At 44.8% G+C, this 72,089-nt stretch overlaps 3 protein-coding genes across 5 annotated transcripts in view; 2 read left to right on the top strand and 1 right to left on the bottom strand.

The window, feature by feature from the left end:
- Positions 1–17,833: 17,833 nt before the first annotated feature.
- On the top strand, positions 17,834–24,984 carry LOC310874948 (NLR family CARD domain-containing protein 3-like). Its single transcript, XM_083787900.1, has 9 exons — positions 17,834–17,990; positions 18,492–18,665; positions 19,063–19,140; positions 19,771–21,532; positions 22,079–22,243; positions 22,411–22,584; positions 22,833–23,006; positions 23,944–23,990; positions 24,216–24,984. The coding sequence occupies exons 1-9, from the start codon at positions 17,876–17,878 to the stop codon at positions 24,740–24,742; spliced, it is 3,216 nt and encodes a 1,071-aa protein (XP_083644026.1). The 5' UTR covers positions 17,834–17,875; the 3' UTR covers positions 24,743–24,984.
- An 896-nt stretch (positions 24,985–25,880) lies between these two features.
- Positions 25,881–69,076, bottom strand: sec24c (SEC24 homolog C, COPII coat complex component). Of its 3 annotated transcripts, none has more exons than XM_083787726.1 (24): positions 68,930–69,076; positions 64,756–64,925; positions 64,015–64,095; positions 59,099–59,228; positions 57,774–57,940; positions 53,257–54,156; positions 51,747–51,931; positions 48,514–48,622; positions 45,959–46,086; positions 45,554–45,692; positions 44,366–44,481; positions 41,854–41,978; positions 41,082–41,273; positions 40,074–40,167; positions 38,290–38,406; positions 37,698–37,868; positions 37,161–37,257; positions 36,918–37,063; positions 35,552–35,690; positions 34,445–34,563; positions 30,996–31,175; positions 29,936–30,121; positions 29,045–29,134; positions 25,881–28,587 (listed from the first exon to the last, which is right to left on the bottom strand). In XM_083787726.1, exons 2-24 carry the CDS (start codon positions 64,904–64,906, stop codon positions 28,447–28,449), a joined length of 3,903 nt encoding a protein of 1,300 aa, XP_083643852.1. In that variant the 5' UTR covers positions 64,907–64,925; positions 68,930–69,076; the 3' UTR covers positions 25,881–28,446. The 3 variants fall into 3 exon arrangements, with proteins under 3 accessions (XP_083643852.1, XP_083643853.1, XP_083643854.1); XM_083787727.1 differs by having other exon boundaries at positions 51,747–51,910; XM_083787728.1 differs by lacking the exon at positions 64,015–64,095.
- Positions 69,077–71,202: 2,126 nt separating this feature from the next.
- LOC310874412 (synaptopodin 2-like protein) overlaps positions 71,203–72,089 on the top strand; it is a 24,850-nt gene continuing 23,963 nt past the window's right edge. The window contains exon 1 of the mRNA XM_083787216.1: positions 71,203–71,463. Within this exon, the coding sequence (XP_083643342.1) occupies positions 71,362–71,463 (102 nt within the window). The 5' untranslated portion in view covers positions 71,203–71,361. The remainder of the gene's footprint in view (positions 71,464–72,089) is intronic.

The raw sequence follows: 72,089 nt of genomic DNA, 5'->3' as shown, positions 1-72,089 counted from the left end.
CAATGCCGTGACCCGGATTCGAACCGGGGTTGCTGCGGCCACAACGCAGAGTACTAACCACTATACGATCACGGCGAGTTACCAGGGCCTGTTCCTGAACGCCTGACCTCTCCAGAATATACGTGCTTTTGTTTTTAACTTTTTTCATTGTTTAAATATACTTTGCTGAGTTGTCACCATGCAGCTATGGCCTCCCCACAAAGCCAAAACACAGCCCTTGTGCCGTGACATTGTATTCGCAATGCCGTGACCCGGATTCGAACCGGGGTTGCTGCGGCCACAACGCAGAGTACTAACCACTATACGATCACGGCGAGTTACCAGGGCCTGTTCCTGAACGCCTGACCTCTCCAGAATATACGTGCTTTTGTTTTTAACTTTTTTCATTGTTTAAATATACTTTGCTGAGTTGTCACCATGCAGCTATGGCCTCCCCACAAAGCCAAAACACAGCCCTTGTGCCGTGACATTGTATTCGCAATGCCGTGACCCGGATTCGAACCGGGGTTGCTGCGGCCACAACGCAGAGTACTAACCACTATACGATCACGGCGAGTTACCAGGGCCTGTTCCTGAACGCCTGACCTCTCCAGAATATACGTGCTTTTGTTTTTAACTTTTTTCATTGTTTAAATATACTTTGCTGAGTTGTCACCATGCAGCTATGGCCTCCCCACAAAGCCAAAACACAGCCCTTGTGCCGTGACATTGTATTCGCAATGCCGTGACCCGGATTCGAACCGGGGTTGCTGCGGCCACAACGCAGAGTACTAACCACTATACGATCACGGCGAGTTACCAGGGCCTGTTCCTGAACGCCTGACCTCTCCAGAATATACGTGCTTTTGTTTTTAACTTTTTTCATTGTTTAAATATACTTTGCTGAGTTGTCACCATGCAGCTATGGCCTCCCCACAAAGCCAAAACACAGCCCTTGTGCCGTGACATTGTATTCGCAATGCCGTGACCCGGATTCGAACCGGGGTTGCTGCGGCAACAACGCAGAGTACTAACCACTATACGATCACGGCGAGTTACCAGGGCCTGTTCCTGAATGCCTGACCTCTCCAGAATATACGTGCTTTTGTTATTAACTTTTTTCATTGTTTAAATATACTTTGCTGAGTTGTCACCATGCAGCTATGGCCTCCCCACAAAGCCAAAACACAGTCCTTGTGCCGTGACATTGTATTCGCAATGCCGTGACCCGGATTCGAACCGGGGTTGCTGCGGCCACAACGCAGAGTACTAACCACTATACGATCACGGCGAGTTACCAGGGCCTGTTCCTGAACGCCTGACCTCTCCAGAATATACATGCTTTTGTTTTTAACTTTTTTCATTGTTTAAATATACTTTGCTGAGTTGTCACCATGCAGCTATGGCCTCCCCACAAAGCCAAAACACAGCCCTTGTGCCGTGACATTGTATTCGGAATGCCGTGACCCGGATTCGAACCGGGGTTGCTGCGGCCACAACGCAGAGTACTAACCACTATACGATCACGGCGAGTTACCAGGGCCTGTTCCTGTACGCCTGACCTCTCCAGAATATACGTGCTTTTGTTTTTAACTTTTTTCATTGTTTAAATATACTTTGCTGAGTTGTCACCATGCAGCTATGGCCTCCCCACAAAGCCAAAACACAGCCCTTGTGCCGTGACATTGTATTCGCAATGCCGTGACCCGGATTCGAACCGGGGTTGCTGCAGCCACAACGCAGAGTACTAACCACTATACGATCACGGCGAGTTACCAGGGCCTGTACCTGAACGCCTGACCTCTCCAGAATATACGTGCATTTGTTTTTAACTTTTTTCATTGTTTAAATATACTTTGCTGAGTTGTCACCATGCAGCTATGGCCTCCCCACAAAGCCAAAACACAGCCCTTGTGCCGTGACATTGGATTCGCAATGCCGTGACCCGGATTCGAACCGGGGTTGCTGCGGCCACAACGCAGAGTACTAACCACTATACGATCACGGCGAGTTACCAGGGCCTGTTCCTGAACGCCTGACCTCTCCAGAATATACGTGCTTTTGTTTTTAACTTTTTTCATTGTTTAAATATACTTTGCTGAGTTGTCACCATGCAGCTATGGCCTCCCCACAAAGCCAAAACACAGCCCTTGTGCCGTGACATTGTATTCGCAATGCCGTGACCCGGATTCGAACCGGGGTTGCTGCGGCCACAACGCAGAGTACTAACCACTATACGATCACGGCGAGTTACCAGGGCCTGTTCCTGAACGCCTGACCTCTCCAGAATATACGTGCTTTTGTTTTTAACTTTTTTCATTGTTTAAATATACTTTGCTGAGTTGTCACCATGCAGCTATGGCCTCCCCACAAAGCCAAAACACAGCCCTTGTGCCGTGACATTGTATTCGCAATGCCGTGACCCGGATTCGAACCGGGGTTGCTGCGGCCACAACGCAGAGTACTAACCACTATACGATCACAGCGAGTTACCAGGGCCTGTTCCTGAACGCCTGACCTCTCCAGAATATACGTGCTTTTGTTTTTAACTTTTTTCATTGTTTAAATATACTTTGCTGAGTTGTCACCATGCAGCTATGGCCTCCCCACAAAGCCAAAACACAGCCCTTGTGCCGTGACATTGTATTCGCAATGCCGTGACCCGGATTCGAACCGGGGTTGCTGCGGCCACAACGCAGAGTACTAACCACTATACGATCACGGCGAGTTACCAGGGCCTGTTCCTGAACGCCTGACCTCTCCAGAATATACGTGCTTTTGTTTTTAACTTTTTTCATTGTTTAAATATACTTTGCTGAGTTGTCACCATGCAGCTATGGCCTCCCCACAAAGCCAAAACACAGCCCTTGTGCCGTGACATTGTATTCGCAATGCCGTGACCCGGATTCGAACCGGGGTTGCTGCGGCCACAACGCAGAGTACTAACCACTATACGATCACGGCGAGTTACCAGGGCCTGTTCCTGAACGCCTGACCTCTCCAGAATATACGTGCTTTTGTTTTTAACTTTTTTCATTGTTTAAATATACTTTGCTGAGTTGTCACCATGCAGCTATGGCCTCCCCACAAAGCCAAAACACAGCCCTTGTGCCGTGACATTGTATTCGCAATGCCGTGACCCGGATTCGAACCGGGGTTGCTGCGGCAACAACGCAGAGTACTAACCACTATACGATCACGGCGAGTTACCAGGGCCTGTTCCTGAATGCCTGACCTCTCCAGAATATACGTGCTTTTGTTATTAACTTTTTTCATTGTTTAAATATACTTTGCTGAGTTGTCACCATGCAGCTATGGCCTCCCCACAAAGCCAAAACACAGTCCTTGTGCCGTGACATTGTATTCGCAATGCCGTGACCCGGATTCGAACCGGGGTTGCTGCGGCCACAACGCAGAGTACTAACCACTATACGATCACGGCGAGTTACCAGGGCCTGTTCCTGAACGCCTGACCTCTCCAGAATATACATGCTTTTGTTTTTAACTTTTTTCATTGTTTAAATATACTTTGCTGAGTTGTCACCATGCAGCTATGGCCTCCCCACAAAGCCAAAACACAGCCCTTGTGCCGTGACATTGTATTCGGAATGCCGTGACCCGGATTCGAACCGGGGTTGCTGCGGCCACAACGCAGAGTACTAACCACTATACGATCACGGCGAGTTACCAGGGCCTGTTCCTGTACGCCTGACCTCTCCAGAATATACGTGCTTTTGTTTTTAACTTTTTTCATTGTTTAAATATACTTTGCTGAGTTGTCACCATGCAGCTATGGCCTCCCCACAAAGCCAAAAAACAGCCCTTGTGCCGTGACATTGTATTCGCAATGCCGTGACCCGGATTCGAACCGGGGTTGCTGCAGCCACAACGCAGAGTACTAACCACTATACGATCACGGCGAGTTACCAGGGCCTGTACCTGAACGCCTGACCTCTCCAGAATATACGTGCATTTGTTTTTAACTTTTTTCATTGTTTAAATATACTTTGCTGAGTTGTCACCATGCAGCTATGGCCTCCCCACAAAGCCAAAACACAGCCCTTGTGCCGTGACATTGGATTCGCAATGCCGTGACCCGGATTCGAACCGGGGTTGCTGCGGCCACAACGCAGAGTACTAACCACTATACGATCACGGCGAGTTACCAGGGCCTGTTCCTGAACGCCTGACCTCTCCAGAATATACGTGCTTTTGTTTTTAACTTTTTTCATTGTTTAAATATACTTTGCTGAGTTGTCACCATGCAGCTATGGCCTCCCCACAAAGCCAAAACACAGCCCTTGTGCCGTGACATTGTATTCGCAATGCCGTGACCCGGATTCGAACCGGGGTTGCTGCGGCCACAACGCAGAGTACTAACCACTATACGATCACGGCGAGTTACCAGGGCCTGTTCCTGAACGCCTGACCTCTCCAGAATATACGTGCTTTTGTTTTTAACTTTTTTCATTGTTTAAATATACTTTGCTGAGTTGTCACCATGCAGCTATGGCCTCCCCACAAAGCCAAAACACAGCCCTTGTGCCGTGACATTGTATTCGCAATGCCGTGACCCGGATTCGAACCGGGGTTGCTGCGGCCACAACGCAGAGTACTAACCACTATACGATCACGGCGAGTTACCAGGGCCTGTTCCTGAACGCCTGACCTCTCCAGAATATACGTGCTTTTGTTTTTAACTTTTTTCATTGTTTAAATATACTTTGCTGAGTTGTCACCATGCAGCTATGGCCTCCCCACAAAGCCAAAACACAGCCCTTGTGCCGTGACATTGTATTCGCAATGCCGTGACCCGGATTCGAACCGGGGTTGCTGCGGCCACAACGCAGAGTACTAACCACTATACGATCACGGCGAGTTACCAGGGCCTGTTCCTGAACGCCCGACCTCTCCAGAATATACGTGCTTTTGTTTTTAACTTTTTTCATTGTTTAAATATACTTTGCTGAGTTGTCACCATGCAGCTATGGCCTCCCCACAAAGCCAAAACACAGCCCTTGTGCCGTGACATTGTATTCGCAATGCCGTGACCCGGATTCGAACCGGGGTTGCTGCGGCAACAACGCAGAGTACTAACCACTATACGATCACGGCGAGTTACCAGGGCCTGTTCCTGAATGCCTGACCTCTCCAGAATATACGTGCTTTTGTTATTAACTTTTTTCATTGTTTAAATATACTTTGCTGAGTTGTCACCATGCAGCTATGGCCTCCCCACAAAGCCAAAACACAGCCCTTGTGCCGTGACATTGTATTCGCAATGCCGTGACCCGGATTCGAACCGGGGTTGCTGCGGCCACAACGCAGAGTACTAACCACTATACGATGACGGCGAGTTACCAGGGCCTGTTCCTGAACGCCTGACCTCTCCAGAATATACATGCTTTTGTTTTTAACTTTTTTCATTGTTTAAATATACTTTGCTGAGTTGTCACCATGCAGCTATGGCCTCCCCACAAAGCCAAAACACAGCCCTTGTGCCGTGACATTGTATTCGGAATGCCGTGACCCGGATTCGAACCGGGGTTGCTGCGGCCACAACGCAGAGTACTAACCACTATACGATCACGGCGAGTTACCAGGGCCTGTTCCTGAACGCCTGACCTCTCCAGAATATACGTGCTTTTGTTTTTAACTTTTTTCATTGTTTAAATATACTTTGCTGAGTTGTCACCATGCAGCTATGGCCTCCCCACAAAGCCAAAACACAGCCCTTGTGCCGTGACATTGTATTCGCAATGCCGTGACCCGGATTCGAACCGGGGTTGCTGCGGCCACAACGCAGAGTACTAACCACTATACGATCACGGCGAGTTACCAGGGCCTGTTCCTGAACGCCTGACCTCTCCAGAATATACATGCTTTTGTTTTTAACTTTTTTCATTGTTTAAATATACTTTGCTGAGTTGTCACCATGCAGCTATGGCCTCCCCACAAAGCCAAAACACAGCCCTTGTGCCGTGACATTGTATTCACAATGCCGTGACCCGGATTCGAACCGGGGTTGCTGCGGCCACAACGCAGAGTACTAACCACTATACGATCACGGCGAGTTACCAGGGCCTGTTCCTGAACGCCTGACCTCTCCAGAATATACGTGCTTTTGTTTTTAACTTTTTTCATTGTTTAAATATACTTTGCTGAGTTGTCACCATGCAGCTATGGCCTCCCCACAAAGCCAAAACACAGCCCTTGTGCCGTGACATTGTATTCGCAATGCCGTGACCCGGATTCGAACCGGGGTTGCTGCGGCCACAACGCAGAGTACTAACCACTATACGATCACGGCGAGTTACCAGGGCCTGTTCCTGAACGCCTGACCTCTCCAGAATATACGTGCTTTTGTTTTTAACTTTTTTCATTGTTTAAATATACTTTGCTGAGTTGTCACCATGAGGCTATGGCCTCCCCACAAAGCCAAAACACAGCCCTTGTGCCGTGACATTGTATTCGCAATGCCATGACCCGGATTCGAACCGGGGTTGCTGCGGAAACAACGCAGAGTACTAACCACTATACGATCACGGCGAGTTACCAGGGCCTGTTCCTGAACGCCTGACCTCTCCAGAATATACGTGCTTTTGTTTTTAACTTTTTTCATTGTTTAAATATACTTTGCTGAGTTGTCACCATGCAGCTATGGCCTCCCCACAAAGCCAAAACACAGCCCTTGTGCCGTGACATTGTATTCGCAATGCCGTGACCCGGATTCGAACCGGGGTTGCTGCGGCCACAACGCAGAGTACTAACCACTATACGATCACGGCGAGTTACCAGGGCCTGTTCCTGTACGCCTGACCTCTCCAGAATATACGTGCTTTTGTTTTTAACTTTTTTCATTGTTTAAATATACTTTGCTGAGTTGTCACCATGCAGCTATGGCCTCCCCACAAAGCCAAAACACAGCCCTTGTGCCGTGACATTGTATTCGCAATGCCGTGACCCGGATTCGAACCGGGGTTGCTGCGGCCACAACGCAGAGTACTAACCACTATACGATCACGGCGAGTTACCAGGGCCTGTGCCTGAACGCCTGACCTCTCCAGAATATACGTGCTTTTGTTTTTAACTTTTTTCATTGTTTAAATATACTTTGCTGAGTTGTCACCATGCAGCTATGGCCTCCCCACAAAGCCAAAACACAGCCCTTGTGCCGTGACATTGTATTCGCAATGCCGTGACCCGGATTCGAACCGGGGTTGCTGCGGCCACAACGCAGAGTACTAACCACTATACGATCACGGCGAGTTACCAGGGCCTGTTCCTGAACGCCTGACCTCTCCAGAATATACATGCTTTTGTTTTTAACTTTTTTCATTGTTTAAATATACTTTGCTGAGTTGTCACCATGCAGCTATGGCCTCCCCACAAAGCCAAAACACAGCCCTTGTGCCGTGACATTGTATTCACAATGCCGTGACCCGGATTCGAACCGGGGTTGCTGCGGCCACAACGCAGAGTACTAACCACTATACGATCACGGCGAGTTACCAGGGCCTGTTCCTGAACGCCTGACCTCTCCAGAATATACGTGCTTTTGTTTTTAACTTTTTTCATTGTTTAAATATACTTTGCTGAGTTGTCACCATGCAGCTATGGCCTCCCCACAAAGCCAAAACACAGCCCTTGTGCCGTGACATTGTATTCGCAATGCCGTGACCCGGATTCGAACCGGGGTTGCTGCGGCCACAACGCAGAGTACTAACCACTATACGATCACGGCGAGTTACCAGGGCCTGTTCCTGAACGCCTGACCTCTCCAGAATATACGTGCTTTTGTTTTTAACTTTTTTCATTGTTTAAATATACTTTGCTGAGTTGTCACCATGCAGCTATGGCCTCCCCACAAAGCCAAAACACAGCCCTTGTGCCGTGACATTGTATTCGCAATGCCGTGACCCGGATTCGAACCGGGGTTGCTGCGGCAACAACGCAGAGTACTAACCACTATACGATCACGGCGAGTTACCAGGGCCTGTTCCTGAATGCCTGACCTCTCGAGAATATACGTGCTTTTGTTATTAACTTTTTTCATTGTTTAAATATACTTTGCTGAGTTGTCACCATGCAGCTATGGCCTCCCCACAAAGCCAAAACACAGCCCTTGTGCCGTGACATTGTATTCGCAATGCCGTGACCCGGATTCGAACCGGGGTTGCTGCGGCCACAACGCAGAGTACTAACCACTATACGATCACGGCGAGTTACCAGGGCCTGTTCCTGAACGCCTGACCTCTCCAGAATATACATGCTTTTGTTTTTAACTTTTTTCATTGTTTAAATATACTTTGCTGAGTTGTCACCATGCAGCTATGGCCTCCCCACAAAGCCAAAACACAGCCCTTGTGCCGTGACATTGTATTCGGAATGCCATGACCCGGATTCGAACCGGGGTTGCTGCGGCCACAACGCAGAGTACTAACCACTATACGATCACGGCGAGTTACCAGGGCCTGTTCCTGAACGCCTGACCTCTCCAGAATATACGTGCTTTTGTTTTTAACTTTTTTCATTGTTTAAATATACTTTGCTGAGTTGTCACCATGCAGCTATGGCCTCCCCACAAAGCCAAAACACAGCCCTTGTGCCGTGACATTGTATTCGCAATGCCGTGACCCGGATTCGAACCGGGGTTGCTGCGGCCACAACGCAGAGTACTAACCACTATACGATCACGGCGAGTTACCAGGGCCTGTTCCTGAACGCCTGACCTCTCCAGAATATACATGCTTTTGTTTTTAACTTTTTTCATTGTTTAAATATACTTTGCTGAGTTGTCACCATGCAGCTATGGCCTCCCCACAAAGCCAAAACACAGCCCTTGTGCCGTGACATTGTATTCGCAATGCCGTGACCCGGATTCGAACCGGGGTTGCTGCGGCCACAACGCAGAGTACTAACCACTATACGATCACGGCGAGTTACCAGGGCCTGTTCCTGAACGCCTGACCTCTCCAGAATATACGTGCTTTTGTTTTTAACTTTTTTCATTGTTTAAATATACTTTGCTGAGTTGTCACCATGCAGCTATGGCCTCCCCACAAAGCCAAAACACAGCCCTTGTGCCGTGACATTGTATTCGCAATGCCGTGACCCGGATTCGAACCGGGGTTGCTGCGGCCACAACGCAGAGTACTAACCACTATACGATCACGGCGAGTTACCAGGGCCTGTTCCTGAACGCCTGACCTCTCCAGAATATACGTGCTTTTGTTTTTAACTTTTTTCATTGTTTAAATATACTTTGCTGAGTTGTCACCATGCAGCTATGGCCTCCCCACAAAGCCAAAACACAGCCCTTGTGCCGTGACATTGTATTCGCAATGCCGTGACCCGGATTCGAACCGGGGTTGCTGCAGCCACAACGCAGAGTACTAACCACTATACGATCACGGCGAGTTACCAGGGCCTGTTCCTGAACGCCTGACCTCTCCAGAATATACGTGCTTTTGTTTTTAACTTTTTTCATTGTTTAAATATACTTTGCTGAGTTGTCACCATGCAGCTATGGCCTCCCCACAAAGCCAAAACACAGCCCTTGTGCCGTGACATTGTATTCGCAATGCCGTGACCCGGATTCGAACCGGGGTTGCTGCGGCCACAACGCAGAGTACTAACCACTATACGATCACGGCGAGTTACCAGGGCCTGTTCCTGAACGCCTGACCTCTCCAGAATATACGTGCTTTTGTTTTTAACTTTTTTCATTGTTTAAATATACTTTGCTGAGTTGTCACCATGCAGCTATGGCCTCCCCACAAAGCCAAAACACAGCCCTTGTGCCGTGACATTGTATTCGCAATGCCGTGACCCGGATTCGAACCGGGGTTGCTGCGGCCACAACGCAGAGTACTAACCACTATACGATCACGGCGAGTTACCAGGGCCTGTTCCTGAACGCCTGACCTCTCCAGAATATACGTGCTTTTGTTTTTAACTTTTTTCATTGTTTAAATATACTTTGCTGAGTTGTCACCATGCAGCTATGGCCTCCCCACAAAGCCAAAACACAGCCCTTGTGCCGTGACATTGTATTCGCAATGCCGTGACCCGGATTCGAACCGGGGTTGCTGCGGCCACAACGCAGAGTACTAACCACTATACGATCACGGCGAGTTACCAGGGCCTGTTCCTGAACGCCTGACCTCTCCAGAATATACGTGCTTTTGTTTTTAACTTTTTTCATTGTTTAAATATACTTTGCTGAGTTGTCACCATGCAGCTATGGCCTCCCCACAAAGCCAAAACACAGCCCTTGTGCCGTGACATTGTATTCGCAATGCCGTGACCCGGATTCGAACCGGGGTTGCTGCGGCCACAACGCAGAGTACTAACCACTATACGATCACGGCGAGTTACCAGGGCCTGTTCCTGAACGCCTGACCTCTCCAGAATATACGTGCTTTTGTTTTTAACTTTTTTCATTGTTTAAATATACTTTGCTGAGTTGTCACCATGCAGCTATGGCCTCCCCACAAAGCCAAAACACAGCCCTTGTGCCGTGACATTGTATTCGCAATGCCGTGACCCGGATTCGAACCGGGGTTGCTGCGGCCACAACGCAGAGTACTAACCACTATACGATCACGGCGAGTTACCAGGGCCTGTTCCTGAACGCCTGACCTCTCCAGAATATACGTGCTTTTGTTTTTAACTTTTTTCATTGTTTAAATATACTTTGCTGAGTTGTCACCATGCAGCTATGGCCTCCCCACAAAGCCAAAACACAGCCCTTGTGCCGTGACATTGTATTCGCAATGCCGTGACCCGGATTCGAACCGGGGTTGCTGCGGCCACAACGCAGAGTACTAACCACTATACGATCACGGCGAGTTACCAGGGCCTGTTCCTGAACGCCTGACCTCTCCAGAATATACGTGCTTTTGTTTTTAACTTTTTTCATTGTTTAAATATACTTTGCTGAGTTGTCACCATGCAGCTATGGCCTCCCCACAAAGCCAAAACATAGCCCTTGTGCCGTGACATTGTATTCGCAATGCCGTGACCCGGATTCGAACCGGGGTTGCTGCGGCCACAACGCAGAGTACTAACCACTATACGATCACGGCGAGTTACCAGGGCCTGTTCCTGAACGCCTGACCTCTCCAGAATATACGTGCTTTTGTTTTTAACTTTTTTCATTGTTTAAATATACTTTGCTGAGTTTTCACCATGCAGCTATGGCCTCCCCACAAAGCCAAAACACAGCCCTTGTGCCGTGACATTGTATTCGCAATGCCGTGACCTGGATTCCAACCGGGGTTGCTGCGGCCACAACGCAGAGTACTAACCACGTCCACTATACGATCACGGCGAGTTACCAGGGTCTGTTCCTGAACGCCTGACCTCTCCAGAATATGCCTTAGGGCCGATTCATACTCATATTTTACCGCGTTTTCGGCGCTGTAGTGCCGAAATGATTTCGGCTCGTCAGAAATTTTCAGTAGCACCGAAGAGCCGACTTCAGGACGGTACCCGCCCCCCCCGAACCTCAAATGACGTCAAATTGTAGACTACAGCGCCGAACGGACTTTTATTCGGCTCTAAAATAGGAGTATGAATCGGCCCTTACTTTGTACCATACAACCTTTTGTGATAAAGTCTGTCAATCAGTGATTCTTTCAAGGTCAACAAGTTGGAAAAATGTCAAGTAAAAATACGACATTTAGTTGTTTGAACTCATACCTAATACATGAGGTAATAAGAATGCACTTTTCTTTTTTAAGTCAGTATTTGAGTGCATTTTGCACCCAGAATCGCTTTTTCTGTTAGGCCTAGGCCTACAACAGAATATCAAATGTCAGCAACACAACTTACTTTACATGTAGACCGACAACACTGTATCCAAGGAAGAACTGGTCAAATGAATGCACAAACGAAAGTCTGCGGCTGCGCCTCCACTCTGAAAGCAATAACAGGTGAAACAGATTATCTGATTAGGACAAAGTTGTTAAATGTAGATTGCTTTCTATTGACATATTTTCATTCAAACGTTCTGAATCCCACAAAACCAAACAGGCTCGCCTCCTATAGGCAGCAGAACCCCATGAGAAGATTATGTTAGAACACCCCTTAGTGTGTGTTTGTAGAAAGTACACCCAAACTAATAATACATTTTTGGACACCTCGGACTCTGAGTGCTGCTCAAAGGCGGAGCAATTTATGCGTTACGGTAGCCTGCCTACGTGTGTTGCCCATGGTCCACTGGTCCTGGACAGGAGGACATTTCTTCGAGATCATATTGCTGGGGTCTGGAAACGAATTACTACGACCCGCATGCATGCATGTCCGCTCCACAAGGCCAAAAGTCAGCCCTTGTGCCGTGACATTGTATTCGCAATGCCGTGACCCGGATTCGAACCGGGGTTGCTGCGGCCACAACGCAGAGTACTAACCACTATACGATCACGGCGAGTTACCGGGGCATGTTCCAGAACGCCTGACCTCTCCAGAATATGAATTTCATTGTACCATACAACCTTTTGTGATAAAGGCAGTGATTCTTTCAAGGTCAACAAGTTGGAAAAGTAAAAATACGACATTTAGTTGTTTGAACTCCTACCTAATACATGAGGTAGCCTAATAAGAATGCACGTTTCTTTTTTAAGTCAGTATTTGAGTGCATTTTGCACCCAGAATCACTTTTTCTGTTAGGCTTACAACAGAATATCAAAAGTCAGCAACACAACTTACTTTTAGTCTTAAATGCACATGTAGACCGACAACACCGTATCCAAGGAAGAACTGGTCAAATGAACAAAAGAAAGTCTGCGGCTGCACGATCCACTCTGAAAGCAACAACAGGTGAAACAGATTATCTGATTAGGACAAAGTTGTTAAATGTAGATTGCTTTCTACTGACATTATTTAATTTCGTTCTAATCCCACAAACCTTACCAAACATGCTCGCCCTCCTACGGCAACAGAAACCCATGAGAAGATTATGTTAGACCACCCCCTAGTGTGTGTTTGTAGAAAGTACACCCAAACTAATAATATATTTTTGGACACCTCGGGCTGAGTGCTGCTCAAAGAGGATCGCGGGGGGAGCAATTTATGCGTTACGGTAGCCTACGTGTGTTGCCCATGGTCCACTGGTCCTGGACAGGAGGACACTTCTTCGAGATCATAAGGGTCTGGAAACGAACAGAGTACGACCCGCATGCATGCATGTCCGCTCCACAAGGCCAAAAGTCAGCCCTTATGCCGTGACATTGTATTCGCAATGCCGTGACCCGGATTCGAACCGGGGTTGCTGCGGCCACAACGCAGAGTACTAACCACTATACGATCACGGCGCGCTACCGGGGCTGGTTTTTAACACGCCGCCGCAGTCTAGTTTGTTTGTCTAATACATATATGTCGAAGTCTTGGCGAAATGTCAAATAATTGGTTCTTGTCAATCTCATGTATTTTTAATTCAAGAGGTTGTGTCAGGGAGTGGTCGGCGCCCATAACACAAGCTTCTAGACATTATTATTATTAATATAGGCTATAGGCCTACTAAAATCCGAACTACAATTTACAAGCTCACAAGATTAGCCTAAAATAGACTCGTAGGCCTATGTATTTTTATTTAATCGTTTTTGTAATTTTTAATCTACGACAGTCAGGGGGGACGGGGGACAAGACCAGGTGCCCCTTTAGAGCCCCTAACATGTTGGCCATGGTTCACATGACGCTCGTACTTCATGTCATGTTTCAGGGCTACGAACATGTAGACTACAAAACAAATGCAAAATGTAATGTGCTTACTTTGAACATATTTATTAACGGTTTGCTGAATTACAGTACATTTCAAGCACAAACTCAATACAAAGACACTTGTTTACAAGAGGGTCCACCATGTTCAATTCATCAAAACATTTAGACGTATAGACACTTCTATATACCGGTAGTTAAAGAACAGAACAGGAATTCACATAAAGGAAGCAAAAAGGGAAAAGAAACATATACAGTGAGGGGGGAAAGAGGGGGGATTCAGATTTTACGGGGGCCAGTTTCAAATTGCAGCCGTCCGTAGGTGCCCTTTGAGAGCGGTTTTGAAGGAGTCAAGGGATTCACATGTATTAATGACTGTTGGTAGGGCGTTCCACATTTTGGTGACATAGGAGCGAAAATAATTTAGTCCCTTGTTGGTGCCGAATCTGGGTTGTACATGGTTTGTTGCACTCCCTCTGGTGTTGTGGGTGTGGACTTCGTTTACATTAAGGAAGTATTTAGACAGGTACATGGGTATCTTGGTGGTGTATCGAATCTTGTGGACCAGACCCATTGAAAGATGCTGTACTCTGTCGTCGACCCTAAGCCATTCCAGCCTGTCAAAGTGGGCAGGGGTGAGGTGGGTTCGGGGGTGAGGCCAAGTAGGAGCCTGACCAGTTTGTTTTGGGAGGCCTGGAGCCTTGTTTTAAGGGCCTTTGAGGTGCTGTGGTATCAAGAGGTGCATGCATAGTCAAAGAAACCTTGTACGAGGGCTCCTGTTAAGGTCTTCAAGGTGTTTTTGTTGACCAATGAGGAGATCCTGTAAAGGAATCTTGTTCTTTGATTGACTTTTTTGATTATGTTGGTGGCCATTTTATCACCGGGAAAGATTGGCCTCCAGGATGGAACCTAGGTAGGTAATTTCATCTTTTCATGTGATAATATTGTCACCCACTCTAACCAAGAAGCCATCTGCCTTGCTGAGATTACTATTTGATCCGAAGAGAATGGATTCAGTTTTTCCCAGGTGTAAGGATAGTTTAATCCTTATACTTACTCCACTATATAGTCCAATCCTCCACTTAGTCCACTATATAATGCCAATGCTGGCAGCTGTGCCTAAGCAATTGAAATCCTCTCAAGTAATCCGAACTCTGTCATTATGGAATTATCTTCTAATATTCTATTATCTATATTATTTCTGTTATTGAATATTTTCTTATTTTTTGTCCACACTGAGGTGGTGTTACAACAATTTCACTGCCTGTTATTTATGTTGTCATAGCTTTACTGTAAGTAAGTGCAGAACTTTGGCAAATACAGAGCTTGAACTTTTCTCATATAAACAAAACAATTACTAAAAGAAACTGGCCAATTTGATGTTGGATGTTGAAGTTTGGCACACATTTTAATTTGAAATCCTTTCAATATAATCCAATAGCTCTGTCATTATTGAAAATGTATATTTTGAGGATTGAGGGTGCTCCGTAGCCTACAACTTCACTGCCTGCTATTCCTGCGAATCTTGAAGATTTCTCATAATTGCAATAAACAAAACTAAAAGAAACTGGTTAATTTAAGGACATGGTTAAAAAAATGAAAGAAACAAAGAACTCAAGGGTACCATATCAAAACCAGACTTCCTGTTATGCACTTACTTCGAGAGGAAGTGTAGAAATGTGGTCTTGGTCTGCCACGCCATAGCTCTGCTAACGAGCAACCACAGTATCTGACAGCAACCTGGGGAGTGTCAATCTGCAGGAGTAGCCTCTTAGAGAGAACCTTATGAGGTGGCTTAGCCTACATTATCTACAACCATTTACTTCAATTACAACAATTTCACTGCCTGTTATTTATGTTGTCATAGCTGTACTGTAAGTAAGTGCAGAACTTTGGCAAATACAGAGCTTGAACTTTTCTCATATAAACAAAACAATTACTAAAAGAAACTGGTTCATTTAACAAGAAGAAAAAAGAAGAAATAAAACCTCAAGTGTACCAATATCAAAACGAGACTTCCTGTTATGCACTTACTAGAAAGGAAGTGAGAAATGTGAGATATTGGTCTGTCATGCCATAGTTCTAAGACATATTCAGGGTCCTCCATTCTCAATTCATCAAAGCGTTCTAAAGACATACAAATATACACATCTATGTAAAGATACTAATAAAATAAAATCAGATGATGGTTAGAAAAAGGGAAAACATGTAGACTAGGCCTAGTATAGAAAACAGGGGGGGGGGGGGGGGGGGGACACACACACTTTCACTTACAGTTTCAAATTGCAGCCGCCAGTAAGTGCTCTTGAGAGTGGTTTTGAAGGAGGCCAGGGATTCACATTTCTTAACAGTTGTTGGTAGGGCGTTCCACATTTTAGTGGCATAGGAGTGTTGTGTTCGTGGACTTCATTGACATTAAGGAAGTATTTTGAAAGGTACATGGGTATAGTGAAATACCAAAGGTTAGTGAATCTTGTAGACCAGGCCCCATTAGTTGCTGTATAGACCAAGAAGCCGAGGCTCTGTTCCATTCTGGTCAAACCATTATAATACAGACAGAGTCAGGGTGCTGCTGATATTATGCATGTTGGCCAGTGGCGTGCACAGACATTTAGAGGGGCAGGTGCTCAAGTGAAAAAGGGCACCTTGTGCATTAATAGTGTGAGATTTATATGCAAAATACGATAAGGGTATCGCAACAGCCTCAGGCCCACCTTTGCAGGTACTCGCTCCTGCGCCATCTGTGGGCCAGTGGCATCGCTCTCTCCGTCTCTCCTTCCCTCAAGGCAACGACGGGACTATGCATGGCAGGGGCGTCCTCCTCCCTGAGCCAAGACTAGGCTTGACCGCATACCTCAAATAGACAGGAGTTGGGTGGCTTCAGCATTATATTTGGGCCTAAATAATATATTAGAAGCTTTTAATCAAGAATTGATCAATGACACCATGGTCTATACTGTACACTACAGTGTACACACATTTGTCCAGAGGGAAAAGGACAGGGGATGCTCTAGCACCCCCTAGTGTCTATCTGTGCACGCCACTGATGGCTCACTGGAAAGACTCCTATTAGGTCCATCCCTTAATAATTAGCCCTGAGACCTGACTGTTGTGATTGAAGGACGGGCGTCATGTGAACCATGCAGCTACTAATAAATATGATTCAGATTAATTGACAAAATGATTTCAAATGATACCAGCTGCGAATTTGGCCTATATGAAGCATATAATCGAGGTCCTGTGTTAGTTTGTAAAAGACGTCAAGATTTGACTGACAATTATGAGGCACGAATCTGGACAGAAATCTAGCCAATTTGATGTTGGATGTTGAGTTTGGCACACATTTTAATTTGAAATCCTTTCAATATAATCCAATAGCTCTGTCATTATTGAAAATGTATATTTTGAGGATTGAGGGTGCTCAGTACAACTTCACTGCCTGCTATTCCTGCGAATCTTGAAGATTTCTCATAATTGCAATAAACAAAACTAAAAGAAACTGGTTCATTTAAGGACATGGTTAAAAAAATGAAAGAAACAAAGAACTCAAGGGTACCATATCAAAACCAGACTTCCTGTTATGCACTTACTTCGAGAGGAAGTGTAGAAATGTGGTCTTGGTCTGCCACGCCATAGCTCTGCTAACGAGCAACCACAGTATCTGACAGCAACCTGGGGAGTGTCAATCTGCAGGAGTAGCCTCTTAGAGAGAACCTTATGAGGTGGCTTAGCCTACATTATCTACAACCATTTACTTCCTTCATATAATTGTGGAAAAATAATTAATTGATAACAAAGACAGGTTGGAGTCATCTGGAGGAAGAGACTTTTTAGTGGTCTTTGATGGAGATGTACTGTATGTATGTGTGCTGTGTTAACTAACAGACAGGATATGCCTGTGACAAATGCCACCCCAACGCAGACAGTGGTGAGTCTTTTTTTGGATGTTTGAGAATAAGATCATACTGTTTTTGTTTTGTTTGTAGGCTATGCGCCTTTTTTATTATGGTTACTGTAACATCATATAGTCTACTACATATAGTCTACATCATATAGTCTACTGTAACATCATATAGTCTTCTGCATTCGACCCCACCCTATACCTACCTACTGTAGATGCAGTGAGAAGCCATGACAGTTCAGGGATCGATGAAGTCAATCTAGATTATAATCGATGGATGGAAACGTGGAGAGAAGTGACCAGAACAGAGCTGTGTTGCCCTCAGTGGATGTCCAGAACAAAATGGAGCAGGATCAACTTTCTGAACGGACACATCAGGGCTGTCCAGGTAATGAAAGTTAAAAAATAAAATAGATAAATATAAATACATTTAGAAGCAGCTCAGATTCTGACATTGTTTGAGACACACAGTCAAAGGTTCCATTAAAACAACCTCGGCAGGTCTGAGGAAGGGCTGCGGCCCGAAACGTTACCTGATTAAAGTAAAGATATTTGGGAGCCTGAATTGGTGTGCAGAATTTTCATTTCTTATACGACTTTATTTTTGATCCAGCACCCAGCCTATAGGTATAGATGTTGTTGACTGTTTGTTCAGCCTCCTCTACTAGTTATAATTTTGTCTGCCAATACACCTTTAAAATGTGCAATAATTCACTCTCTGAGTCTCGCTCAATGAGAGTTTTTAACATTGAATAGGTACTTTTTTTAAACTCGGATTTAAATGGACTTTTATTCTTCTGTGCTACCCTCTCTGTTCCTCCAGCTCATGGTATCTGTGAAGCCCAGGGCGGAAGCATGGCCGTGGCTCCTACCCTATCTGTTCCTCCAGCTCATGGCATCTGTGAAGCCCAGGGCGGAAGCATGGCCGTGGCTCCTACCCTATCTGTTCCTCCAGCTCATGGCATCTGTGAAGCCCAGGGCGGAAGCATGGCCGTGGCTCCTACCCTATCTGGGTGTCACATCCATGGGTCGGTCAACATCAATGTCAGCTCCACAGGTCCAGGTGCGCCTGCCCTACATAGACACTTCTAAAAAGTGTAGTTATTATTTAGTCACATAAGCTCTTGTTAATACTTCATTGGTTCAATATTTATACGAACCCACACAGACCTAACTATTTTCAAATTAGTGTTCCTATTTTGGGCTTGTCAATAAAGATTTCAAAATATTTTAACAATCACTGAGGTTTTAGATCGAATATTTCCACTACATTTGCGTGACATTGACATGCGACTAAATATAAAATAGGACATTCATTTCTGAAGAAAACACAAACATGTACAAAGATGAAATATGGAGATATAATTCTTATCATTCTCCCTAATGCTAAAAGTCCCATTGCACGAATGTCATGTCCACTCACAGAGCGGCCATTTCATTACCCTCCTCTTCTTATGCAGGACCTGTACTTCAATCACAGGACTCAGAGAACAATCATGCTACAGTCCCACCTGCTCATCTGCATTGTGAAGTTGATGGTGAGCTATTGTAAATAATATGTATTCATGTATTTTTTTATTTGTTACAAAAATGCTGTTGTACTGTACATCGATTGCGTGGTTTAACACATTAAGGACCTGAGGCCAATTCTACGAATGCTTTCAAGATTTTTCGAAAATAGCAGATATACTAGCTCGCAGTGTGGCACGAAGTGAGCTTGTTTATCTGCTGTTTTTGAAAAGCCAACGCAAAAATTGAAAATGATAGATGCTTTCCCATTTTGTTAACAACTAGGGTTGTCACAAATCATCATCACATTTCATACAAATAATTGTGATGTTCGAGAACTATTAATTGTGTTTCTGGCATTGGACATTGGAACATTATAAATAACATGTTCAAAGGAGAAATGACAGGTAGCAGAAATTTAAATATATAATACAATGGCCAAAATATGCCATCATATCTTATTTATAATTTTCTGCTTTCAAATTAAAAATGTATTAGACATAGCAGAAATAGCTTGTAGAACTGCTATTTCCCTTATGTTATTGCGACCAGGCGATTGTGTAATAATTTGTGACAGCCTAGGCCTGCTGCCAACATCACTGAACACATTCCAACAGCACAAAAGTTCTTTACATAGTTTCACATATTGCCTTTTACAGAGGGATGGGTCCTGAAGATTGGAGCAACGATCAAAGCTATTCTGAGAGACAGGTTCAGACACTGTCCTCAGGGAGAGACCGGCGGAAACAAGATTCTCCTCAATAAGATCTACACAGAGCTATACATCACACAGGCAGGAAGAGGGGAGGTCAACCATGAACACGAGGTGAGACAGATCGAGGCAGCGTTCAGAACGATCGCACAGGACACGCGGATCAAGTACAATGACATCTATGTACTTTTACCCGGACAAGACGGCTTTCTGAGAGTTGTGGTCACGAGGGGGGTCGCGGGCATAGGGAAGACCGTGTCCGTCAATAAGTTCACTCTGGACTGGGCCGAGGAGAGAGCCAATCAAGACCTGGAACTCGTGCTTCCACTTTCTTTTCGAGAGCTGAACTTAATGAGTAAGAGAGTCCTGAGTCTATCACAGCTTCTCGTTGTCACTTTCCCCGACATAAAAGAAGTGCAGATTTTACCGGAGAACAAGGTACTCATAATCCTGGATGGGTTAGACGAAAGCCGCTTTTCCCTCGACTTCGAGAACCATGAGATAGTGTCTGATGATAGACAGCCAGCCACAGTAGATGTACTCCTGACAAATCTCATCAGGGGATATCTGCTTCCCAAAGCTCTTGTCTGGATTACTTCCCGACCGGCAGCAGTCAGTCAGATCCCTCTTAAGTTCATTGACCGGGTGACAGAGGTGCGAGGGTTCACAAACCCCCAGAAGGAGGAATACTTCAGGAAGTGCATCTCTGACGAGAGCCTGGCCAACACAATAATCAAGCACATCACATCCATCAGGACCCTCCACATCATGTGTCACATACCGATGTTCTGCAGGATGGCAGCCACGGTTTTTGAGAAGAGGTTGCTGGCAGCAGACAGCAGAGGCACACCCAAGACGCTTACCCAAATGTTCATACACTTCCTGGGCTCGCATGGACAAAAGGATGCAGACGCCGACGTGATAAGAAACTGCATAGTTTCGCTGGGCAAGTTGGCCTTCAAGGAGTTGGAGAAAGGCCACTTGATCTTCTACGAGAAAGACCTGCTCGCAAATGGCGTAGACGTGGAAAAGGTGCCACAGCTCTCCGGGGTCTACACTCAGGTCTTTACTCAAGAGGAACTGACGCTGTGCAAAAGCAAAGTGTTCAGCTTTGTGCATCTGAGCATTCAGGAATTCTTTGCTGCTCTTTACGTGTTTCTCACATTCAACAATGACAATGTCAATGTCTTGGTCTCCAGGAGATCCTCCATTTCAAGACTTTTTCCAGTCAGCAGAGATGCATCAGCGCTGATCCTTTACAAGGCAGCGGTCGACAAAGCCTTGGCTTGTGAGAGTGGACATTTTGACATTTTCCTTCGCTTTCTCTTGGGCCTCTCCCTGGAATCCAACCAGGACATGTTGGGAGATCTTCTGACAGAAAAGAACAGCACAAAGTCACAGACCAGACCGGAGATCATCAAACACGTCAAGCAGAAGATCAGGACGACCGCATCTCCGGAAAGATGCATGAACCTGTTCCACTGTCTGAATGAGCTGGGCGACCGCTCTCTGGTGGAGGAGATCCAGGGTTTCCTGACCGCAGGTAGTCTGACCAGAACCCAGCTCTCACCAGCACAGTGGGCCACGCTGAACTTTGTACTGCTGACCTCAGAGGAGGACTTTGGTCTGTTCGAGCTGAGTAAGTATGCCAAGTCTGAGGAGGGTCTTCTGAGGCTGCTGCCCGTCATCAAAGCATCTCAAATAGCACAGTGAGTATTGTTTATGATGTCAGATCCAGAAGCCTTTATTGCCATGACATGTTAGGAATTTGTTTCGGTGAGCAGTTACCATGTAAATGGCTTTATCTAATCTCCATATTTGCATGAAATTGTATTTGCTCATAATTCTTAGCAGTTAATTTGGCATGGTCATCAGTGACCACTTTCCAAAGCCTTTCTGAATTGCCCTCATCTTGCAAAAATCATTGTTTCCCAAACAATGAGTTGGGACTTGGCCCGAGTCGGGTCCCATTTATGGGCAGAAAAATAATTTCATTCAAATCAATAATAATCAAATAAATTCGATTGTAATAATAATAATCAAAGAAAAAAGTTTAAGAAGCAGTGAAAATGTAAAGCTCACAACGTGTCGCATTGTGACACATTGGCTATTTTTAATAGTTTAATAGTCCCGGGGAGACACTCTTTTGGGTCTCGAGCTCTTAAAGCTTGGGAACGACTGACGTAAATCTACAATGTGGGAACGTTCTATGTGATGTTAAGCCGTTTGTCATTCTTGTCCGGCCCCTGTTGCAGTCTACATGGATGCAACCTCACAGAGAAGTGCTGTGAAAGCCTGGCAGCTGGTATCAGCCTATCCAATATTAAAGAGATAGACTTAAGCGAGAACAACCTCACGGATGACGGGTTAACACTGCTCTCTGCTGGACTGATGCAGCAGTGCACACTGGAGACACTAAGGTTGGTATACAATCTTGTTTTTTCTCATTTGCACACAATTGTATCCATCCACACCATATCAAATACTGTAGTATAGTATAAAACCTTTTATTGTTTTCCCTGAGCAAAACCTATTTTCCCGGATTAATCTTTGGTACACTTTCCCCGACTGCTTCTGGTTGATCAAGCCTGAAGCACTGCAACCTTACAGAGCAGAGCTGTGGTGACATAGCCTCCGTTATCAGCTCCACCTCGTCTCAGCTCAGGAAGCTAGATCTGTCCGACAACGAGCTGCAGGATTTAGGGGTGATGAGGCTGTCGGATGGACTGGGGAGGCTTCAGTGTAAACTGGAAATACTCATGTAAGTGTCCCGAAGAAACCCCATGCCTTCCCTACAGCATTACCATGAAAAGCTGGAAAAAGCATCTATCATTTTAGATCTTAGCCTCGTTTATAGTTCATATACTCATAACTCATAGCATCACCGATATACTAAAGCAACGTAGGTTTTTCAGGAAACTGGAAACCTCAGGTCTTAATGGGTTACAAGTATGGGAACAAGTATTCATCGAGATATATAAAATTAAACGTCTATCTTCTGTTTTGAAGTTTGCGCCTTTGCAGAGTCACCCAGGGAGGCTGTGCTTTCCTGGCCTCCGCTCTCAACTCCAACCCGTCTCGTCTGAAAGAGCTGGACCTCAGCTTCAACCATCCAGAGGAACTCGGACTGAGCCTGCTGTCCACCCTGCGAGAGGACTCCCGCTGTAGCCTGGAGAAACTCAGGTATGGATGAGTTAAGCAATATTACACGAGAGGGGGTGGTTTAACGTCAGTAATACACGCAGAAGTGCACCCCCTCAAGTGTAATATTGCAATTATACAACAGTTACCCTTAAAATTAAGAAAATCGCTGAAAAAAAAAAGTATATTTTTAATAACAGATGTAGTCACTACTACGACCACACATGTCCCAATAAACTAGCTAACTTAGCAACCGAGTTTGCTGCGCTCTGGGAGAACAGAGCAGCTGAATTATTTGTTTTGATTAGGCGTGGAGTGGTGCTCGTTTGAACCACGGCTAGAAGGCTGTTTCAACCAATCAGATTTCTTCCTCGAAACGACCTGTTGCATGTGTCTTGCCATATTGCCGACCGCGGCCATCACGCCAGGCAGGGTGGTAACTACTAGCCGCAATTTGCCATTGACAGCCCATACATGTACATCCAAACAGAAATCTGATCGTATTAAACTACGTCAAACTCACCAACATTGCAGCTGTACAAAAAGCTTGAATTTCCTCTATCTGCAAAGTGTTTGTTTCATAAAAATCCACTGTAGACATGTTATGAGCTACTTCCTTGCAGATGGTTTATTTTTTTTTAGTGTTGGAAGTGTTTGGAAGTGCTTGTTAGATATCACTCAGCCATACACTGACTGCAATTGAAAATGCGGTTCTGTTCAGATTTGCCACATGCAAATCATTACCCACATTAAACCTGGCGCCAGTGTTTTGGGAATGTTATTACAATTGGACATTCTTAACAAATAGAAATAATTCAAAGTAGTGAAAATAGCCAATCTAGAATTGGCTATTGTAAGTGATGCAAAATGTGAGGTTGTACATCAGCTATTTTTGCTACTTGCGAAAATACATAAAATGTAATGCTGAATTATGGTTGCATGTCAGTAAATCATTGTCTCTTTCTCTCTCCTATGACAGCGTGGATCATTGTGGGGAACCCAGGATCCAACCAGAACCAAAGAAATGTAGGTTTGACCTTTTCCTCAAATAACCAAAACTGTAAGCCAGAGATTCTCAGGTTTGGAACGGGATGGTGACGGTGGGGTTGGGTATACTTGGGCCACACATTGACAACTGAAAAATAAAATAAATGTGCTGGTAAAGGTCCTGGAATAAATTAAGTTCAAGAACCCATGATGTATTGTTAATACATTCCTTTGACGGTTTCTCTTCCGTTTATTTTCCACCAGATGCGACTGAACTCACCCTGGATCCCAACACCGCCCACAGAGACCTCCTTCTGTCCGAGGGGAACCGGAAGGCCACGAGGTGGACCGAGCAGCCGCACCCTGACCACACGCAGAGGTTCGATCACTGGAGACAGGTGCTGTGCAGGGAGGGTCTGACCGGCCGCTGCTACTGGGAGACCCGATGGAGCGGCAGAGCTCACATAGGAGCGGCCTACGGGCGGATGAACCGGAGAGGAGAGGGCGACGACTGTTGGCTCGGCAAAAACGACTTCTCCTGGAGCCTGAGCTGCACCAAGGACGGCTACAGGGCCTGGCACAGAGGCGTGAGCACTGCCGTGAAGCTGCCCCCGTGCGGCTCCAACAGAGTCGGAGTGTATCTGGACTGGTCAGCCGGAAGGCTGTGCTTCTACGGGGTCTCCACCGGCGGTACGCTGGCCCTACTGCACTCCTTCCAGAACACTTTCACCGAACCCCTGTATCCAGGCTTCAGGCTTGGGTGGGTGGCCTCCACGGTGGTCCTCTGCTAAAGTGCAAAGCGCTGCAGCCATAGGTCACCGGTTGGGTCCTTGAGGGGGTTCCAGCGGGTCCCCATCAAAATGAGAACTTCTGATCTATAGCTCGTTCATCTATTTTGTAAAATATTGAAAATGTATGGGGCCCCCTGGAACAAATTATTTTTGCAGCCATTTTTGACAAGGAAATGTTTGAGAAACACTGGCATAGACTGGCAGTCAGCAGTGTGCTGATTGCTAATGACTAACATTTTCTGTTGGGACTATTTAGTACACCAAAATAAAGTGTGAATATTCAGTCAATGAGTCATAATTGATTTGAAAGTAGAATACCTTTGCATGTACTGTACACCAAAACACATACAGGTGTGACATAATCCATTGTGCCGTTTAGCATGAAACAAAAAAAATGCAATAAAACAGTTCAGACATCAAAGGATGAAGCATGCTTTGTACTTTGTACTATGACGTTGTGTGCCTGGATCTTGACCTCTGGCCGTCATCAGAACTGCTGCGATGGTGTTTCAGGATGCCGTGTGGAGGCTGGACAGGATCTAAATGGTGGTCGTCAGGGACGTGCAGAGAGGGTTAGAGAGGCAGGGGCTGAAATCCCGTTAAGAGGGCACCTTTGGACAAAAATAGCGAAAATTCTACAAGCTCTACAATTCTACAAGCTCTCAACGCGTCGCAGTGCGACGCGTTGAGAGCTTGTAGATCAGCTATTTTCAGGGCGAAAGCCAGCACTCTTTAGCTAGTGGACATGGATTTCTAAACAAATTTGTTCCAACGCAAAATGCTACGTTAAAGTTCAGGAGACTGAATGCTGCCTTCCGGCATGGCATGGAAAGGAGTGGCAGGTGCATTTCTTCCACTATAGTAAATGCTGCATTCAGGGTCTGGAAAGGGCAGTTGTTTTACAGACGGGTAAAAGGGGCAGGGGCTGAAGCCCCCTTTGATGTCCGTGTGCGCACGTCCCTGGTGGTCAGTGACTGAAGCACCATTTCTGGTGAGATTTCTCTTGCTTCCCTTACCAGAATCTACAACTACATTACTACACTTGAATGAAATGATCATTTCTTATCTGTGTTCAAGTTCATGTATTAAAGTACATCGCATCACCGATATCGCGTTAAAATGTGCATATCACAGACAGTCACTTCCAACAATCATTATTTTATTAGCAGTCCCAAGAGTCAATGAACAAAACAAAATCGAGGAGAAAAATAATCAAACTAAGACCGTCTATACGAGTCGTCAGATGGGCGACCAGACAGACAGATCGACAGAGCAGGTGATCAATCCATGAACAGAAGACGGAACAGAGGGGGGTGCACGCACACACACACACCCAAGAAACACAAAGAACACATAGTTAAAAAAACAACAAAGAAACAGAGTTATCATGGGGGGAGAAAAGATCTGAATCCGATCTCATTGGGGGAGTGTGTGTGTGTGTGTGTGTGTGTGTGTGTTGGCTGATCCCTCTGTTCCTCAGGAGAAATTCACCAGGACCGCCCACCCCGCCCCAACCCCCCGCACCCACCTACATTCACACAAGGTTCATGAACACACTGAACATAGCTCTCTCTCTCTCTCTCTCTTCATTGCTCTCTCTCACATACACACACACATACACACAGACAAAAAAAAAGGTAAGGGAAAGAAAAAAATAAAAACCACAGTCTAGCCCTTCCCCCCCCCCCCCCCCCACCTGAATGAATGAGAGGATTTTACATTTAGGCTACTGGTGTGTGTTTGTGACAGAGAAACCAAAGCAATCGACTAACCTGCTGCCATTCCATCTCTTTAAAAAAAAAGAAAAGGAGATTCCCCCCCCCCCATTTCTTTTTTTTGTTACTCTGTACAGATTATATAGTTTTATTTTACGTTCTGAAAGTCTTCAGTGCGGCGACAACAACCCATATACGTAGCTAATGGACTGCTGCTGTCCATCTATTCCTCCTCATCATTCTCTCTCTCTGTCTCCGTCTGGCCTGTGAGCTCCCGGGCCCCTCGCAGTGGCCCCTACCGGGCCCCTCGCAGTGTCTCTTGTGCAACCCTACGCCCAATTTTACTTGGTCGCACACGAGTAACATGGCAGATCTACAAGTTCTGAAGGCGTCACAGCGTGATCACATTGTAAACTTGCACATCGGTCATCTTCAGTCAGTGTGCAAGATCGGCACGCACACTGCAAGTATAAGTCAAGCTTTTTAGTGAATGTGCGTCCGTTGCGATGCATTCACACCCAAAAACCATCGACAACGCATCTTCTGAATGCACCGGATTCCAATTCCTAACACTGGAAACCATCAATGCGTTATAGGTGTGAATGCAACCCTGAGGCTGCCAAAAATGTGCATTACTCACTGTCCTGTCTGTCCTCCATAACGTGTTAAGCAGCCACATGCTTTGTGCAATGTACATCATTCAAATCCTCCGTTCGGAATGACCTCGAGGACAATCTCCCAAAAGAGAATCAAAAGCTTGTGTTGTTTTAAGCTTTTTCTTTTTTTGCATTGGTCTTTCACACTGGATGCATAGAATTTGAAAAAAAAAAAAAAGAAGCTCAGAATATCATCTTGGGTATTGCACGTCACTAGCGACGGACAAAAAACACCACCCTCGTCGTCCCTCGGTGACGAATACTTTAATACTCCACTTGAGCTAAATGTCAGCATTCCATGAAGAAGACTCGAGATCAGGCCTTAAAGAGTCCAGTCACTCAAGATTGTACTGATCCCCGATCGGGGAAATTAGGTTAACAGGCGAGCCGCAGTCATAGTGGATGTTTTGCCACTGTCATTTTCCCCCTCTACATCTGTGGATGCATACACCAGAGGTAAGTTAAAATGTAAAGATACTCGCATGTTAACATATTTTAATAATAATTATTACAAGGCTAAGTTATTTATACCAGTTGGTTTGAGTATCTAGAAGTGTAATCGGTGTCACTGGGCAGATCCTCCAACATTCACACTGGGATATAACAACAGAGCTGACAGTGGAATAAAAGTTGTATGTACATTGTGATTGGGTGGAGTGACATGGTGGGCGGAGGGGGGTAGGTTAATAATAAGGCCATGGCTGAGAAATAGAGGGAGGGGGGCGGCACGGGGGGGAGACAGATAGAAAAATAATTCTAGGGATGAAAAAAAAAAAAAAGAACAGCGTTTATTTAATTTCATGTCCTATGTAGTTAGTTAGTTGTCCTTCGGTCTACCGTGCGTTGGATTCACATATAAAAAGGGAGGGGAAAGAGTGTTGCTATTGTCGGGTCGTTTACGCGCCCAGAGCGGCATTCAGTGCTATTGTCACAGATAGTACACCCACTACTATCTATCTACATCCACCCTCTCTCTCTCTCTCTCTCACACACACACACACACACACACACACGGTCAGTCCATACACTCCCTCATACATACGGTTTATCTCTTAATGCACAGCCACGACGACAGGGAGTCCGCCAGCTTTGTCTGTGTTTGCGTCCTGGCCCTTGGCTGAAGGGGGGGTGACGGGGGGGAAGGGTATTTTCACGTTATTCAGGGTGAATAATACAAAGATTAAGCTCTTTCAGAAGAAAGGCAGGCGGGAGGGAGGGAGGTGGAGGAGGAAGGTGGAGCAGGTAGGGTGTGCCACCATGTTGGGCTGAGAGGAGGGGTGGTGTTAGCAGTCCTAACACCACCATGTTGGGGTGAGAGGAGGTGTTAGCAGTCCTAGCTGAGAAGCTGGCGGATCTCCTTGTGCATGTGACACAGGAAGTCCACGTACGACGCTCCACCGCTGACGCTCTTGTCCTCCACCAGGAAGTGCCTGAATATCAGCTCAGTTTTAGACTCCTGTTTCACCACCATCAGCTACGGCCGGCCGGTGGGAGGGAGAGAGGGAGGGAGGGAGACGAAGAGATTTAAGACCTGAGGCCAATTCGCCAAATGCCTTCTAAAACAGTAGTTCTCAACAACAACAAAAAAATAAAATGTTCAAAAATAGCAGATTTTTTTTTAATGGCCAAAACAAAAATCTAAAATGACAGGTTTTATCTTTGGGCTATGATATTATAGGCAAACATTTTCAGAAAATATGCAAAACATTTTACAAAATTGATGTCCCTATTTTGGGGATGACATTATAGGCAAACATTTTGTACGAGCTTACTACATGTAAAAAAAAAAAAAAGGAAAACAAAATTACAAATGGAGTTCCTCCCGACAACAACGAATGATAAAAAGTATGTGTATATTGCAGGGCATAAGTGCTTGAAATAAGGACAAATGAAAAGGCTTGAGAGAATTGAGAAGGTGCACGGCGACTGACCTTCATGTATCGTGATCGTCTTGCTCTGAAGGACTCTATAATGTCTCTGAGTCTCTGGGAGAAGGGGTTGTCCAGCACGGGCAGGTTGGTCTGAAAGACAGAGAGAGGAACGTGGTTACGTACCGATACAGAGATTTAGTGTAGAAGTGATGAATCCACAAAAAAAAAAACATAGCTATTGTTCATGGATTTGAAATATATACATAGGTTAAAGGGACACTTCACCCAAAAGACAAGACAACACTTTCCTGGGGGGTTTATGTGGTTAATATGCGTTTATAGATATTTTAATATTTCAAAGTGTCCATGATGTCATGGACACTGGGCACACTTCCTTCCTGGACTACAATTTCCATAGTGCTTTGGTGCACTGCTCCTCCATGTGGATAGGGGGAGGGCTGTCTTACTGAGACAACATGTAGTCCAAGGACTGTCTAAAGGAAAGAAACATGCGCAGTTGCAGACCAAGGAAGCTGAACGCGGAAGTGTTGGCTGCATAAAGTCCATTGCGCATGTTTCTTTCCTTCCATGGAGCACCATGTGAGCAACATGGCGGCGCCCTTACGGTCTTCGCGTCCCGTCCTCTTTAGACAGTCCTTGATGGAGTCCAGGAAGTAAGTGAGCCCAGTGTCCATGACATCATGAACAAACACATATTACCCACATAAAAACGCCAGGAAAGTGTTTATTGTCTTCCAAATATCATTAAAATAAGATCTGGTTGCAAAAGGGGTGAAGTGGTGAAGCCCAATTTACCAATAAAAAAAAAAAGCTATGTATTGTAAATGTTGTAGACATAAGCCTAACTTGAACACCTTGTAAGTCTTTTGAAGACATTTCTTTTTTATAAATGACTGTAAGACTTTAAAAGGAGCCCCCCCCCCCCCTCACCATGTTGGGGTCTATCTGGCCGAAGCTGGGCGTGCCGAAGATATTGGCCAGCAGCTCCTGCTGTGCGTTGGCTCCCACCCACAGGAAGAGGTGGAGCCCGGTCTCCAGGAGGTACAGCCCGCCCTTCGACAGCCTCTCCTCCGAGCACCTCACCGCCATCGGTAACGAGTCCGCCTCCAACTTCATCTGCAAAGTTACAGGCGTTACAGATTAATGCTGTACACACACACACACACACACACACACACACACACACATCAGTGTTGTTTTTGTCAGCAAATTTCTATTTTAGTTTGTAGTCATAGTCTTTTGAATAGTTTTCATTTCGTTTCTAGTCACATTTTAGTGACCTGGAACGCTTTAGTGTTAGTCTAGTTTTAGTCGACTAAATATCATAAGATTTTATAGTCGACTAAATATCATAAGATTTTAGTTGACTACATCTACATTGATTTACTCTAATAAAATGTGTTATGGCGGGCCTTGATGCCATCCTAATGACTGATTTTACACTTGCTGAAAAGTGACCAAGTGAAACCAAGTGCAAAATTACTTATACTGGATCTCCTCTCCACTAGTCCCTTCCTAACATGTTAGTCTAGTTTTTATTTGTTGACAAAATCGATATTTAGTCATAGTTTCTTTTTTTTTCACTGACGAAAAAATGTTCGTCAACTACCTTTTTCCACTGACGAAAACTAAATGGAAACTAAATGAAAACTAAGCTATGATGAATCACTAAAACTAAGGATAAATATACTGATAATTTCGATGTACTGACGAAAACAAGCCCACAACACGCGTTGTGAGCTTGTAGATCGGCTATTTTTAGCAAGTGAAAAATAAAAGTCATTACGACGGCATCAAGGCCCGCCAAAATACATTTTAGTCGACTTAATCAACTGTAGATTTAGTCAAGTAAAATCCAAAGACATTTAGTCAACTAAAACTAGACTAACACCAAAACATTCCAGGTGACTAAAATGTGACAGAAAACTAAATGAAAACTATTCAAGACACCATGACTAAAACGTGCTGCCAAAACCAACAGTGGTCTTACCAGCGGCAGCAGGCGCGGGTAGAAGAACACGTGGCTCTCCGCTACGTCCATACAGCCAATGAGCTGCCTCAGGTACGCCCGGTCGTCCAATGACACGTCGGCTCCCGGTAGCAGGACGTCGCTCTTCAGGACGCAGTTCAGGTACACCGGTAACAGCTTCATGCACTCTGGCAGGATGAGCTGTGTGGGAGGAGGACAGGACAACACAGTACAGTACAGTACAGTACAGTACAGTCAGTTCAGGTACACAGGACAACACAGTACAGTACAGTACAGTCAGTTCAGTCCAGTACGTCAATCAGCAGCCTGTCAATCAACGGAAATCCAGACATTTCTATTTCCAGGGAGAAAGAAAAAAAAGCCTGGGGCCGAGTCCACTTCAACTCGGCACACAGTAGCGCAAACGTCGACACACACACACACACACACACACACACACACACACACACACACACACACACACACACACACACACACACACACACACACACTATTTGTGCAGGATAACATAACAGAGGTGTCCTACCTATTTGTTCAGGATAATACAGAGGTGTCCTATCTATTTGTTCAGGATAACATAACAGAGGTGTCCTATCTATTTGTTCAGGATAACATAACAGAGGTGTCCTACCTATTTGTTCAGGATAACATAACAGAGGTGTCCTATCTATTTGTTCAGGATAACATAACAGAGGTGTCCTACCTATTTGTTCAGGATAACATAACAGAGGTGTCCTACCTATTTGTTCAGGATAACATAACAGAGGTGTCCTACCTATTTGTTCAGGATAACATAACAGAGGTGTCCTATCTATTTGTTCAGGATAACATAACAGAGGTGTCCTACCTATTTGTTCAGGATAATACAGAGGTGTCCTATCTATTTGTTCAGGATAACAACAGAGGTGTCCTATCTGTAAGAGCCATTATGACCTAATGTTTTGCTGATTGACAGTGTCACTGCAGCTTGGTCAGTGTCTGGGCCAGCCCAGGTACTTAACCAGGCTCCTGATCAGACACAGGTGTTGCCAGTGGCAGACGGCAGAGGCTAACAGTTTTCTACTGTGTTCAGGAGGGCTGGTCGCCTGTGTTTGTTAGTGTTTCTTTCTGATTATTGTATCTGTATGTTATATAGGAAAATGACTGCAGAGAATAAAGCAAAGTTAAACTCAACGGACATGCATTGGAGATCAGTTTGTACTGGCACACACCTGGCCGTCGGCAACCAGTAGTGACATTAAGTATAGGACTTTAGGCACTACATTAAGTAGAAAACTACCTCGTTTCATTGGAAGCTGATTTGCTTTATTGGGAAGCAAATCAATCGAACCAGCGGGGCTCTTGGACAATCACAGGACGACGTGGAGTGTGGACAGATGGACACGACAGCAGCTGTGTGCAGCGAATGTGATCTTCTGCAAGGGTGTTCTGCTATTTGAAGATCAGATGATCGTTACCCGCACAGAACTATAGGGGTTCTTACCGGGGATCTTCTGAAAGCTGCTCCTGCTGTCATTGGAGGTGATCGATTGGCGATTGCCACCCGGTCGGAGCCATAGGGGCGCTTACCGGGGGAACTCAGCAGCAGCAGCCAGCACAACAGATCATCTGGGCCGGATTGGACCGCGCCCGGCAGACCCAGATCTTCAACACTGACCAAACATCAATGTGCGGTATGTTCAGCGGCACGACGCCAACACGAACGGATCCACGCCACAGAAAGTTTTCATTCAGAACAATCCTATCTCTCCTACACAACAATCACTACATCATCCTGTTTGTGTTATGTGGGCAGTGGGCATGGAGCGGAGCAATGACTATGACTGGGGGAAAGGGGCACCCCGAAGCTGTCCTTTCCATAGGGGAGAGGCCTGTTTTTGGTTGCCTGTGCATAGGGCATGAAGCCAGAACTTGGACAGGCCCGCATTGGGCTCACTCCTCACAAATACAACCCAAGAGGAAGGAATGGGGATTGGTGGAGATGCCAAACTGCCAAAATCTGAACTTTTTGCATTACATCATCAACTTGTATCTTGCGGCCGTACAGGGGCTGGCAACAATGACATTATTCCCATCTGTGCTGTTCTGAACAGCTGTTGAACAAGTTGTTGAACATCGAAACCTGTAGGCGTAGGCTTAGGCTACCTATAAGAATCTGCCTTTTGTGTGAAGGTCCAGATTAAAACAATTTGAGTTTGCAATTATATTTTCAGTTTTGAAATGTGCAATTATGAATATCGCCTGTAAAAGTTTATGTATTGGTTTTGTTTTTCATGGCTCTTTGTATTTATGTTTTTAGAATTTGCTCTGTTGTTTTTTCACCAGTAGCAATTAGGGGCTGGTGTAAGAGCCATTATGACCTAATGTTTTCCTATCTATTTGTTCAGGATAACATAACAGAGGTGTCCTATCTATTTGTTCAGGATAACAACAGAGGTGTCCTATCTATTTGTTCAGGATAACAACAGAGGTGTCCTATCTATTTGTTCAGGATAACAACAGAGGTGTCCTATCTATTTGTTCAGGATAACATAACAGGTGTCCTATCTATTTGTTCAGGATAACAACACAGGTGTCCTATCTATTTGTTCAGGATAACAACAGAGGTGTCCTATCTATTTGTTCAGGATAACATAACAGAGGTGTCCTATCTATTTGTTCAGGATAACAACAGAGGTGTCCTATCTATTTGTTCAGGATAACATAACAGAGGTGTCCTATCTATTTGTTCAGGATAACATAACAGAGGTGTCCTATCTATTTGTTCAGGATAACATAACAGAGGTGTCCTATCTATTTGTTCAGGATAACAACAGAGGTGTCCTATCTATTTGTTCAGGATAACATAACAGAGGTGTCCTATCTATTTGTTCAGGATAACATAACAGAGGTGTCCTATCTATTTGTTCAGGATAACATAACAGAGGTGTCCTATCTATTTGTTCAGGATAACATAACATAGGTGTCCTATCTATTTGTTCAGGATAACAACAGAGGTGTCCTATCTATTTGTTCAGGATAATATAACAGGTGTCCTATCTATTTGTTCAGGATAACAACAGAGGTGTCCTATCTATTTGTTCAGGATAACATAACAGAGGTGTCCTATCTATTTGTTCAGGATAACAACAGAGGTGTCCTATCTATTTGTTCAGGATAACAACAGAGGTGTCCTATCTATTTGTTCAGGATAACAACACAGGTGTCCTACCTATTTGTTCAGGATAATATAACAGGTGTCCTATCTATTTGTTCAGGATAACATAACAGGTGTCCTACCTATTTGTTCAGGATAACATAACAGGTGTCCTATCTATTTGTTCAGGATAATATAACAGGTGTCCTACCTATTTGTTCAGGATAATATAACAGGTGTCCTATCTATTTGTTCAGGATAATATAACAGGTGTCCTACCTATTTGTTCAGGATAATATAACAGGTGTCCTACCTGGCCAGCGGACGAGGGACTGGCACAGTTCTTGCGGTAGCAGGCCAGGATCTGAGCACACTGGTTCACTAGGGTGTCTCGGACTGCTTTCGTTGGGCTGTTCAATATGCTCCGGAACGCTGCACGCATGTAGAGACAGAGACAGAGACAGAGACAGAGACAGAGATAGACAGAGAGACAGAGAGAGACAGAGACAGAGAGAGACAGAGACAGAGACAGAGACAAAGACAGAGAGAGAGAGAGACAGAGAGACAGAGAGACAGAGAGACAGAGAGAGAGACAAGACATGGATGAGAATGTGATACACAGACTTCACCATTGAATATCTAACTCGGGTTAGGCATTTAATGCTCTCCAATTGATACATCGAGTCAGGACCACAAATTATCAATTTATTATAAACGAATTCACGCATATATTTTTAAAAATCACGGCCCGACCAATGACAGACGTTCGCCCTTGAGACACAGAAATGATTCCCCATTAATTTTCCTCATAGACATTTAAAAAATTATGTATTTACAAAGCCAACTGTTGTCGTGACAAATCATGACAACACAATTTTTTGGGCCGAACAAATAATTAGAAAGAAGAAAAAAACGGTAGGTTACAACACTTGTTTTTGTTGTTGTTTTTCTTCTTTGTTATTACAAAGAATTACAAAGAAGAAGATTTGTTTGGTCCAAAATATTGTGTTTGTTGTCATGAGTTGTCACGACTCGAGTTGGCTTTGTCTGCGGCGTAACCGTCTTTAAATAAATACTTTTTGAAATGTCTATGGGAAAAATGCATTGGGAATAATTTCCTGGGCCTGGCGTCGTCATGAAAGGGGGCGGGACTGCGACGCTCTATTGGTTGCGTTATTAGACGTTCTGGTTCTCCCTTTGATCTTCTTCGGTAGTGGGTGTACTGTATTCATGAGCATGTTTGTCCTGTAATTGTCTTGTATTTATTGTTACTGGCAGAGCTGTGTCACTCATTTAGCCTCTTCTCTTGGCCAGTTCACACTGTGTAAAAGAGACTTCAGTCTCAATGTGGTTTTTACTGGTTAAATAAAGGTTAAAATAAAATAAAAATACAGGGTCCTGATTTCAGCTGCTCCCTCACCGTATTTGGAGAAGAAGTTGATGATGGTGTCCGTCTCACAGTTGCGGTAGAGGTCGGCCAGCTGGGAACAGCAGTTGACCGCCATGTTGTGTACGCGCAGACGTCTCTGGCCACTGCAGCTGGTGTACAGCACCGCACACTGACGCACAAACACACAAACACACAACGTAAAGCTTTGGTTTCAAATTCCAACACTGTGAAACAGATGAATGCATATGTGATCTTTAACCCATTCTGGGCGGGAACCCCTTTTGGTGTTTTAAGGATTTAGATTAGGTTAAACTTTAGCTATTGAAAAATAGCAGATCTCCCTGTCTAGTGACTACTCCCACCTCTTTATAAGCCATTCTTTGTTCCCCAACCTGTAGGCCTACATATCTTATTTGAATTTCTTTACCTTTTGTGATAATTTGAATTTTGTTGTTAGTTGTCATGATTATGAATTGATTACCCAGGACCTGAATGGAAACAAGACTGCAAGGACTTTTTTCAGTGATCCCTTTGGACATGTGTACCCTGTACTGATTACATTTCTGCCAATAAAGTATTCAATCAATGAATCAATAGCTATTCCCCACTGTATTACACTGTACTATGGCTCCCCCTAATGGCCGTTTATGGTACCCTGCACGCTGCAGCAGAGCTAGTGTGCAATCTGCACATGCTCACAACTCTGTGTGCCTCCGTGTTGACAGTTCACACTTAGTTAGTAGTACATATTGAAATATGGAATATACAATAAGCATCTGGGTGTCTTTCAGCAACACCAACTCAAAGGTAGGAAGCAACTTTTCAATCTACTGCAGCTGTGTGGAGAAAATAATTGTTTTGCCTTATTCTGCGAGTGGAGTTGCACTGCATATGCACAGCATGCGCTGAATTAAAATACTCTAAGCTCAGAAATCTGACAGTATCAACACTGTGGCTGTTACTGTCACGGTATTACCGAAGTTCGGTATACCGTGGCACACACACCCACCTGCATGAGAGCCCCAGTCTACCATCAACCAGTGCACACCCACCTGCATGAGAGCCCCAGTCTACCATCAACCAGTGCACACCCACCTGCATGAGAGCCCCAGTCTACCATCAACCAGTGCACACCCACCTGCATGAGAGCCCCAGTCTACCATCAACCAGTGCACTCCCACCTGCATGAGAGCCCCAGTCTACCATCAACCAGTGCACTCCCACCTGCATGAGAGCCCCAGTCTACCATCAACCAGTGCACACCCACCTGCACGAGAGCCCCAGTCTACCATCAACCAGTGCACTCCCACCTGCATGAGAGCCCCAGTCTACCATCAACCAGTGCACTCCCACCTGCACGAGAGCCCCAGTCTACCATCAACCAGTGCACTCCCACCTGCATGAGAGCCCCAGTCTCCTCGCTGAGCTTGTCGTCGTGTCTGAACTCCACGGTAACGGTCTTGTCACAGTCCAGGCCCGCCAGCTCCACGTCTGTGGTGTTGTTCATGTAGAACGACCCGAAGAAATCTGTGGGCCGGATACCTGCAGGGAGACCAGGGGTTCAGGTTAGACATCGTAACAAACGGATGAGATGAGATGGTGATGATGATGATGTGTGTGTGACTTGGTGCTGGCTCACCTGTGCTGGTTCTCACTCTCATGACAGCATCGAAGCCTACTAGTTTCTGAACGTCTCTCCGAAGGTCGTTGAGGAAGCGCTCCCGGTCCGTATCCGCCTAAGCATGCGCGCGTGCACACACACACACACACACACACACACACACACACACACACACACACACACACACACACACACACACACACACACACACACACACACACACACACACACAGAGAGAAAGTTACTATAATTTCTCTCCAAAAGCACTTGAATATGATGGAATATGACTAAAGCTCACATTTCACATCACACACTAGCCCCCTAAACGTAAATAAACCTATTTATTTTTTTTAATGGATTTTCTTTATTTCAATGAATCGATCGTTACATGCCTACTGTCTTCCTTTGTTTCCTGTTATTTGTCTTTCCATATTCGTTAAAGTCTTAATAAACTGAGACAAAACTAACTATATTAAAAGCTTTAGTCAATATATACACATATTATATGACATTTAGGGGACGGTGAGGAATGGCGTTTTTTCCCGTGGTGCTCACCTGGAAGTAGGTGTATTTGTAGATGGAGCCCCCCGTGGAGACGGGGACGACCCCCAGCGTGGCCACGTCCACGTACTGGTTGGGGAAGAGGAAGAGGTCCACGCAGCAGCCCTGGGCCACGCACTCCTTGGCCAGGGTGGCGTAGAACGCTGCCTGAGGCTGGAAGAGAGACTGGGGAGGGAGAGACCACAGATCAGACGGCGCCCGGCACCTTAACCCATTCTGACCTGAGATCAGATTCTAGAAATGTCTATTACATCCTGACAGTTTCATTATTAATCCATTCTGACCTGAGATCAGATTCTAAAAGTGTCTTCGATTTTTCAAAAATAGCAGACCTACAAGCTCGTATCGCGCCACTCGGTGGCGCGATATGAGCTTGTAGATCTGCTATTTTTCAATAGCTAAAGCATAACATGATGCCGACACCAAAATGGGTGCCCGGTCAGAATGGGTTAACCACTTATGTTATAGATTGCGCAAATCTTTGAATGTATAATTATATATTCTTTGAGAGCGAACGTTTTTTAAACTCAAATCTTTGCTTCTGGGGGTAGGTAGGTAGGTACTACGTAGGTAGGTAGGTAGGTACCTTCTCCTTATCTGTTCCGATGAGTTTCTTGTCTTCTCGGTTCTTTAGCTTGCCGGGGGCTTCAGCGATGGGCAGCGACGTATGGAACACAAACAGCTTCCCTGCACAGTCTGCAGCCTGGAGGACGACAAACGCACACACCATCAGACAACACACACACACCATCACTGGTTCTACACAGACACAACAATCACTGGTTCTACACAGAAACAACAATCACTGGTTCTACACAGAAACATCCACAGCAGTGTTGTTTTTGGCAGCAAATTTCTATTTTAGTTTTAGTCTTGAATAGTTTTCACTTAGTGTAAGGGCGCTTTCACACCGGACATGTTTGGTTCGTTTAAAAGGAACCATGGTCCGCTTACCCCTTTGGTTCGGTTGGTGTGAACGTGCATACGAACTCTGGTGCGGATCAAAGAAACAAACCATGGTCCGCTAAAAAAGGCCGGACTCGGTTCGCTTCCAAACGAACCACGGTGCGCTTCGTTACTGGTGTGAATGCATTCGGACTTTATAGAGGACCAAATACAGGACGATAGGCAAAATAGCCGTCGGGCGTCGGCAGTTGTGAGGCTGCATTAATAATTATAGTTATAAAAGCATGTATTTTTTTACGGGGATCATATGACAGCTGACAGTCTGATTTTAATAGTAGACGCATACAGTATATGTCGAGGCGCAGCGCAGCATACAAGGTTCACATGCGCAAAATGTACAAGTTAACGACATGGAATGGTGTACGGTATGGCACACGATGTAAGCTTGTAGATCTGTTTATTTTAAGCATGCGCCGGCAGCCGCCACGCAAAGTTATGACAAAGCATGCGAATCTGCGATGCATGAGTCTTCATGCGAGTTTCTCTTTCAACTCGTGTCCCCTCCTTTTTTTGTGTGTGTGTGTGTGTGTGTTTTATCGGGGATACCTTGTTGTAGGCTATACGTCTCCGTGAATTTAAGCATCAGCATTCAGCAGCAAGCACATTATTGTTCAAACACCTGCTCCTCTGTTCATCTGTTGCTCTTATTTGGCTAATAAAATAATTAATAAGAATGAATGCAATAGCAAGTTGTTGCTGCCTGTCATGTTGCTGTTCTCTTCTCTCTCTGTGTGACTGAAGGTTGCCCCAAAAAATGTAGACAGTGATTTCCCCTCATGTTCTTTTCCCCCTCACTATTTGGTTCGCTTAACATGTCCACGTGTCATTTGTTTACATATTTGGTACGCTTTACAAAGTCCAGTGTGAACACCAAACGGACCAAAATCAAAATGCAAATATTTGGTCCTTGGTCCTTGATCCGGACCTTCTAAGCGAACTTTGGGTGTGAAAGCGCCCTAAGTCTAGTTTTAGTCGACTAAATCTACAGTTGATTTAGTCAACTAAAATGTGTCGCAGCGCGACGCGTTGTGAGCTTGTAGCTCGGCTATTTTCAGCATGTAATCAAGTGTAAAATGACTCACTGGATCTCTTGTCCACTAGTCCATTCCTATTTCAGCATGTAATCAAGTGTAAAATGACTCACTGGATCTCTTGTCCACTAGTCCCTTCCTAACATTTCACTCTAGTTTTTATCTGTTGACGAAATTGTCCTCATATTTAGTTTTAGTTTAGTTAGTTTTTAGCTTAGTTTTCATTAAAGTTTCCATGTAGTTTGTCAGTGAGAAAAGGTAGTCAATTAACATTGTGTGTGTGTGTGTGTGTGTGTGTGTGTGTGTGTGTGTGTGTGTGTGTGTGTGTGTGTTATATGAAAGAAAAGAATAAAAAATAAATGTCAAACGTTACCTTGAGTGCCTCCAGTCCTGCCTGGATGACGGGTCCGAACACGGTCTCCGTCTCCCGCGTGTCAGCGAACATCTCTGGGATCTGATCCAGCAGGCTGAGAGACACACACACACAGACAGACCACAGTGTGTCATTCATGTGGAACGCTTAAAACTCTTTCAGCGCCACCTGGTGGTCACCAGTTTAGGCTTTGAGTGCCAATTCTCCCATTATAAAGAAAGAAAGAATTTGTAATTATATTATGCATGTAATGTGCATGTCATCACCTGTACACCAGATTAGAGACATTTTCAAAATATGGATAAAAAAATATATATATATTTTTTAATTCCCAAGGGAAGACGTCTTGTCGTCCGTGGCATCCGGTACATAATTGGCAATTAGACGTCTTGACGTTTTTCGCTCTTAAACTGTTTTAACCCATTCTGGGCGGGCACCCATTTTGGTGTTAGCATCGTGTCGTGCTTTATCTATTGAAAAATAGCAGATCTACAAGCTCATGTAGCTACGAGCTTGTAGGTCTGCTATTTTTGAAAAATCTACGACACTTTTAGAATCTGATCTCAGGTCAGAATGGGTTAATAATTAAACTGTCAGGATGTAATAGACATTTTTAGAATCTGATCTCAGGTCAGAATGGGTTAAGAGGGCACTTTTGGACGAAAATAGCAAATCTACAAGCTCTCAACGCATTGAAAGCTTGTAGATCAGCTATTTTTGGGGTGCAAACCCAGCAGTCTTTAGCTAGTGGAGATGCAGGGTGTAACGACATGGAATTCTAAACAACTTTGTTCAACGCAAAAAAACCTGAATGGCTGGCATGGAAAGGAGAGGCATTTGCATTAATTTCACCATAGCAAATGCTGCATTAAGTGGTCTGGAAAGAGCAGTTGTTTTACAGACGGGTAAAAGGGACCCCTTTGATGTCTATGTGTGCACGTCCCTGTGCGTGTGTGTTGTTGCCTGTGTGTGTCTCTCTCTCTCTCTCTCTCTCTCTCTCTCACACACCTCTCGATGACCATCCTGCTCTCGGCGACGTTGACCAGGAAGCCGTCGAGCAGCGGTACGAACATGTCCGACACGTCGGACACCACCAGCATCTGGGGCTGGGCCAGGCTGGACTTCACGTTGTAGAAGTGCAGCACCTTGTTGTACGTGACGAAGCCCACGCGCACCACAGAGTCCACCTCTGGGTTCTCCCTGGAGGAGAAGAGACGCCACGCAGAGCACATGTGAAGAAGGACAACGACGACATGCACATCACCGTTTAAAATACGGTGCTGGACCCAAAAAATTTACTAAATGAAGAAGAAAGTGGAAAGTGGATATGCATAGCAAACTGTGGGGTCCATGAAATTACAATGTTTGACATGCATGTTGTAACTATAAGGGGCAAATGGACTGTGTTAAAGTTCTATGTTCTTGGAATGTAAGTTTGTAAGTTGTGTGTTTTTGTCGACTAAAACTAAGACGAAAAATGTTCGCAGACTACCTTCGAAGCAGTGTTTTTTTTGTCTACTAAAACCAAGACGAAAAAATGTTCGTCGACTACCTTTTTTTCACTGACGAAAACTAAATGGAAACTAAATTAAAACTAAGACCAAATATATTTCGTCAACAAATAACTAGACTAAAATGTTAGGAAGGGACTAGTGGACAAGAGATCTAGTATGAGTCATTTTAAACTTGGTTGCATGCTGAAAATAGCAGATCTACAAGCACACAATGCGTCGCAGCTGTAGATTTAATAGACGGCTAAAATGCGTGCGTGCGTGCGTACCTGGGCAAGCAGTCTAGCAGGGTCTTGAGCTCTTGGCAGACCATGCTGACCATGCCACTCTTCACAGCGTTGTAGGAGACGTCGATGAGGAAGATGAAGGCAGGAGGCTGAGGAAGCTTGTTGTTCTGTGCCAGAAGGAGAAGAGAAAGTCGTGTCCATTTGATAAAGACGTGGATATAATAGTTTTTCTACTATTATTCCAGTGGACAGCCTACTCGGAGTGACTGTGGCTACATTTAAGACTTTTAAAAAGGCAAACGGTAAACACAACATGCAACCGCATTTAAAGCCTGGAACACAATTTTACAACGCATTTTATAACCCATTCTGGACGGGATCCCCATTTGGTGTTTTAAGCATCATGTTAGACTTTAGCTATTTATAGAGAGATGACTTCCGCACACCCGGTAGGTAATTTGGAGCAGGTGCGATGATGACGAGGCATATACAATGTGGAGAGGAGAGACACCTGCACACCGCCACTTGCTTGGTTCAGAGCATTTATTTAAGAAGCAACGTTTCGGTCTTGCGACCCTTCCTCAAGCCTGAGGACTTTAGCTATTGATCTACAAGCTCATAGCGTGGCACCAAGTGCCACGCTATGAGCTTGTAGATCTGCTATTTTAGAAAAATCGTGAAAATGTGCCGCAAATCTTTGAGTGTATATTCTTTCAGAGCAAAGGTTTTTAAGTCAAATGTTGTTTCAGGGACCCCGTCCCCCGTCCCCAGAAGCAATCATGTTTTCAGATGGGGGGGTCCGTGGCCAAATACAGATAGTTCCTGAAAAGGTTGAGCACCACTGACATAGAAACATAGGGTTTTCAGAAAACTTTTAGGATTTAGAAGAGGCGGCAAAAAATACTGTAACAGCATGTATTTCCCTAGCCTTTCCCTTTATTTCAGTTCACTTGAAACCAGACTGGAACATACAGTATAAGAAAACAAAAGATGTGAATGCAGTTGTTTTTCCCGTTTTTAACTACATCTCTCTTTTATCCTCATCTTCACTTCTTGCCAGTAGAGTAGGGGAAATGAAAGCCCCAGGAGTTATTTTAGTTTCCTTTCTGTTGTTCCTCTTCCTCTCTCTGCTGGCTCACTGAAAGGGACATACCCTCTCTCACGTCTTCTAAATGCACCGAGCGCTCCTGCTGTTATGAAATACCCTCTCTCACGTCTTCTAAATGCACCGAGCGCTCCTGCTGTTATGAAATACCCTCTCTCACGTCTTCTAAATGCACCGAGCGCTCCTGCTGTTATTTGCTGCTTTCTTCTGTCGCAGTGCAGCAATTTAGGCCTGACCTCAAAATTTAAAAAACATCTTCTAAATCCTCCAGTTTTCTGAAATAAATATTTTCACGATTTTTCAAAAATAGCAGACCTACAAGCTCGTAGCGCGCCACTCGGTGGCACGCTATGAGCTTGTAGATCTGCTATTTTTCAATAGCTAAATGATAATGATTAAAACACCAAAAGGGGTTCCCGCCCAAAATGGGTTAAAGTCTTCCAAACTAAAACCAATGCACCAACAATGTGACAGGCGCTTCATGTTGACAAACGCCTGGTACAGTCGGACTGCATAAAGTTAAAGTGATGTAAGATCATACTAAAATTACATTTGTACTGGACCGGTAAAACCTGAAACCGACCCAACCCTCAAACTGATTTCTTTTAATTAAATCCTATATTAGTTATGCTCAGGAGTCAGGGGCAAATAGCAGGGCAATTATGTGACGTTTTGTCAGTGATCCCTCAGTTCCATGCTCAAGAAATGAAGACGTGAAACCTTTTATGAAGAAGTGGAATGCGGTATAGTGCAGTGTTGATTTCATTTCGTCGACTAAAACTAAAGACGAAAAATGTTCGTCGACAACAAAATGTGCCGCCAAAAACAAAACGGGTAGGCCCAGGCGGTGGCGTAACCGTCTGGGCACCCGACTGGTAATCAAGTCGCAGTGTGCCGCGGGTTCGACTCCCGAGCCCGACACGGCCTTTACTGCATGTCTTCCCCCATCTCTCTCCCGTTTCCTGTCAGCCTACTGTCTGTCACTTCAAAAAACCAATAAAAAGGCGTAAGCCGCAAAAACAATATCTTAAAAAAAACAAAAAAACAACAACACTGGTAACAACAGAGCAGGTTCCCCCGTCAGTAGAAGCCAGTCATCCCCTCTGTGGGAAGTCTTACCTTACAGTAGTCGACGGTGGCTAGGAACTCGTAGCTGCCCAGTGAGAGCTCTGTGGGAAGTCTTACCTTACAGTAGTCGACTGTGGCTAGGAACTCGTAGCTGCCCAGTGAGAGCTCTGTGGGAAGTCTTACCTTACAGTAGTCGACTGTGGCTAGGAACTCGTAGCTGCCCAGTGAGAGCTCTGTGGGAAGTCTTACCTTACAGTAGTCGACTGTGGCTAGGAACTCGTAGCTGCCCAGTGAGAGCTCTGTGGGAAGTCTTACCTTACAGTAGTCGACGGTGGCTAGGAACTCGTAGCTGCCCAGTGAGAGCTCTGTGGGAAGTCTTACCTTACAGTAGTCGACTGTGGCTAGGAACTCGTAGCTGCCCAGTGAGAGCTCTGGCCGTTCGTAGCAGTCCACCCTCTTCCCTGTGTGGTCCAGATGCTGGAAGTAATGTTGAGGCACTGTAGTGGGGAACAGTTGAAAAGACTGTGCGGTTAGATTGGGAGGTCCGGGTTCGATCCCCGGCCGTGTCATACCGAAGACTCTAAACATGATGGGACCCAATGATGCCACCCTGCTTAGCAGCAAGCATCAAGGGTTGGATACTACTGAATGTCCAGGCCAGGGGGTGTACTTGTACATCAAGCTGCCTCACGCGGGGAAAAAAGAAAGAAGGCTTTTTCTTTTCTCCTGTTTTTGTAGGCCTCAAGATCAGCTATAATGATAGATTATAGTCACCAATGTACACAGTTTTTTAAATGTACCAATATTATTTAACTAGTAAAAATCACTAGAAGTGAAAGCCCTAATATGTACTAACATGATGATGTTTTAGTAACATGTTGCTGCTGTTCTACATAGGCTACTGCCAAGGTGATGAAATCACAGTTCATAAAGGCAAATGCCAAAGCCTCAATCTGTGATTTACTTTATGAACTATCCTAGACCATTAGGACTTTATGGAAGATGCTTCTGCACGTACTGATATAGTTTGACCAAATGCTCTAATCTTAAAATGATAGCCAAAAGGAGCCCAGATGTGTCTAGGACGCTGGGCTACTTTCGCTGTGCAACGTTTGCTTCCATAGAAGACACGTCTGGGCTTCTATGGGATCCAAATGACTGAAATCGGTCACGGCGACTGAGAATCCCTTTTGGTGTTTTAAAGTACATTACGTTGTACTTTAGCTATTGAAAAATAGCAGATCTACAAGCTCATAGTGCAGCACAGAGTGCCGCGCTATAAACTTGTAGGTCTGCTATTTTGGAAAAATGTGCCTGAAATCTTTGAATATATATCGTTACAGAGCGAGTTTTTAACTCAAATCTTTGCTACTGGGAGGGTCCCTGGAACAACATATTTTCAGATGGGGGTCGGCGGCCAATGTCATATATATTTGGGGTCCTTGACATGAATACGTTTGAGAACCACTGACATAGAAACATGAGGTTTTTCTGAAAACTTTCGGGATTTAGAAGACTTAAAAAAAGGTTAATAGACCATGTGTAGGACTCGAGGACTCTGAGACGTACCATCTGTGACGCAGCTGCAGAATCCACATTGGAAGCGGCGTCCTCCCTCTATGAACTGCATGTAGGGGCACATGTAGGCCTTGCAGCGGTTACAGCGGATAGGCCCCGCCTCCCCGTGGTCCACCACGTAGGGAGGGGCCTGGGAGGAAACACAAAGAACGTCAAAAAACAAGTCAGGAATGGATTAGAGAGAAATTTATAATAAAACTGGAACTTGTCCACTAGTCCCTCCCTAACATATTAGTCTAGTTTTTATTTGTTGACGAAATTGTCAATATATTTAGTCTTAGTTTTAGTCATCATAGATTCGGTTTTATTTATTTTGTTTTAGTCAGTGAAAAAAGGTAGTAGACAAATATGTTTCGTCTTAGTTTTAGTCGACGAAAACAACAGTGTGTGAGGTACCTCGTCCGCGGGCAGTGTGGCGAGGGGCTTGATGACGCAGGCTAGCGGTACTTGGGACTGCTTGGCCATGTCGGATGTGCAGGGTATGTTGTAGGCTGTACAGCGGACGAAGCTGGGACTGGCGTTCCCTGGTCAACGCAACAAGAGACACACGTCACAGACAATGTCACCCAAAACATCTACACGGCAAGAATGATCATATTATGAAAGGCAAGACTGGTGCAAAACTTGAACGAACTAAGTGATTTAACTGATCATGAGAAGAAAGAATAATCTATAAAATAATAAATATTCAAGAATAAGTTCACAACACGTCGTAATGTACGTAGTGTAAGATTTTGTCGATTGCACCTTGTCGATCAAATCGACACACATGTCGATTTGCTCGTCCACATAATGATGTCACATGATCAATGTCAATGGGAGTTTAATCTTTGCATAGGGCAAAAATACCAATTTGCTCAGACACACGATGTATAAACTACAAACTCAAACTACAAACCATTCACAGGGGTTTGTGTGCACCAGTGTTGTTTTTCGTCAGGACTGACGATAACGTAAATGACAACGTCAACGGCCCTTTTTCCAGGACTAAGACGGACTAAAACGAACGACACTCAAATAATTCGGGACAAGACTGACGCTGACGAGCTAATTAGCTCTGTTTGACGCGATGACGAGACGTGTGTGTGTTATGGCTGACAACACAAGGCTAGACGAAAATGTTAGTGGATTGACGAACAAAGTTTTAAATGCATGAAAATGTTCCGCCAATAATGTCACTGCTCTCGCCGCTATACTCCTCTCCTTGTTGGTCACACCCATCTGCACACACACACACACACACACACACACACACAGTCCCATTTCGACTCCGTGAGATCACTTTGCTTGTCCCCGTGGATTGGAAATAGGATTTAAAAGGCTATCCGATGATAGCGTGGATTACAGCACAGTTGTGTGCAATTATTCAAATTCACATATCACCACACCTCGTCAAGCCTCCAGTATCGGCTCAATGCGAAACATGTTGCACCGAAGCTAAAATCAATCAACAACAGTAGCTCTGGTCGATAGCGTAGTTAGGACTCAGGAGTTCTATGGTATTTAATTTGATCCTTTCCCCTCACTCACACCCGCGGAAGTGCAGGCTGTGCAGCCCCTCGTTTTTAACATAAAAAAGATGTGAAAGCCTACTTTCCTCCTTCTAACACTATGGATCAGAGCTAATGTTATTCCAACTCCCAGTAGCAGTTCAAGTACCCGACCAGATGACATGGTTTCTAACTAAACGGTTATGGCCAAATAAAATGTAAAATCTGCTATGGCTGTTACTGTATGTCCACAGAAGAAACACAGAGGTGTTTTCTTATGGTTATGTCACATATTTGCTGCACCAATTGAAGCCCCCCCCAAACCATGTGGAATGCATTCCCCAAAACTCTCAGAGACATGCCCCCACCATCCAAACCTTCAATATTACTTTCCCCAGCTATTTATTTTTATTTACTTAGTGTTTTTCCTTTAATAAAGTTGTTTTTGATTTATCATGTCCCCCTTGTAAAGCATTTTTGGGTACTCAGAAAAGCTGTATATAAATTATTAATTTTGAGATATTATTACTACAAAAACAATGTTTTAAACTTATGTATTCACTATTCATTGATTCACTAGTATACCAAAATCCATTTAAAAAAATGGCTCTCTCACAGTTCTTGGGTCAAATAATGATATGCGATTAAAATGCGATTAATCGAGATTAATTAACTACAAAGCCTCTGATTAATTAGATTAATTTGTTTAATCGAGTCCCAGCTCTAATTAATACCTGTACGCTATAGACATTTTATTTAAAGACATTTTTAAATTTTTGACTAAAACCTTTTACTAAAATGACTAAAACTGACTAAAACCCTTAGGAGTTTCCGTCGACTAAAACTATCAAGGATAGAAATGACTAAGACTGACTAAGACTAATTAAGCATTTTTCCATATGACTAAGAGTGACTAAAACTAATAAGCATTTCGTCCAAAAGACTAAGACTGACTAAATCTAAAAAACGCCTGCCAAAAACAACACTGGTGTGCACACAGTGACGCAGAGGAAGCACGTGAAGACATCTACAGGAAGTACACATGCTCTTAAGCCAAATTCCAACACCAAAAACACCTCGGCAACTCGCTCACTCACAATCGGCCACTCCAGCATGGCGGTGTTACGGTGAAATTGGTGACCTGCTGACATGTTTGACCATCTTGTGAACTCACATAACTTACATGGAGGTCTAACCTCTTGAGCCCCAATAACTCTATAATTCTCTATAATTGCGGCTACAGTAGCTGTTAGCATAAACCCCAGTTCCAGGTGCTACCATACGCGTTCACTTTAAAAGTCATTTACAGTTTTACACCATGATTATATTTTGTGGGACTTTGTGGGACTCAACCATTATATAGACGGAGTATACGTTCGGGTATGTATATATACGGTGTCCCCTAGCGTCGGGGTACGCATATATATATATATGGACATGGGAAATAAATAATTAAAGTACCTTGATCCTTGGCCAGGAAGTTGGTGGTGACGAGGGGCGGGGCCTGACCCCTGACCCCGGTGGTGAAGGGCTCGGCGCCCTTAGCCTTGTCGTCCTCAATCACCTGGATCTGAGCGGGAGGAGAGTGGCGGGGGGAGGGGGGGGGGGACAAGGTAAGACAGGAGAGCCTTTAGACACACGCCGCTCAGTCGCACAACTCAACATGTTTTCCACAAACACCTACACGGAACACGCATGCAGGAGAAGTCTGGCATACAATCCTGCGCACAATCCTACACACACGCACGCACACACACACGAGTTGTCCCGATACCATTTCTTTCAGACCGAGTAAGAGTACAAGTACTTAATTTTTAGTACTCGCCGATACGGAGTACCGATACAAGTACTTCATTTTTGTTGAGTAAACACTTATTTTACCCCCTTTTTCCTCATAGATGCAGATGGATCTCTGATCTACACTTGTTGTCATTTATGCTTGTAGACCGTCTGTTTTTAGTGATTTGCTGCAGTGTTGGGTCAGACTTGCTCCGGTTGCATTCGTTCAGCCTAGTGTAAATTGGATGTTTTGGTACTCGGGTCAAAGTATCGGGGCTGGTTCCGAGTACGAGGGTGGTAATTGAGGGTGGTATTGGCCCGAGTAACCGATACCAGTATCGGTACAACTCTAACACACACACACACACACACACACACACACACTCACACACACACACACACACACACACACACACACACACACACACACACACACACACACACAGAGAGAACACACTAATACAATAATAAATCCCATAGTTTGTCAAGGTGGCGGCCAGGAACAAATAGCAGATGAAATGTGTGCGCACAGATCCCAGGACTGGAGCTACAATGAAAGAATCACTCCCCATCTCACCCCAACAGACACCTGGAGAAACAAGCAGATGGAAACATCCTTGGGGGGGGAAGGATGCTCAGTCAGTGCATGCCACGGAAGCTACTGTATGAACCATGGGCAAGTGAAACACTGCAGACTGGCATGCAGGGTAGAGGGTGGGGGGGGGGGGGGGTGATTGTTGTGGGGAAACTAGGCAACCCTCTTAAAAGTGTGTCAAAGCTGAGATGGGCTGCCTCAGGGGAGTTCAGTGAAAATCCACTATTTATTTTCTGCTAAAGGCGAGGGGAAATATTCACCTTTTAGATCAAGATTGAAGCGCGTTAAATATTGTTGTATAAAGACCTAATCAGCAAGTCCTTAAACACCACCATTCTTTCATCGGGTATGTTTATTTAAAACTTTGCCCACGAGTGATGGTATTGTATTTGTATATACTGTTGATGTGGTACAAAAACTGTCCCATCTGCTGCTTGAAATCTTATATTAATGTTAATATCCCAAATGACCACGGAACTTACGAATAAAATCAGATTCATATAGTCCTCATGGTTCCGAGACAAATGTGACCAGATTTGACTGAGAGCCTGCCATCGCGCAACCTCCAGCTTTTCACCAGAGGAGAACAACTTTCCCCAAAATGAGTTAATAGCACAGGCAGACTCTTCACATACTAGAGCATGTCTGAAATATCAGAGCTGAAATCAACATCAAAGTACGAAATAAATGCTTAAACATGTAGCTAGGTGTAATGTTAAGAGACCACAGAAGTGAACCTTTCAAGCCTGTTTTCTCAACTCGCTGTTTTCTCTATAAGCCACATCTCCAAAACTGGTAGGTCAAACTGAACAACTGATATGTCAATTTGACGCTATGATTCCCTGCTTTCATATGACATGAAAAAAACTAAAATTCAAAAGAAATCCAATGGCAGTCCCTCAGTCAAATTTGGACAAATGTCTATGCAGCCTGGCCAGTAGTACAACATTGTTCTTAATGTCTACTGTAAACTTGTGCAAAAGTCAGCGCCATAGTGGTTAAGCAAGGCAGACTCAAAGGCATTCAAAATAAGTCTATAAATGTCGTTTCTAGTGTTTCCGTTGCTTGCTGATGACTCTGAGAGAACACTGAGATATCAATATGTTGTTGATACATCCAACAGCAGCCCATCGTCAACGTTTTGAATACCAGCGGGCGAGGTTTGAGGGGTTAGGCAGGGGGATAGGAAGGTAAGGTAGTCTAGAGGGCAGGTCGGGGGTTAGTGCGACAAGAGCACAGAGGAGAGGGCAAAGGCAGGCAACACAGGAGACTTACTGGACTGGGGATAGCGTCTGGGTCTATTCTATGTCTTGATTTCTGCACAGCCGGCATGTCAGACGCTTGCTTTAAGTTTCAAAACAGAGTGTGTCCAGTGCGGTTATGCAAAAAATAAAATGAAATTAAAATACAGAGAAGAGTGGAAGATAAAAAGATGAGTGTGAGAAGGAAAAAAAAGAGAAATCTCTGCCAGTTTGTCCTGACTAGCAGGCAGACATTTGTCTCTGTGCAGAGATGAACCGAGCAGTAGTTATTGATTATAGATTATTGATTAGTGTTATAGCAGACTAGACGACAGATTCAAGCAGTGTCGTAGTCTTGTTTGGCGCACATGCAGAGCTGGGTCTACATGTACAGAAGGCTACAGACGGTTACTGCAGCGAGCAAGGGATATCAAAAAGATAAATTAATTAACACCGTTAAGACTTGTGTCGTGCATGGTAAATCCTCTAATTTAATTGGTAAATCTTCATACACTTTACGCATCAAGTATACTACTTGATATAAAAATCCACAGAGGTCACTGTATAAAAAACAGCAACCTACCCTGGTAAAGGTAGGTAAGACATCTTCCGAAATAGGATATTTTTAAGAAATTGAAGAAATAGCTCATCTTTTCTGCGGCGCAAAAATGTTGCATCGCAAAGGGATTGACACATCTGTTTTGCAGACTCTTATTGTTGGTTACTGGAATGATCATAATTCCCCTCAGGGATTTATGAAGCCGTATCACAACTGAACAACTGTATCACAAAATGTCAATGATTGTGATTAACGATTAAATATAGAAAGAAATATGGCAGAAATAGCTGATCTACACGCTTACAACGCATGACGCGTTGTAAGCGTGTGGATCAGCTATTTCTGCTTCTTTTTATAGAATATTTGAACATGTATAAACATTTTTCAACAGGGAAACGATTATATGGCGATTATGAAAGAAATAAGTGTGATCAACGCAAATAATTGCGATTTAGACGATTATGTAATAATTGTGACGGGCCTGTGAGTGTGAGTGTCTCTCTCTCTCTCTCTCTCTCACCGGGCTGGGGATGGAGTCTGGGTCGAGTCTCTTCTGTGGCGCAGGAGGAGCAGGGGGCCCGGGGCCTGGCCCCGGAGCCTGGGCCCCGTAGTTGGGTGGCTGCTGGCCAGGATAGGGCCCTGGAGCGTAGCCGGGCTGTGGGCCTCTCACCTGGCCGAATGCACCTGGAGGGGACCAGAGAACCGCTGAGGCACCGGCCTGTACAGAGCACTACACTTATCTTACACTGGAGACGGTGTTGAAAATGCTTGGGTTTGTTGTTTTATTCCCCCTCAGAGAAACCAAAGGCAGGGTAATAAGGACCATATAGTTGAATATAACTATTGGAGCGGACTGCCCCGCCCGAGCTATTCATTTCAATGGAAGTAGCTCATTGGCGTTTGAAGCATAGATATTTAAAAATATATATATCTATCCACTTTTTTTTTATATATAAAAAAAAAAAAGTGAGGGGCTCTCTTATCATCATACATCATTACATTCCGGCCAATCACTTTTGGCGTCCTCACTTTTTATCTTCACTTTTTAAGCCCTCAGCCAATCAAATCATCACTAATGGGGTACACACGCACACACAAAGCGGGGCATAGGAGGGGCTAGCGCCCCTCAAAAAAAAAAGATGCCTCATTGGCCATTCATTGGAGCGATGTGTCTCCAGTGAAGGCGGAAGTCAAGCGGAAAGTGCGGACGTTTACCCATAATTTGCATGAGAAAACCAATGTTTACGTACAGTACGTCACCTCTGATTGGCCTACTGAACATCCCTTTCTGTGACAGATGAGCGGAAGGCTTGGCTCATGCTTCGCAAGGAATCTGGGGAAAGCTTGCCTACTCTGGAGAACACACGCCCCAGATAGCCGAAGGAGGCGTCTATCTTTTTATGTTTTTATGGTTTGAAGCACCCAGAAGAAAGCTCTACTTCCACATTTTTTCTTGATTTTGGGCAACAAAGTTTGGTGCCCAAATGTGGAAGTGCTAACCTCCATGAACGCGCCTGAATGGATTCATGAACGAGTGCTCTGTGTTAAACCCCGGCTGCGTGCTCTTTTGCTTCGTCTGCCTGCAGTTCCAGCTTTGGCCAGTAGGGTGGGGCGGCTTCCCCGTTTCCCGGCCGCTCTGGGGGCCTGGTAAGGACAGAGGAGGGACTAGTATGTATGTGCAAGGCAGTTTGGGACCTGTGGGGTTCCAACCCTGGATGTCAACAGGTCAATCTGTGAATAAAAGTAGTCCAGTGGTTCCCGACGTGGGGTTCAGGAACCCCCAGGGGTCCTTGGTGGAGCTTCCAGGAGGTCCACAGCTAAATGATAGAACACTTAGGAGGAACCAAATGCACCCTTGTGGGTCTGTAACTCTGTGAGGCTGGGCATACAAATGGAACGGAATGGACCCAGAGAACTTTTACAGCATTAGATCGGGGTCCCCAAGATATAAATCTCATCAAAATAACACTAACACACATTAAACTGGTGGACCATGACATGAAAACAGCTGTCTACGAGCATCTCCTCACCATTCTGCTGAGGCGGATATCCTCCCTGCATGCCAGGCTGAGGAGGCTGCTGTTGCTGCCCAGGGGGCCCGAGGGGCCCAGGGGGCCCCGGAGGCCCCAGAGGGCCCGGCGGTCCCGGAGGCAGGTGGTTGGCCTGGGCCATGGAGGTGGGATGAGGAGGAGGAGGCATCTGAGCTCTGGGAGGAAGGGGGCCGGGGTGGTAGGGCGAGGCCTGCTGGCCCGGAGGAGGCTGGGACTGGGGAGGCAGCCTGGCGCCCGGCGGAGGGGGGTACTGACCCGGGCCGGCCGACGAGGAGAGAGGATGACCCGCGGGAGGGAAGGAGCCCGGCTGAGAGGGAGGAGGAGGGAAGGAACCCTGCGCGGGAGGAGGAGGACCAGAGGCGTAGGGAGGTTGTGGAGGGAAGGCCTGCTGCTGCTGCTGCTGCTGGGGCTCGGACACCGGGGGAGCTTGGCTGGGGGGAGGCGGCGCGGGGCCGGAGAAGGAGGACGGAGGGAAGGCCGGCTGGGAGGAGGGAGGAGGGGGAGCAGAGGAGGCGTACGACTGCTGAGAGACGGGAGGTGGAGGACCACCAGCGGTGGTGTACGCTGGTTGCTGAGCGGCGGGAGGGGAGGAGGCGTACGACTGCTGAGGGGGAGGAGGAGCAGGGGTGTATGATTGCTGAGAGGCGGGAGGGGGAGGCGCGGGCGAGGCGAAGTGCTGGGAGGGAGGAGGCGGGCCGCCGTAGTATTGTTGTTGTTGTTGTGGTGGTTGTTGTGGTGGTGGTGGGGCGGGGGCGTCACTGGGAGCGGCGGCGGGAGGCTGGGCGGGGTCCGTGGATGCAGGCGGAGGAGGAGGAGCTTGGCTGTAGGAGGCGGGAGGAGGAGGAGGCGCAGCGGAGTAGGCGGCGCTGTGCGGCGGTGCTGGAGACACAAGGAGAAAGGGGGTCAGTGGCTCGTCATCATGACGTCATCCTAATGGAAAATGACTGACTGATTTTTCTAGTGGGACACTGAAGGTATTGCATTAATGCAGTGTTTCCCAAGCTTTTTAGCTCGTGACCCAAAAGAGAAATTAGAACTAGTGAAAATAGCAGATCTACAACCTCACAACGCGTCGCGCCGCAATGCCATGGTTCTACGGGAACTGTAGTTGGGGTCGCTGTCCTATAGCCCAGGTGGACTTTTAACCTATTCTTGGCGGGAACCCTTTTTGGTGTTTTAAGCATTATGTTATACTTTAGCTATTGAAAAATAGCAGATCTACAAGCTCATAGCGCGGAATCGTGAAAATGGGGCACAAATCTTTGAATATATATTATGCCAGAGCGAATGTTTTTAACTCTAATCTGTGCTTCTTGGGGGTCCCTGGAACAAAAAAAATTCAGACAGGGCTCGGCGGCCAATTTCATATAATGTTTGGGGTCCTTGACATGAAATAGTTTGAGAACCACTGACACAGAAACATAGGTTTTTCTGAAAACTGTCATGAATTTTGTAGAATCTGGTCTCAGGCCTAAATAAACATTAGTACCTCGTGCAGTCTTTAAACATTTTTAACAAACATATTTTGCCAATATCCTCCAGCCAATACGCTATAAAAGCAGTGAGTCAAGGCATGCCAAGCTAGGTTTTATTAAAAAGCGAGCAGATTTCTACTCTTTACTCTTCAAAGCCTACCCACTACCTACCCTAAACCCCTCAACTAAAAAAGAAAAAAAGCCTAAGGCTTTTCACAGAATATGGTGAATGCCCATAGAAGAATCAACAGTTGCTACTGTATGTACAACAACAATGACTCTTTCAGAGCGGGAACTTGGGGGGGAAATAAGTTCGCAAAAATGTTGTACGCTATTTTCATGTGTGAAAATTAATAAAGAAACTTTGATCAAAAATAAAACAATGACATACAGTATCATGTTTGAGTCCGATTGCTGGAGCTTGTGAGCAAGCCGCAGTGGAACAGTAATTCACCTTTAGCAAAGCCCCACCCTCTCCCACTTAATACACTCCCACTTGGACACTTTCCAGCCAGGCTCATTCATTCCAATATAAATATCATGGATTTTACACATTAAATACTGGTTCATTTTTTGGAAACAGACCGTCAAAATCTCTTCCAAATCCGTCAACAAGGCCTGCCGTATGCACTGGAAAAACATGTGCGTGACATTACTTTAAAAAATATATATATATATATGAATATATCATATAGGAAAACTATTGTCTAACCCATGTTATGCTTAGCTGAATGATAGGCCTCAAAGATCTATGATTATGTTATGGTTTCTCAGAACTGTTGCTTGATGTATGCACTTAGTTGCAATGCTAGTGTCACGCTCTGGAAATAACAGATCTGCTGTTTGTGGTGCTTGACATCACTGTTGTTTTTGGCAGCATGTTTTGAATTTAGTTTTAGTCGTGGTCTCTTGAATAGTTTTTCATTTTATTTAAGTCACATTTTAGTCACCTGGAATGTTTTAGTGTTAGTCTAGTTTTTGTCGACTAAATATAACATTTTAGTCGACTAAATCTACAGTTGATTTAGTCGACTAAAAAGTATTTTGGCGGGCCTTGATGTCGTCGTAATGGCTCATTTTACGCATGCTGGAAATGGCGGATCTACTGCTATTTCCAGCTGCGACACGTTGTGAGCTTTGTAGATCGGCTATTTTCAGCATGCAACCAATTGTAAAACTGTCCACTAGTCCCTTACTAACATTTTAGTCTAGTTTTTATTTGTTGACCAAATTGTCAGTATATATAGTGCTAGTTTTAGTCATCATAGCTTAGTTTTAATTTAGTTTCCATTTAGTTTGTCAGTGAAAGAACTTTAGTCGACGAACATTTTTCGTCATGTTTGAGCTTTAGACAGGGTTCCCCAGACTTTACACACATTTTTTTACCAATGCATTTCCAAAGACTTTACCAGAATATTTAGCCCAATTTCCAGGCAACAATCATTCAGCACAATAATGAGTCTCTTCCTCCTATGCCTACACATAGTGTAGCAAAAAATAAAGCATAGAATATAGAATGCTTGAATTCTATACCAAATGTCATGCCAAATCTTTGCTACATCACCTATCCTAGGGTCATAGGTCATAGGATCACGCTGCAGCATGTTGTGAGCCTGTATATCGCTAATTTTTCTTTTCCCACGTCCGGTATACACAATAGGCTGCAATCACGCACGATGTTTGGTGAAAAACAAAATAAATAGAAAAAAAACAATGCATAGCCAAATATTTCTTCCCGGTTTCTTTCGAGAATTCGACACCTTTTCCAGAACTGGAAAATGGAATTTAATGAGCGTGGGAACCCTCTTTAAGGTCTATAGATAGAGCACCGAAGTCTGACGTCAATATCGGTAGAGGGCACAAATACACGGGTTCACATTAGGGATGTTGAAAAATATTGAAAATCGACTCGATTATCGACTCATGCCTCCCGCGACTCAAAACTTATGAGTCGAAAAATCGTTTTTATTTGCATTTTTTTTTTTTTGTAATGTAAAATGTTATAAACGTTGCCGTTTCAAATGTTTTCCAAATGGGAGAGGTACGTGTTTGTCTGTGTGACACTGCTGTGCTGCGCCTGTCAGTGCCACTCGTCACATGCAAGTTAACTGCTTTGTTCTGAGCGGTGAGTGCTCTTCTCTTCTCGTGAAGAAAGCAGTACACAGAGTTTCAAATAAATCCTGCCGTCATTCATACTGTATTTATTCCCCGACCCGACATTAAAATACGGAACAACGTGCGTCCCGTATCAGTTCATTACGGGGCTCATGACAGGCTGCAGACACTTGAGAGTTCAGTTGAGACTAGCGGCTAGCCGATAGCGCCGCCGCCGTTGCTCCTTCAGTTTCGTTGTTTACAAAATAAAGTTAATTTTTTATTATTGGGATTTGATCATTGATGCAAATTCTAAACATATGGATGCAGCTGCAGAAGTTGTGTTGCTTAAAGGAATGCATAGTTGTGTTCTCCTCAACTGCTGCGCAGCAACAACAAAATTATAAAAATAATTAAGAAAAAATAGGAACAAAATCGTTCGACACGTCGATTTTCGGCCTCGACACGTCGATTGGCCAAATATGAGTCGTTTGGCATCCCTAGTTCACATGTACTTTTTATTTGCATTGTAATCCCCATAGGGGGATTTTAGATCGCCTCATATAAGAACTGTGTTTGAAACATAAACAAATCATCCAGGCCGCTTCAATCATATGGATATGAAGAATCAACTGACTGAGAGAAAAAGCTATTGTTATACTGCTACTGAATTAGTTACATTTTAGCTAGAAACGGACTGTATCATATATGAGTGACTGACTGTCGCAAACGATACAGAGACACCTCCCTGACAATAACGCCGACTCGCTGAGACAGCTTGTTTATTTTTGGACCACAATACTTATATGAGACGATTTTAAGATGACCCAATGTAATTCTCCATAGTAGAAATTACTTTCGTGAACCAGGGGATGAGCGAGTGACGTCAGGAGGACTTTGGCACTCTATATAACTCCCAAGTCTTACCGTATCCTGGTCCGGCAGGTGTGGGCGGTCCGGAGGAAATGTGCATGCCGGTCATCTGATTGTTGACCTGCTGCATGCCGGGTGGTGGCCCATACTGCTGGGGATAGGAGGGATGTGGCCCCGACAGGTTGACCGCCCCCTGGTTGTATGGCTGAGACACTGCAGGCCTAGAAAGGGAAAGACACACTTAGCATCACAGTGTGGTGGTGGTGGTGGGCACCAGACCAACCTCCCAACCTGGGTGGTGGGGTCCCTATTTTGGCCATGTCAGAGGTCAAGACTGTTTAAAAAGAGTAGAGATGTCCCGATACTGTATCGGATCGGCCCTTATTTGGTCATATCGGTGAATATGCCAGTCTAACCACAGATCCGACACAGGGGTAAGGGGTTGACACTGTGGCAGGTAAATAAAATGTTGGGGCATGTGGAGTTTGCTTTCGAGTTGCCCAAACTGCAAGTGCACATTTGAGTGTGGAGTCTGCTATAAACACAACACAAGGCTGCTGTACTTTATACCTCATACTAAGCATTTAAAGTATGAAGTAGCCTTGTGTCCATATATAACAGAAAGATTGGGTATTGTGTAAGACTGACGTTATGTATCTTTCAGGACCTTTCACTGCTACCATTACTCTATGGCTCTGGTCTCAGACACAGCAGCGTTTTTTTTTACATTACATTTCTCTCCAAAGTTGAATGTTGCCACTACTGTTGGAGCAGCCATAAACTACACAGGTTCATCCCAATGTTCTGGGCATCTTTGTAAAGTTAGTGTTTTAGTAAAAAGCAGGTAAAAGAGTAACGTTTGAGCAGACTAACATCAGTCACTTTCCCCGAAGCCCTTCGGCAATTGAAGCCTAATTTTGATACTGACACTTAACACCATTGCCGAAGCCCTTCGGCAATTGCGCTTTTATAGTGCATTCGATCGAGCGACCCATAATGCTACTCACGTTAGCCGGTTAGCTAGCTGTGTTGTTAGCACAGCACTGGATTGTTCGTCTTAGATCGTCGTCGCCATAATAATCCATTCTATCTGTTTCTTTCAATCGCCTGTATCTCCTATTCCTTGTCCCAGATGGCATTTTGGTCAAAACGGCGTTTCTTTGACGGCACAGAGACAGCGATGTGGAGCTCTCCAGTGCTCCGGCATAGATCGATCATGTAAACAAAGGTTGTCTTGGCAACGTCTAGCTGGCAGGGATAATCCACTTCCGGTCGAGTGAAAATGTGGCTTTTCAAAATAAGAGTTCGACTGGAAAACATGCTGGCGTGAATTAGGTCCTAATTTTTCAATAAATGATAGCAGTAAATGTGTTAATTACCTGGGAGGTGCCTGGGTCATGGGTGGTGCTGGGGGTCCGTTCTGGACGTCCCCCGGGCTGTAGTGAGAGTAGGACTGGGGGGCCGAGACCGGTGGAGGGGCCCCAGAGGTAGGAGCAGCCCTGGGAGGACCTGGAAGAGAGCACACATTCTTTAGGTCAGTGGTTCCCAAAATGGGGTCCGGGGACCCCCTAGGGGTCCTTGAGGGAGTTTCAGGGGGGCCCCAGCCTGAATGATAGTTTTCAGCCAAATGGACCCTTGTGGGTCTATAACTCTGAGAGTAGACAAATGTATATGACATTTGTACACTCTCAGAGTTAAATTAACATTGATTTTACAATATAAATCGGGGGTCGCGGAGATAGAAATGCCATTAAAATGGGGGGTCCGTAGACTAATGCATGTCAAACTGGGGGGGTCCTTGAAATTAAACGGGTTGAGAATCACTGATAGAGCCGTAAAAATCTTCTTATGGGGGTCTCTGGCATATCTTTTCAAATGGGGGTCCACGGGCTAATTAGTGTCAATTTGGGGGTCCTTGGCATGGCAACCACTGCATTAGATCAGGGGTCTTCAACCTTTTCCAGACCACACTGTATAATAGGGATGCTAGAGGGTTCAAGTGGTTAATCCTATCACACAAACGGCAGAGTTGTTTTTGGCAGCAAATTTCTATTTTTAGCTTAGTCATAGTCTTTGGAATAAAACTTAATTTAGTTTTAGTCACATTTTAGTCACCTGGGAGGTTTTAGTGTTAGTCTAATTTTAGTCGACAAAATGTCATGCGATTTTTGTTGACTAAATCTACAGTTGATTTAGTCGACTAAAATGTGCTTTGGCGGGCCTTGATGGCTTTGTAATGGCTGATTTTGCACTTGCTGAAATTAGCTGATCTACAAGCTCACAACGTGTCGCAGTGTGACGTGTTGTGAGCTTGTAGATCGACTATTTTCAGCATGCAACCAAGTGTAAAATTATTTATACTGGATCTCTTGTCCACTAGTCCCTTCCTAACATTTTAGTCTAGTTTTTATTTGTTGACAAAATTGTCAGTATATTTAGTCTGACTCATCATAGCTTAGTTTTCATGTAGTTTCCATTTCGTTTTCGCCAGTGAAAAAAGGTAGTCGACGAACATATTTCGTCTTAGTATTAGTCGCCGAAAACAACACTGTTTGACGGACCACCTGCAGTAACCCTGAGGACCCCCTAGGGGTCCCGGACTCCCTGTTGACACCTGGATTAGATTATTTATTTACCAATAAATACCATCTGTTAAATCCTAATCACTTTGGATCATGACGATCCATAATCCACCGTCTGAAATCAATCTTTCAAACAAGCGATGGGATTATTAGAGCACATATCTAAGCACGGCCTTGCGGTCACGCCACTGTGGTCGCCAGATGCTGTATAATGGAATGTCAAAAATGTCAGATCTACAAGCTCACGGCATGTCGCATCGAGACCCGTTGAGAGCTTGAGGATCGACCGTTTTCACCGCATTACATCACACAAGTATAAAACAGGGCTTCAGTGGGTAATGTTGTTACTTGTTAACGATATTATTTATTTAGAGCTTGTAGCGTAGAATTACGATGATCCTTGTATGATTATGGATGACTTGTTTGCCTCACTGCATTCATGCTGCATTGTAGTTTTGAACAAACCGTTTCACTGGTGATGTCTTGGACTGAGTTTCACTCGAGGACATTTATTTAACTAAATGTGTTAAAACGTTATACCAAAAAGAACAAAAGACACAAGGCTCGGTCAAGGAGGAAGACTTGGCTGTAGCAACAAACTGAACAAACTCACAGCCAAAGCAGAACAGGACTGTCAATTCAGGATAAGTAATCTCATCTGTTTTACTGAGCCTTGGCTCAAGGAAGAGCAGGCGACTCCCGGAGACTAAACCACAATCAGAGCAGGCAGAGAAACGGCTCACGCAAATCAATAGGTCTGTGTATCTTATTCTTTATTGAAGAGAACATGGGCAAAACATTTCTGCTTATTTAGACGCTTCTAACTCCCGTGTGAGTTTAACCGGATTACTATTACCCAAGCCTGCCCTATAGTATATATTATAATATATATATGGCCCAGACAATAAAGAAGCTGCAGCAGAGAGAATAGCGGAGAATTACAATAATGTGCACTCTCTCTCTCGCTCTGTGGATCAATCTGTTTTTATCCTTGGAGTTGTAATACTTGGGTAAACCTATCCGGATACCTGCCCACTCGTTCTACCCACTCTGGCCCTTGGAAGGGTCAGAAAACCATTTCATATTTCGCCCCCGTACACTACAGCAGGGTTACTCAAAGTGGGTGACGCAGAAGCACTTCAGTTTATCCACTTAAAAGTCTTGGGCCCGCTTTTTCTATCTACACTAAAACGTGTTGCCAAAAATAGCCGATCTACAAGCTCTACGCGTTGGGATCACACTTGTAATCTCAAATTTTCCTCATGCCATAGCCTACTTTACAGAAGATGTACAAATATATGACATTATGCTAAATGAAGTGTAGAAAGTAACAATGTAATTCCAGGGTGCCGTGAATGAAAACCTTAGGCTGAACAGAGACAAAAACGTTTTGGAATCACTGCACTTCAAAGGTTCATAGCTACAGTATGTGAACAATGTGAAGGAAATGAAACCTGCAACCAAAGAGATACAAGTACGGTCCAAAAGGTGCACACTGCACAGAGGAACTCAGAGACACCGAATGGGAGAGGGACATGTTCTTCCTTGAGACGACCATGAATTCACAGACACCATCTCTTCATAATATGAAGTTCTGCAGAGACAATATAATTGAGACCAATTCCAAATTGTAATAGTCCGACAGCCGGGGTTGTGTTGTGGGAAATTTGGTATATATATATTTTTTTATTGGCCTAAAATATGGTCTATATAATATACTTTCATGAATGAATGCACTTGGTGACCGGCTGTCGGTATTGAGGTTTATATGTGACCATACCACTGTTAGATCCTATATAAAAGGCAAAAAATTCAACATTTTATTATGCTTTGACACGTCAAACTAGGGGGTTTTCATGATTGTAATCATCACAAATGTGATGAGGTCAGCACATTTTGGTGAATTTGGGCACATTTGGGCAAGTGGCTATGGCCATTTTTAGCACAAAACTAAAGCTTGAAAAAGGATTCCGCCTTGAGTTGTAAACATAAACATGGAACTGAAAGCGCCAACATGACAATCGTTTGAAGCACAGCTTTGCAAACTTGTCCGTGGCTGCATGACTGCACAAGCCCGGACCACATAAATAAGAACAGACACATTCACATGGTCACTCAACAACGAGTACATCCTCAAGAAGGCGCAGCAGCGACTGTACTTTCTGAGGCGCCTTAAAAAATGTGGCTTAAGTACAAAAGGACTAGTGAACTTTTATCGCTGTATAATTGAAAGTGTCTTAACTGGCTGTATCACAGTGTGGTACGGTAACACGACCGCTCAGGATTGCAAGAGGTTGCAGAGGACCATTAAAACAGCAGCTAAAATCATCGGCACTACAGAATTACCCAATCTCCATAACATCTACACCACTCGCTGTATGAAAAAAGCCCATAACATCATGGAAGACACCAGCCACCCCGCAAATACCCTGTTCAAACTACTCCCCTCCAAAAAACGCTACCAGAGCATCAAATCTCGTACCACCCGTCTCAGTAACAGTTTTTACCCCCAGGCAGTCAGGCTGCTGAACAGCTGACCTTGAACTGTATTGCACTTCACTTCACTTGCACTTTTCTTTTCCTGTTTTTGTCTTTTCTTGCACTATAGATGTTTGTTTATGTCCTGTGTATGTAAGACTGAGAGTGCTCTGAGCAAAATAAATTTCATTGTATGTATACTCTGTATCTATACAAATGACAAATAAACCTGAACATGAACCTGAACAAAAAAACAGAACAGTTGGGAGGAGATCGCCCAGGGTTCGCATTCGGACGTTAAGAACGGTTCCTGCCTTCAGCCTCGACCAGTGTGCTTCTTTTGGGAACGCGACAAACTCATCCTTCAGTGCCATCAATAACGCTTGGTTGGCACACCTCGCGGACAATCTCACCCACCGTTGAAAAACCAAGAAAAAAATAATATAGTGCCACTGACTGATGGTTAGTATCCGTGGGCAAGATAGCAGAGCGTGACGGCAAGGCGCTCGCCTGCACTCACAGGATGGCTGTGGTTGTTGGCATGTTGAAAAAAGAAACCTCAGACCCCCAACTGAGTGACCTGAATATCCTTAGAGCCAGGAACAACAATGCCCTAAACATTCTCTACTCAGTCTCGTGTTGTATATTTTTACTTTTAATTTAATTTGTATGTCTTATACGTTTGTTTTCAATTTCCATACCCGACTGAAATGTATAGAATGATCCAATGATAGACAGATAGATCTTTATTTGTCTTTATTTGTCTTTGCAACGTGTACAACTACGATGGCTAGTTAGTATCCAGTGAGTCTTGGTCAATGGGCCATAGAGTACAAGTCACGCCACCGGTATAGTCCTTTAACCACTGTTTTCAACCTGGTGTCGTCTCACATTTGAGTGTTGCAACCACTCCCTTACGGAGCTGTGTGTGTGTGTGTGTGTGTGTGTGTGTGTGTGTGTGTGTGTGTGTGTGTGTGTGTGTGTGTCTGAGCACGAAAACAGCATGGTTGTTTTTCACCACCTGTGCACAACCTAACAAACACAAACACACATGCACATATTAACTGTATATATGGTGATTTTGGGTGTGCCAGTACAGTAACAGTACAGTACAGTAGTCTAGAGGGTACAGTAGAGGGACCTCTACTCTGTCATTTCTCAACCGTTTCGGACACGGAGCGGCTCGTCGGAATCGTGCCGGCGAAAGAGAGAGAGATGGAGGGGGAAGCAGTTACCTAAGTCAAGAGGAGAAGACAGGTCAGGGACAGGATTGGCTGCCACAGCCTTAGAGGGAAAGCTTGCATAAGGAGTGTAACCTGAAATACAAGAAAAAGAGGGAGAGAACTAGAAGACGAGCACAATAGAGGTGAAGAAGGGAAATCTGTGAAGCCGAAGGAGGAGAGATGAGTGGGAGAACAGTGACGGACAGCATGCTCAACGTTTGGATGCAGAGGGAAGAGGTATAGGACTGGGTCAACTGCCAATCTGATGATGTTTATCTCACCTACTAGCTCACCCACAAACAACACAAATTAATCACTTTCAATATGGCGCCCGTATTTTTTTCGCATCCCCCAAAACCTCAATTATATTTTTTCGGCAAAAATAGCCAACCTACCTACAAGCTCACTCACAAGGCGTCGGGATGTGACACGTTGTGAGCTTATAGATCGGCTACATGTTTTCACTCTTGCGGGCGGCAGTGGCCCGGGAGGTACAGTAGATCGGGCCCGCTTGGCCAGTTCGATCCCGGGCTCCCGCAAAGTTATACTGTCGAAGTGTCCCTGAGCAAGACACAGAACCCCTAACTGCTCCCGATGAGCAAGTTGCCGACCGTAATGCGCAATAATCATTGTAAAGCGCCTTGGATAAAGGTGTAGTACAAATGCACCATTTACCATTTTCGCTTTGTTATGTGATGCAGTATACTGTAGGTGTAGACTACCTTATGTGTTTAAAGTAAAGCTATACTTTACCTTGCGGTGGAACCCCGGGCTGGTAGGCCGACGTGGGGCCGTTGTAGGGAGCAGGGTAGCCCCCTGCCAGGGGAGCATAGCTGGGCTGGCCGTAGCCGGGCTGGGGTTGGCCGTAGGGAGACGCCATTCGAGTCTGCTGGTTTACATTCATCCTCAGTTCATGCCTAAATCTGGGTCAGATCATGACATAATCATCAACAGTTGCTCAAGAGGAACGATCATTGACAAGAGAATGAAGGTAAATGAGCTGGTTTAACCTGTTGAAAATATAGCGCCGCATTCACATCTGGATGAGAGGTTCCCAAACTATGTTGTATGGCGTGGCTCTGCAACAGACTAGCCGTATATATGCGTTGTATGCGCGTGTGCGTCTATCTGTCTGAACCAATTCTCGCAAATCTTGTTTGCATGCTGCAGAAGGCCACAGAAGTACTATTTATTTCATCTTGTATTATACTTTTTGAAATATCTAAATTAAATTTTATATTTTTAATGTCAATGGGGTTGTGATCATGCTATAATAACCTTGCACCCCAAAAAATTACTTGTAAGACAAACATGTCATACTCATAGAGGACTGACATCATAGGACATGTGCAGCCACGTCAGAGATCAACATTGTTTTCAGCCCCAAACAGAACCCCACATTGACTTCCTGATTACTTGGTGCCGATTGGGTCCAGTGGTTGGTTTGCAATATTAGCTCCAGAGTCCAGACAGACGAACCTTCTTATAGTGACTAGACTCCTGCATAGCCAAATAACAAGACAGACACCCCAACTCTTAGATAGAGAACAAAACTATCTCTCAAGCTTACTTGGTACCATAATTGCTTCATGTGACATGTTTTATTTGCAGACAATGCATTAGCTTCTGCGTCTGTATAATGTAGCCTAAATAGATGTCATTGTGGGGTTTGGGATGTTTTTTTGCGGCTGGTTGGTTGCTTGAGTAACTTCTGACTGCCTTTTGATGACTCCATTCGTTTGGTTAACTGTAAGAAATGTTCGATCCAAGTTATAATCAATCACTGCAGGGTTATTAGTGACGCTGCTGAGAAAATAAATCCATCTCACGGGAAAAGTGGGACGGGCAAGAATGAAGAACACTGCCACTGTTGCCAATAGAAACCAACCCCACTGTGCTTGATTAAAGATTAGGAGTTGCCGCTTGCCACATAATATTCTGTATCGTGTAAAATGTTATGGTCTTAAATAGCTTCAGGGTTGGGTTAGGATTTATTGTGTGAATTACAAATCAACTACTTCTGCTGCACCCCTATAATGAGTATTAATTTATAATGCGAGTGCAGCAAGGTAACAGTGTTAAAAATAAACTGTTATGACAGATTCCTGCATACAGGCAAATCTGCCCACACAGCAGTGCTCCAAACTCAGCGGGGTGAAGTGCCTGCTGGTACAAGGCAACAGCCAGAGCCTCAAACGCAGCGGGAGTTGGAGTTCAGGTACAACGAGAGATCAGACGATCTCTTCTCACACATCGGCAGGCCTTCGCCTTGATGTGCGTTACGTAACGCACATAACTATAACTATGTGCAGTTCAGTCAGTGGTTCTAGAAGAAATTGTGCATATTGCTCACGTTTGACTGAAATATTATGCAACAATTTATCTTCCCAAGAGAAGATGTTATGATGATTTATGTGAGCAAAACTCATATGCGGCACTCGCCTGCACTAACAACTCACAAATAAGTCCATACCCAAAAGATTGCAGAACTGAGTACTTGAGTGTGCAACTTTCTTTAGTGACAGAATAGCCATTATGTAGTACTGTACTGTACTGTACTGTACTGTACTGTACTGTACTGTACTGTACTGTACTGTACTGTACTGTACTGTACTGTACTGTACTGTACTGTACTGTACTGTACTTTACTTTACTGTACTGTACTGTGAGAAACACCTTTATTAGCTTTTCTTGTTTGTGCTGACCACACCCTCACCTTACCCACCAACTGTTCCATGAATAGTCGGTGTGTCACTGTCAGTCAGCGCAGAGGCTTGACACACTAACTCGGTTTCTTGCACTTTACTCAGTGGGCGACTGGGTGGGTGTACACGATTCTCATTATGTTAAGCCCTTAAACCACAACAAAGGGTCACCATGCAACTCCTTGGGTCCAAACGGTTGCAAGGAGTTAACGCTAAAACCGTCTTGACCCTTTGGTGTGGTTTGGGGCCATTGAATTCCATGCGTTGAATCACTAGGGTCAACGTGGGTCAACGTGCAACAAGACATATCACACCGCCGGGACAACGCTAAAACCGCCTTGACCCTTTGGTGTGGTTATGGCTTTAAACAGCGCAACAAAAGACACAAATTTACAGACATGAGTATTCTGTGATAAGTCTCAAAACTGGCTGTCCACACCAAGAATGATAACTATAAATATGGATAATTTGTTCTAAATGAAGTGGAAGACAGAGTCCATTCCAAACCACGACTATAATGACAATGACATAACTAAATCGCTGGGTATGACTTTCAGAGTGATTTGATTAACCATAATATAAACACTGTCTGGCAGCCTAATCAATAAGTCCATTTTGAATGTACAGGATGCAACTATGTGTGTCACGTTCAACACATTACTGAGTCATTCAACATGTTTACCGAAGAGAAAATAATAATAACCTGCATGGGCACTTCAGGAGAGACTATACTGCCAAAGTAAAATAATATACTGGAGCGCTCAACTGGTCTGCACGTGTTGCATTGTTTTGCAGGTGACACAGACAGACTGACGTTTCAACTTTCATCTTCCTTAGAGTCAAACAGGATGTTTACAGATCCTTATCGTTGTTACTCTTTATAGTTATATTCGGCTCTCTCCTCTAGGGTTTCTTACCTCACCTCTAATGTCACTTCCCTAGGAAAGATGGGAGTATATATACAGTATACTATACTACTATGTATATTTATATTATTCCTGTTCAATAGATTAATAAATCAATCAACCGTGGTGTGTGGACAGCCCTTGTGTACTCTCGCAACAATGTGGACAGTACAAGGGGAACAATCTAAACATCATGCGAGTTCAACTGAACTCATGGCTCTGATGGTCAGAGGTGTCATCACTGACCAGGTCAGTAACTAAACTGGAAGGCCATTCAAACCTGGCCAGTGACCAGGATTACACTGAAGAGATCAGACAGAGCCCCAGTCATAACTGACAGATGTGTACTGTACACAAGTTACTCAGTCTGCGTCTTTCCTTGACTCCAGAAGTATCATCTGACACACACCACAGGCACACCTGAACAGGGCCTGTGAATAATTCAGCGGTGTACAGGTGCCTCACACACACACACACACGGAGGGGAAAAGAAGAAACACAATCGCTGGAGTCGTGCGGCTATTTACCGTGACGGACGGGCCTGTGTGTTGAGTGACTGACCCAAAGCAGTCCCAGCTATAGGCTTCCACACACAATATAGCAGCCAGCTGAGTGAGCTATAGCTATTGGATGTTAATCCGGGAGACCCCGGCCAACACATAATAAAGCCCTTTAAATCACCCAGCAGCGTGTTCTTATAATGTCAGAGGCAAGACTCCTCATAAGAACACACATTAGGTGGGCTGTCAGTGTCAGAGGCCACTGTTTACTAATGTTAGTTACCTTGAAGAGCTAGCTAGCTAAGCTAGCACTGTTGTAGCACAACAAGCGAGCTAAACGGGGACGTCTCCAGTCCAGGCAGACAGTGCCGCATTAACTTGTCGCCCTGCTGCTAGCTGATGATAAGTTAGCAGCCTATAGTGTGATAGTGTCAATTGTCAAAACCCATGGAGATATATATATAATAATATTGCCAGTATGGACTACATGCTACCACCAACACACGAATCGTGTGAAACGTACATAACACAAAACTCACCCACTATAGTTTAGTTCGCCACGGAACAGAAAGACTCGAGATACCGATGACAGCAGGAGTTGTTGCGATCAGCTGGAGGCTAGCTAGCTAGCTAACTGGTTAGCTTAGCATCCCCCCCCCCCCGCATTCATTCCATAGCCTTGACGCTGGGCTTTAAGCTAGGATGTAACGTTAGCAGCCAGCACCTAGCCTCCCGGAATGCTATATTATTATATTTTCCCCCTTCTCAAACGAGTCGGGAATGTCACACGAGCACCGTCCCCCGGCTCAGAACCTACCTGCGACGGCGTGGTGAATGGTGACGGTGTCCCCAGCGCGGAGCGGACTGTCAAAACCCGGGTGGTCGTCCAAATAAAAGCTGATATAGAAGCACAATGTAACGTCCTGTTCCCGGTAATCCCTTCGTTCTTCGGTATTTTCCCCTCACGGCTGCTGCTGGCGAGGTGAGGTTCTGCATCCCATAGCCCGGGCGGGTCGCGTTAATTGTGATTCGTTAACGGTTCTCTAGCAACGCCATGTTTGACATCATGAACTTTTTTTTTTTAATGAATCAATCAACCAATTGACTATTACTATTATAAAATGTATTATCTATATATGTAAGCGACCACATTATGTAAAATGCTGCATCGAATGATAACTCTGGCAAAATAATCACACACGGTTTTAAGTAGTTTATAAATGAATTATTACGGTGCGGTTGCGAAGACAACCAGCGAGCCAATCATGTGTGGAGCCCAGCGCCGCCGTCCCTCCGGGCTATGGCGTTCACTCTCTCGCAAGCGGACATTCACCGGAACTGCTGTGCCGCTGTGCCACGTCCACATCCGGCCACTGCGTCGCGGCATCAGAACCTGATCAGAACAGAACCATAGATAGATATATCAGTTTGATATCTATGGTTCTGATCAGGTTCTAGTGGTTTTACATCTAGTAGAACCTGATCTAAAACCAGTGTGAAAGTAGCTTATGCTATATGTGATTCTTAACATATTGATTGATTGATTGATTGATTGATTGATTGATTGATTGATTGATTGATTGCAATTGATTGATTGAAATTTGTATTTAACAATTGTAGTTGAACAAAAGTACAGGTGATCAATACAAAATCTGCTAGGATAAAACCAGAAAAGCACTAAGACTTGTTAACACCAGGGGGGTCCACCATTTTCAATTCATCAGAATACATAAACTTCTATGCAAAATAAAATTAAATAAAGGAAATCATAATAGGCCTATATTAGAAATAAGTACTCAAAGTAAGTGCTCATTGAGAACAGTTTTGAAGGAGTCTAGGGATTCACATTTATTAATGGCAGTTGGGAGGGCGTTCCACATTAGTGATATAGGATCGAGATCGAGCGAAGAAATTAGGTTAACCCCTTAATTGGTTTGAGCCGAATCTGGGATGAACGTGGTTTGTGGAACTCTCTCTGGTGTTGTGATCACGGACTTCATTGACATTAACAAAGTATTTTGACAGGTACAGTAGCCTACTACAACAAAGTCCCGGAAAAGATGCGCTGTGATTGATTTTTTTATATCTATGCATGGGTTAATTAGCCTGGTTCAAGCCCATAGACCCTGCCCACTCCACTGAGTGGCTCATCCATCCATCCATCTTCAACCACTTATCCGTAGTCGGGTCGTGGGGACAACAGCTCCAGAGTCTGATAATCAGGCTATGCATGGGTATCTTAGCAGTGATTGAGGTGTTTGATTGATTGATTTCAGTACAGTGGTACGATTATACAATGATGCTAATTTTAATATGGTGAACACAAACATTTGTTGGTACTACTCTCTATTTCAGGGTCTTCAATGTTTGTGGTGAGGGGAGGGGGGGTGGGGGTCTGGGGCCAAGAACAACATATCCCTGGCAGACAAAATGTTGAGGGGAGGGAGGGGGGGCAGACAAAATAACAACATTTCCCTGTCAGTCAGATTGGCAGCTATTAACTCAGGGAACCCCAGCTGTTCTGTTGAAGAACCCAGCCCCTATTTGCATTCCTCTGTTTGCCAAAACCTCTCATAATACAATCCAGAGCTTATCAATAATACAGTAGATCTCAAAAATAGGCCATCTGAAATCACAGTTGAGAACACTCTCAGATTGTCTGTGGAGCAGTTGAACTCAATCAATCAATGATCATTCCTAAAATACCCCTCCTCATAACCCCTCCAATCTCTCTAATCTCTGTTGTGCTGTGGGCAGGTGGAGACAGCGTTGCCTGTGAGCCCTGATTGCAGGCCCAGGCCATCAGGCAGGGTGGCTGGCTGTGCTGGGGCTTGGGGGGGGAGAGACGGGGGAGTTGGTGCAGCCGGTTTATTTCGGGCCGGTGTATCAGGAAGTATCCCCATGGTACTGGAGCACCGAAGAGTGACATGGCAAGCTGTTGAATGCAAGGGAGCGGGCTGGGGGTCTCACTCACACACAAACACACACACACACACACGTTCTGGCCCCTCTTACCCCCTATCGCCTGCCCGCCGACACAGCATTCCCACACTGTGAGCAGATGAAAAGCAGATACCCACCCTGTCTCTTTTATGGGTGGTGGGAGTGACTGGGCAATAGGAACAGAAGCTACAGCACCACACCACACACACTCACAGAGGCCTCACTCAATCTCACGTCGTGTTAGAAACAGAAGAAGGGGGACAGCAACACGTTATTATATACTGTACATTCTGAATTAAAACAGGGATGGTGGCGGAGGAGGTCACGGTCTCCCTGTCTGGAGGAGCCCCGTGGGGCTTCAGACTGCAAGGAGGAGCAGAGCACCAGAAGCCACTACAGGTGGCCAAGGTACGGTACCTGTACAGTACATGTGTGTTAGGGGCTGCTGCCTGCATGAGGAGTGAGTGAGTGGCAGATCTAATTGCATCGCTTCCGCTTGTGGTTATAGAAATGACCGCAACGCGGTGGATTGATTTAGCTGTGGCCTGAGGCTGTAATGGATAGTGAAACGTGCGTTCAGACACACCTCATAGTGCATGGTTGCAGTTTGAATGGGTTGTCTGAAGCATTCATTTTGGTCCTAAAACACCCAAAGGAAGGCTGGTTCTTTCCTGGCCTGCTGCAATTCATAGATTGTTTGTCCACCTGCCTTAACAAATACAGCACGATAAAGTTCCTCTATATTCATTCATCATTCTTATAATATTACACTTAAATCTAGATAGCCATTGAACACTGTCTTTATCTATATCTTCCATCCATTTAGTTTAAATTGTGATAGGTTTAAATTGTAAGGCTTATGTTGTAAGAGTAGCCTAGAAGACTCATGCAAATGTTTGAAAATATTTCCATGTCATTTTCTTGACATCTTCATGTCAAGAACTACCAAATTGATATTAGTTGCGCACACCTATTGAAAAGATTCTGTGCCAGGGACCTCCATAAGAAAGGATTTGTGTTGCTAGTTAAGGCTA

This window comes from Protomyctophum parallelum, assembly GCF_964188405.1.
Source record: "Protomyctophum parallelum genome assembly, chromosome: 17".
Classification (NCBI taxonomy): Eukaryota; Metazoa; Chordata; class Actinopteri; order Myctophiformes; family Myctophidae; genus Protomyctophum; species Protomyctophum parallelum.
This window is presented reverse-complemented; position numbering and strand designations above follow the sequence as displayed.

Bases quoted from the DNA above. Each gene is read 5' to 3' on its own strand.
- LOC310874948 (XM_083787900.1), top strand. From the start codon at position 17,876: ATGGATGGAAACGTGGAGAGAAGTGACCAGAACAGAGCTGTGTTGCCC. The intron at 19,141-19,770 runs GTGAGCTATTGT...TGCCTTTTACAG, and splicing joins TCTGCATTGTGAAGTTGATG to AGGGATGGGTCCTGAAGATT. The intron at 22,244-22,410 runs GTTGGTATACAA...TGGTTGATCAAG, and splicing joins TGCACACTGGAGACACTAAG to CCTGAAGCACTGCAACCTTA.
- sec24c (XM_083787726.1), bottom strand. From the start codon at position 64,906: ATGAATGTAAACCAGCAGACTCGAATGGCGTCTCCCTACGGCCAACCC. The intron at 45,693-45,958 runs GTACCTCACACA...GTTTCCTCCCAG, and splicing joins CCACACTGCCCGCGGACGAG to GCCCCTCCCTACGTGGTGGA. The intron at 37,064-37,160 runs GTGAGCCAGCAC...GTCTCCCTGCAG, and splicing joins GAGAGTGAGAACCAGCACAG to GTATCCGGCCCACAGATTTC.